The sequence below is a fragment of the Zalophus californianus genome, chromosome 9, assembly GCF_009762305.2.
Source record: "Zalophus californianus isolate mZalCal1 chromosome 9, mZalCal1.pri.v2, whole genome shotgun sequence".
In the NCBI taxonomy this organism is placed as follows: domain Eukaryota; kingdom Metazoa; phylum Chordata; class Mammalia; order Carnivora; family Otariidae; genus Zalophus; species Zalophus californianus.
The window spans coordinates 48,394,950-48,467,038 of record NC_045603.1 but is presented as its reverse complement, the minus strand read 5'-3'; the positions used below and the strand labels follow the sequence as shown (position 1 = coordinate 48,467,038).

Genomic DNA, 72,089 nt, shown 5'->3' with positions numbered 1-72,089 from the left:
GAACAGCCAGCCAAGACCAAGTTTACCAATCAATGGGAATGTCAGAACTCCAGCGCTAGGGGAATACTGCACATAGAATTCTGGCTTTTTTTTTTTTTACCATGATTCTTTAGTCTTTCAAGGTTAATTTTTTTTTTAATTTTTTTCCCCCTTTTCCACCAACATTTTATCAATCCCTTTTTTAAAAAACATTTTTATTTTTCATTTTTAGAGTCATATGCTATCCCTTCATAGTAGTTACCCTTATTTTTGGCAGATTATATATAAGTTGTTCTCTCTTTAAAATTTTGAGATAAGTTTCTTCTAATAGATCAAAATATACCCTAAATCTCTAGTGTATGGCTTTGCTCTAGTCTCCTGCCTGATTACATTCTCTCCTTTTTTCCTTTTTTTAAAAATCCTCTTCTTTCTTTTTTCAAACAACTTCTTATCAATTCCTTTTATAAAATTTTTTATAACTTTCATCTTTACAGTCATATTCCATCCCTTCATCGTATCAACCCTTATTTTTGTACATATATAACATTCTCTTTCTTTAAAATTTTGGGAGGCACTTTCTTCTAACAGACCAAAATACACCCAAAATCTAGTGTGTGGCACTGATCTATGCACTAGCCTGATCATATTTGATCATATTCTGTTTTTTTTGTTTTGTTTTGTTCTGTTTTTGTTTGTTTTTATCTTTTTTTTTTCCTTTTTCCTTTTTCTTTATTTCCCTTTCTTTTCCCCCAGTTTGAGGTCTTTTCTGATTTGTTTAGAGTATATTTTCTGGGCACGTTGTTACCCTGTTAGCATTTTGTTCTCTCATTCATTTATTCTCCTCTGGACAAAATGACAAGATGGAAAAAATCACCTCAACAAAAGAACAAGAGGTAGTACTGACTGCCAGGGACCTACTCAATACGGACATTAGCACGATGTCGGACCTAGAGTTCAGAATCATGACTTTAAAGATACGAGCTTGGCTTGAAAAAAGCGTGGAAGTTATTAGAGAAACACTTTCTGGAGAAATAAAAGAACTAAAATCTAACCAAGTCGAAACCAAAAAGGCTATTAATGAGGTGCAATAAAAAATGGGGGTGTTAACTGCGAGGATAAATGAGGCAGAAGAGATAATCACTGATATAGAAGACCAAATGATGGAAAATAAAGAAGCTGAGAAAAAGAGAGATAAACAACTACTGGATCACGAGGGCAGAATTCGAGAGAGAAGCCATACCATAAGACGAAACAACATTAGAATAATTGGGATCCCAGAAGAAGAAGAGAGAGAGGGGCAGAAGGTATATTGGAGCAAATTATAGCAGAGAACTTCCCTAATGTGGGGAAGGAAACAGGCATCAAAATCCAGGAGGCACAGAGAACCCCTCTCAAAATCAATAAAAATAGGTCAACACCCCGACATCTAATAGTAAAACTTAGGAGTCTCAGAGACAAAGAGAAAATCCTGAAAGCAGCTCGGGAGAAGAGATCTGTAAAGTATAATGGTAGAAACATTAGACTGGCAACTGATCTATCTACAGAGACCCGGCAGGCCAGAAAGGACTGGCATGATATATTCAGAGCAGTACACAGAAAAATATGCAGCCAAGAATACTATATCCAGCTAGGCTGTCATTGAAAATAGAAGGAGAGATAAAAAGTCTCCAGGACAAACAAAACTAAAGGAATTTGCAAACATGAAACCAGCCCTCCAAGAAATATTGAAAGGGGTCCTCTAAGCAAAGAGAGAGCCTAAAAGCAACATAGACCAGAAAGGAACAGAGACAATATACAGTAACAGTCACCTTACAGGCAATACAATGGCACTAAGTTCATACCTTTCAATAGTTACCCTGAATGTAAATGGGCTCAATGCCCCAATCAAAAGACACAGGCTATCAGATTGGGTTAAAAAACAAGACCCGTCCATATCCTGTCTGCAAGAGACTCATTTTAGACCCAAAGACACCCCCACATTGAAAGTGAAGGGGTGGAAAACCATTTACCATGCTAACGGGCACCAAAAGAAAGCTGGGGTGGCAATCCTTATATCAGACAAATTAGATTTTAAACCAAAGACTGTAATAAGAGATGAGGAAGGACACTATATCCTACTTAAAGGGTCTATCCAACAAGAAGATCTAACCATTGTAAATATCTATGTCTCTAACATGGGAGCAGCCAAATATATAAGGCAATTAACAAAAGCAAAGAAACACATTGACCACAATACAATAATAGTGGGGGACGTTAACACCCCCCTGACTGAAATGGACAGATCATCTAAGCAAAAGATCAACAAGGAAATAGACTTTAAATGAAACACTGGACCAAATGGACTTCACAGACATATTCAGAACATTCCATCCCAAAGCAATGGAATACACATTCTTCTCTAGTGCCCATGGAACATTCTCCAGAATTGATCACATCCTAGGTCACAAATCAGGTCTCAACCGGTACCAAAAGACTGGGATTATTCCCTGCATATTTTCAGACCACAATGCTTTGAAACTAGAACTCAATCACAAGAGGAAAGTCGGAAAGAACTCAAATACATGGAAGCTAAAGAGCATCCTACTAAAGAATGAATGGGTCAACCAGGAAATTAAAGAAGAATTAAAAATATTCATGGAAACCAATGAAAATGAAAACACAACTGTTCAAAATCTTTGGGATGCAGCAAAGGCAGTCCTAAGAAGAAAGTATATAGCAATGCAAGCCTTTCTCAAGAAACAAGAAAGGTCTCAAATATACAACCTAACCCTACCTGAAGGAGCTAGAGAAAAAAACACCTTGCTTCCCTTGCCTTTGGAGCAGAGCCCAGAAAAGTTCTTGCACAATACACATTTAAGAGGGTTTCTTTGGGCAAAGATAGTTACATGGTGAATTCTATTCTCTACCCCAAAGATACAAATGTAGGGATCCGAAAGGGTACATGCACCCCAATGTTTATAGCCGCAATGTCCACAAAAGCCAAACTGTGGAAAGAGCCAAGATGTCCATCGACAGATGAATGGATAAAGAAGGTGTGGTATATATATACAATGGAATATTATGCAGCCATCAAAAGGAATGAGATCTTGCCATTTGCAACAACATGGATGGAACTGGAGGGTGTTATGCTGAGCGAAATAAGTCAATCAGAGAAAGACATGTATCATATGACCTCACTGATATGAGGAATTCTTAATCTCAGGAAACAAACTGAGGGTTGCTAGAGTGGGGGCGGGGTGAGAGGAATGGGGTGGCTGGCTGATAGACATTGGGGAGGGTATGTGCTATGGTGAGCGCTGTGAACTGTGCAAGATTGTTGAATCACAGATCTGTACCTCTGAAACAAATAATGCAATATATGTTAAGAAAAAAAAAGAAGAAGATAGCAGGAGGGGAAGAATGAAGGGGGTGGAAATCAGAGGGGGAGACGAACCATGAGAGACTATGGACTCTGAAAAACAAACTGAGGGTTCTAGAGGGGAGGGGGGTGGGAGGATGGGTTAGCCTGGTGATGGGTATTAAAGAAGGCACATTCTGCATGGAGCACTGGGTGTTATGCACAAACAATGAATCATGGAACACTACATCAAAAACTAATGATGTAATGTATGGTGATTAACATAATAAAAAATTTTAAAAAATACATAAAGAGAGTAGGAGAGGTTTTGTTTTGTTTGCTTGTTCAGTTTTTATAATTGTTATGGTTGTGTAACTGTGATGAGAAGGAAGATAGGACTCCTGGGAAATTTCTGGGCAGTGAATGCATGATACAAAATTCTAATATCTTACCAATAGTGAAGATATAATTTTTTTGTGAGTTATGCAGACTGACTTGTGTTTCCTTTGAATGTGACTTTGTGAATGTGGCTGTCCTATCCCTTGGAATTTACTAGGACTACACATGAAAGGTCATTATCAATGCAATTAAATAATGATATGTAAGACACTATTTTAAGTAATGTGTGGGGAAAGAGTATAAAGTCGACAAGTTCTTAAGCTATTGATAATTTAGTGGGGAACCTAAGAAATATATTTAAGTATGTTAACAGAATATCATAGCAGAACGTCATAGCTAAAACAAGAGGCTTGAGAGCTCATATTCATGAACCTGGTGGCTTTATGACTTCTCTGACAGCATGAGTGAATGCACATTGACTTGCAATTTCTAGGGGAAGAGTAAGAAAAATGTTTGTTTGTTTTTCCTTATTACTCAGAAGAGCTCCTGATAGAGAAGAAAGGGATAAGACCAGTTGAGTAGAATGCTTTTCTCCTCTGCCTTTGCTACTGGACTGGTTTTGAATCTCTGCTCAATGAGAGGTAAGTTAAAATTAAAGAAAGTTGTTTTGTAAAGACCTTTCCAAAATTCTTGGCCCATGCAGTGCCACTTAGGGGCCTGAATGGCAGTGTATGGCCAAGATATGTGGAGGGTGCCATAGTGCCTGGAACTAGTGCCACAGGGTCTGGAAAACAGCGGGCTCTCAGGAAATACCTGATGAGCAAACCAACTCTGGAATATTTGGATTGTTCACTTCAGGACCTGCGGGAACTCGTGCCCTTGACCTGGATGTTGCTGGTCACAATAGGCACCATTAACATTGGTAAAAAAATGAAAAGTTCTTAAATGGCTTTAGGGGAAGAGGATAAGAGGGATGGGGGGGGGGGGAAGGAAGGAAAACCATCCCACATAGGGATCAGAGGTGCCAACTTGTTCAGGGAGCATATGAGAAACCTGGGAACTCAAAGAATGTGTGGTGATGGGTGGGAGGGAAAATGGCAGAGAGGAAGTTGATTAGCATATACCAGCAGCTGTGGGCAAGAGCAGGACACTTATTTCATAAATACTAAAATGATCTCATTTGTATCCACTTTCTGGCAGAGCCTGAAAATGTTTGGGGTACACAAGGTACAATGTCTTAGTGAACCTAAAGGTTTTCTGTGCGATGGAAGCAAAGAACAAAGGTAGACTAATTCAAACAGGAAGAAACATTACATCTGGTTGTGGTACGGTTGTGTTTTATAATGTTGTACAGGTTGGGATGTGGAAAAGTTAATGCCAAAGGCAATGGGTCAGTTTTCATATTATCTACTTCCAGTTTCAATAAGTGACCTCTTTTAACAGTGAGCACCATGTGTTTGGAAAAACGCTCACTCTGGGGTGGGGAAGGAGGGGCTGTTTTCATTGTGCTGGATAGCTCCTCCAGTGATCCAAGGTTCTGATTTATTGTCTAGCCTTAAACACTTGTCAGTGCACCCCATGAAAATCTAAGCCAATTTACTTTGAAGCAGAGCCCAGAAAAGTTCTTGCACAATACACATTTAAGAGGATTTCTTTGGGCAAAGATAGTTACATGGTGAATTCTATTCTCAAAGACATCCTTTCCTTCCAAGGTTATGTGGTGGTGATTCCACTTGGCAGTTCCTCTACACTCCGGATCAAACTCTAAAGTGATACAAAAGCCCAGGCAAAGAAGTCATATCACTTTCTTAGGAAAAAAAGAAGATAGCAGGAGGGGAAGAATGAAGGGGTGTGGAAATCGGAGGGGGAGACGAACCACGAGAGACGATGGACTCTGAGAAACAAACTGAGGGTTCTAGAGGGGAGGGGGGTGGGAGGATGGGTCAGTCTGGTGATGGGTATTAAAGAGGGCACGTACTGCATGGAGCACTGGGTGTTATACGCAAACAGTGAATCATGGAACACTACATCCAAAACTAATGATGTAATGTATGGTGATTAACATAACATAATAATAATAAAAAAAAAAGAAAAATGAGATACACAAATATCCTTAGGGCATCAATTAGAGAGAAGCTACACTCTCAAAACAAGAAACACCCAAACCAAAGTTCCTGCAACAAAACTTATTTGTTTGTACTGTTATATTAATTATATAATAAAGTGTATTAAAATGGCCACACAATAAAAGCATGTGATATGCTAATAACACTTCAAGTGCTTTACTATGTGGATATGTGGGTGAGAACCTTATTTGGCTTGTTTCTCCTTTTTCAGATCTGTCGGTCTCCTCTGCCTTTCTTCACTTTATTTCCCTCTTGTGTTCCCCCGGATCCATCTGAGTTACCTGACATGTGGTTCTCTGTCTTGCAGAGCCACAGAGCTGAAAAGCCACTGTCAATGCCTTCTGTGTTGGGACACCCAGGTTACATCTTCAGCTGTTGGCCAACTCAGCATGTCCTATTCCCTCAGAAATCTCGCTTCTTCCTGCTACTTTTGCTTCTGCACCCTCATCCTTTTTGATATGGCTTTAAAAACCGCCTTCAGGGGCACCTGGGTGGCTTAGTCAGTTAAGCATCTGCCTTCGGCTCAGGTCATGATCTCAGGGACCTGGGATTGAGCCCTGTGTCCATCCGGGCTCCCTGCTGAGCAGGGAACCTGCTTCTCCCTCTTCCTCTGCCACTCTCCCTGCTTGTACTCTCTCTCTCTCTCTCTTAAATCAATAAATAAAATCTTTTAAAAAATAAGCAAAAACTGCCTTCATTTTCCCATTTTTCATTGTTGTGAAAGTTCCCAGCCTGATGAAGGTGACTTTACTTTTAGAGTCCTTAGGATTTGGCATGCTTTATTCATTGCTGCAACCTAGATGGTAGATGGTTCTTTCTTGATTCTTATGCTCAGCAAGTGTTTAAATGGCTGTCTTGAAATAGGATTAAGTGGGAAAAAGAACTGGGATATACCTTATTGTATCACATCTGTGCCTTTATACACATGTATTTCACCCTCAGCTCTATTTTCTTTCCCTGTTACATCCTCCTGGCTGAGAGCAAAAGAATATCATGGATTAAAATGTTATATCTGGAAATTTATTTCTGACTGGCATTAAGCAAGCCAAGAACATGGCATCTTAAAAGATTGTTAATGAGTAAGAGACACAGTCTTTACGTTGCCAGTAATACAGCAATTGGTCTCCATTAAACAACAATCAGCAAATTAGTGGATCATGTTGCTGAATTGTTTGGAGGGAGGCTTCCTGAATCTCAACAATCATTTTATTTTGTTTTATTTATTTATACTTTTATTTAAGTATAACTGATATACATTATCCTATTAGTCCACTTGATGCCCAAAATTGTTTCTACGAATAATTTTTCAAATACATGGGAAGGTATAGTGGTAGAAAAAATAGCACAAGCAAGAGCCAGTCAAAAAAACAGAAAACAGAAACAGACTCAGGAAGCCCAGATATTGGAATTATCAGACATAGATTATAAAACAATGCTTGGTATATTCAAGGAGATAAAGGATGGACATACAACTCGGGGGAACAGAAACCATAAATTTTGGTACAACAGGAAAGGCAATTCTAAAATTAAAAAATAAAACAATAAAAATTTTAAACTTAGTGGACAGGTTCAGAAGCAAATTAAACAGCTGAAGAGAAATAGGTAAGAAGAAATTATCCATGAAGTGCCAAAAAAAAAAAAAAAGGAAAATGTAGAATAGAAAGTGAGAGACAAAGGACATATGAGAAAGTGTTTTTAACATATTTTTAATTAGAAGAGAGAAGACAGAAACATGGCAGAGGCAATTTAGGGATAATGACTTAGACTTGTCCAGAACTGAAGAAAGACATCAATTCACAAGAAGAAGTCTAATGAATGCCAAGTAGGATAAGTAAAAAGAAACCCAAATCTAGATAGTGAAATTGCACAAAGCCAAAGCTAAACAACAGCCAGCGAAACAAAAACAGATTCTCTTCAGAGGAGCAACAACTGGACTAACAGCTGGTGTCTGAACAGCAACCACTGAAGCTGGTAAAAGTAAAATAACTTTAGTATTGTGCAAGAACATAGTTACCTACTCAGAATGTCTGTCCCTTGAAAATATCCTACAGAAAGAAGGTGAAGTTATTTTCAGACAAGCAGAAACTCAGAGAATGTGCACAAACCAATCTAAACTAAAGCACATTTTGAAGTTATTTGGGGGGTGGGGGCAGAAGAAAAATGATAAAGTTGATAAAATTAACAATTGCATAATTTAAAGTCCAATAACTGCATTAAACATAAATAGATTAAATGTTCCAGTCAAAAGAAAAGGATTCTCAAAATGAATTACAAATAACATCGTACACAAATATAGGCAGCATATAAGAAACATAGAAACATACCTAAAACACGAGGATATCGAAAATCTGAAAGTAACAGAAGAAAAAAGATCTATCACGCAAGCATTAACTAAAAGAAAGCTGGTACAGCCGTATTAAAAAAGAACAGATTACTAAATAAAAGGTAGTCACTTTCAAATGATTAGAAGTTCAATTCGCTGGCAAGATATGAGGATTTCGAGGGGGGCGGAGCAAGATGGCGGAGGAGTAGGAGACCTAGATTTCGTCTGGTCTCAGGAATTCAGCTGAATAGGGATCAAACCATTCTGAACACCTACGAACTCAACAGGAGATCAAAGAGGAGAGTAGCAACAAATCTCTGAACAGAGAAGCGACCACTTTCTGGAAGGTAGGACGTGCGGAGAAGTGAATCCGAGGCGATATTCGGGAGGATAGACGGCGGGGGAGGGGCCTCCGTCGGCCGCTTCTGGCAAGTGCTAGAGCCGCGGAGCACAAAATCGGAACTTTTAGAAGTCGGCTCCGCTGAGGGATGTCGCCCCAGTGGCTAAGCGGGGGTAGAACCCTCGCGGGACAGTGGGGTCTCAGGACCCTTGGGGTCACAGAAAGACCGGGGGAGCCTGAGTGCGCCAGAGCTCCCAGGTATCGGAGCGGGGAAGCCAGCTGCAGAGACAGAGCTGAGGCGCGGGCTCTCAGCTTGCAGTTGCCATAAACTGTGATCCGCGGCCCAGTCGGGCCACTGCTCCTGCAGCAGGGACCCAACAAGTGGCAGATCCGGGGAGACTCCCCTTCCTTCCCGGGGAGGAGCGGCGCGGGAGCGCACCGCAGGGATCTGCTGGGTTTGGGGACTCCACACGGGGTCGGGTGCCACAGATACAGACGCTCGGTCACAGGCCGGGTGAGCACGGAGTGCTGCCGGAGACCAGGGACAAGGGAGTGACTGCTTTTCTCTGGGGGCGCACTGAGGAGCGGGGCCCCAAGTTCTCAGCTCCTCCGGGCGGAGATTGGGAGGCCACCATTTCTGCCCTGGTCCTCCAAGGCTGTACGGAGAGCTTGCAGGGAACAAAAGCTCCTGAGATCAAACCCGAGCAGCTTGCTTAGCCCGGACAGACAAGGGCGGGGCAATTCCGCCTCCGGCAAAGACATTTGGAAACCACAGCAACAGGCCCCTCACCCCAGAAGATCAGCACGAACAGCCAGCAAGCCAAGACCAAGTTTACCAATCAAGGAGAACGGGAGAACTCCAGCGCTAGGGGAATACTGCACATAGACTTCATGGCTTTTTTTTACCATGATTCATTAGTTCATCAAAGTTAATTTTTGTTAACTGTTTTTTTTTCTTTTTCTTTTTCCCTTTTTCAACCAACATCTTATCAATCTCTTTTAAAAAAAAAAAAACATTTTTTATTTTTCATTTTTAGAGTAATATTTTATCCCTTCATAGTAGTTAGCCTTATTTTTGACATATATATATAAGTTGTTCTCTCTTTAAAATTTTGAGATACAGTTTCTTCTAACAGATAAAAATATACCCTAAATCACTAGTGTATGGCTCTGTTCTAGTCTCCTGCCTGATCACATTCTCTCCCTTTTTTCTTTCTTTTTTTTTTTTAAATCTTCTTTCTTTTTTCAAACAACTTCTTATCTTATCAAGTCCTTTTATAAAATCTATTATAATTTTCATCTTTACAGTCATCTTCTATCCCTTCATTGTATCAACCCTTATTTTGTACATATATGTCTTTCTTCCTTTAAAATTTTAGGAGGCACTTTTTTCTAACAGACCAAAATACGCCCAAAATCTAGTGTGTGGCACTGATCTATGCACTAGCCTGATCATATTTGATCACATTCTCCTTTTTTTGTATTGTTCTGTTTTTGTTATTACCTTTTTTTTTCTTTTTTTTTTCTTTCTCTATTTCTTTTTTCTTTCTTTCCCTTTCTTTTCCCCTGGTTTCAGGTCTTTTCGGAATTGTATACAGTATATTTGCTGGGGACGTTGTAAACCTGTTAGCATTTTGTTCTCTCATTCATCTATTCTCCTCTGGACAAAATGACAAGACGAAAAAAATCACCTCAGCAAAAAGAACAAGAGGTAGTACCGTCAGCCAGGGACCTACTCAATACGGACATTAGTACGATGTCGGACCTAGAGTTCAGAATCATGACTTTAAAGATACTAACTGGGCTTGAAAAAAGCGTGGAAATTATTAGAGAAACCCTTTCTGGACAAATAAAAGAACTAAAATCTAACCAAGTTGAAATCAAAAAGGCTATTGATGAGGTGCAATAAAAAATGGGGGCACTAACTGCTAGGATAAATGAGGCAGAAGAGAGAATCAGTGATATAGAAGACCAAATGATGGAAAGTAAAGAGGCTGAGAAAAAGAGGGAGAAACAACTACAGGACCACGAAGGCAGAATTCGAGAGATAAGTGATTCGATAAGACGAAACAACATTAGAATAATTGGGATCCCAGAAGAAGAAGAAAGAGAGAGAGGGGCAGAAGGTATATTGGAGCAAATAATAGCAGAGAACTTCCCTAATGTGAGGAAGGAAACAGGCATCAAAATCCAGGAGGCACAGAGAACCCCTCTCAAAATCAATAAAAATAGGTCAACACCCCGACATCAAATAGTAAAATTTACGAGTCTCAGAAACAAAGAGAAAATCCTGAAAGCAGCTCGGGAGAAGAGATATGTAACCTACAATGGTAAAAATATTAGATTGGCAACAGACCTATCCACAGAGACCTGGCAGGCCAGAAAGGACTGGCAAGATATCTTCAGAGCACTAAACGAGAAAAATATGCAGCCAAGAATACTATATCCAGCTAGGCTGTCATTGAAAATATAAGGAGAGATAAAAAGCTTCCAGAACAAACAAAAACTAAAGGAATTTGCAAACATGAAACCAGCCCTCCAAGAAATATTGAAAGGGGTCCTCTAAGCAAAGAGAGAGCCTAAAAGCAGCATAGATCAGAAAGGAACACAGACAACATACAGTAACAGTCACCTTACAGGCAATACAATGGCACTAAATTCATACCTTTCAAAAGTTACCCTGAATGTAAATGGGCTCAATGCCCCAATCAAAAGACACAGGCTATCAGATTGGATTAAAAAACAAGACTCATCAATATGCTGTCTGCAAGAGACTCATTTTAGACCCAAAGACACCCCCACATTGAAAGTGAGGGGGTGGAAAACCATTTACCATGCTAATGGACACCAAAAGAAAGCTGGGGTGGCAATCCTTATATCAGACAAACTAGATTTTAAAACAAAGACTGTAGTAAGAGATGAGGAAGGACACTATATCCTACTTAAAGGGTCTATCCAACAAGATCTAACCATTGTAAATATCTATGCCCCTAACATGGGAGCAGCCAATTATATAAGGCAAATAATAACAAAAGCAAAGAAACACATTGACAGCAATACAATAATAGTGGGGGACTTTAACACCCCCCTGACTGAAATGGACAGATCATCTAAGCAAAAGATCAACAAGGAGATAAAGACTTTAAATGACACACTGGACCAAATGGACTTCACAGACATATTCAGAACATTCCATCCCAAAGCAACGGAATACACATTCTTCTCTAGTGTCCATGGAACATTCTCCAGAATTGATCACATCCTAGGTCACAAATCAGGTCTCAAGCGGTACCAAAAGATTGGGATCATTCCCTGCATATTTTCAGACCACAATGCTTTGAAACTAGAACTCAATCACAAGAGGAAAGTCGGAAAGAACTCAAATACATGGAGGCTAAAGAGCATCCTACTAAAGAATGAATGGGTCAACCAGGAAATTAAAGAAGAATTAAAAAAATTCCTGGAAACCAATGAAAATGAAAACACAACTGTCCAAAATCTTTGGGATACAGCAAAGGCAGTCCTGAGAGGAAAGTATATAGCAATACTAGCCTTTCTCAAGAAACAAGAAAGGTCTCAAATACACAATCTAACCCTACACCTAAAGGAGCTGGAGAAAGAACAGCAAATAAAGCCTAAACCCAGCAGGAGAAGAGAAATAATAAAGATCAGAGCAGAAATCAATGAACTAGAAACCAAAAGAACAGTAGAACAGATCAACGAAACTAGGAGCTGGTTCTTTGAAAGAATTAACAAGATTGATAAACCCCTGGCCAGACTGATCAAAAAGAAAAGAGAAATGACCCAAATCAACAAAATCATGAAAGAAAGAGGAGAGATCACAACCAACACCAAAGAAATACAAACAATTATAAGAACATATTATGGGCAACTCTATGCCAGCAAATTAGATAACCTGGAAGAAATGGGTGCATTCCTAGAGATGTATCAACTACCAAAACTGAACCAGGAAGAAATAGAAAACCTGAACAGACCTATAACCACTAATGAAATTGAAGCAGTCATCAAAAATCTCCCAACAAACAAAAGCCCAGGGCCAGATGGCTTCCCAGGGGAATTCTATCAGACATTTAAAGAAGAATTAATACCTATTCTCCTGAAACTGTTCCAAAAAATAGAAATGGAAGGAAAACTTCCAAATTCATTTTATGAGGCCACCATTACCTTGATCCCAAAACCAGACAAAGATCCCATCAAAGAGAATTACAGACCAATATCCTTGATGAACATGGATGCAAAAATTCTCACCAAAATACTAGCCAATAGGATCCAACAGTACATTAAAAGGATTATTCACCACGACCAAGTGGGATTTATCCCTGGGCTGCAAGGCTGGTTCAACTTCTGCAAATCAATCAACGTGATACAATACATTAACAAAAGAAAGAACAAGAATCATATGATCCTCTCAATAGATGCAGAAAAAGCATTTGACAAAGTACAACATCCTTTCTTGATCAAAACTCTTCAGAGTATAGGGATAGAGGGTACATACCTCAATATCATAAAAGCCATCTATGAAAAACCTACAGCAAATATCATTCTCAATGGGGAAAAGCTGAGAGCTTTTCCCCTAAGGTCAGGAACGCGGCAGGGATGTCCACTCTCACCACTGCTATTCAACATAGTATTAGAAGTCCTAGCCACAGCAATCAGACAACAAAAAGAAATCAAAGGCATCCAAATCAGCAAAGAGGAAGTCAAACTCGCACTCTTTGCAGATGATATGATACTTTATGTGGAAAACCCAAAAGACTCCACCCCAAAACTGCTAGAACTCATACAGGAATTCAGTCAAGTAGCAGGCTATAAAATCAATGCACAGAAATCAGTGGCATTCCTATACACCAACAACAAGACAGAAGAGAGACAAATCAAGGAGTTGATCCCATTCACAATTGCACCCAAAACCATAAGATACCTAGGAATAAATTTAACCAAAGAGGCAAAGGATCTGTACTCAGAAAACTATAAAATACTCAGGAAAGAAATTGAAGAAGACACAAAGAAATGGAAAAACGTTCCATGCTCATGGATTGGAAGAACAAACATTGTGAAGATGTCAATGCTACCTAGAGCAATCTATACATTCAATGCAATCCCCATCAAAATACCATCCACTTTTTTCAAAGAAATGGAACAAATAATCCTAAAATTTGTATGGAACCAGAAGAGACCCCGAATAGCCAGAGGAATGTTGAAAAAGAAAAGCAAAGCTGGCGGCATCACAATTCCGGACTTCTAGCTCTATTACAAAGCTGTCATCATCAAGACAGTATGGTACTGGCACAAAAACAGACACATAGATCAATGGAACAGAATCGAGAGCCCAGAAATGGACCCTCAAGTCTATGGTCAACTTATCTTTGACAAAGCAGGAAAGAATGTCCAGTGGAAAAAAGACAGTCTCTTCAACAAATGGTGTTGGGAAAATTGGACAGCCACATGCAGAAGAATGAAACTGGACCATTTCCTTACACCACACACAAAAATAGACTCCAAATGGTTGAAAGACCTAAACGTGAGACAGGAGTCCATCCAAATCCTAAAGGAGAACACAGGTAGCAACCTCTTTGACCTCAGCCGCAGCAACTTCTTCCTAGAAACATCGCCAAAGGCACAGGAAGCCAGGGCAAAAATGAACTATTGGGATTTCATCAAGATAAAAAGCTTTTGCACAGCAAAAGAAACAGTCCACAAAACCAAAAGACAACCGACAGAATGGGAGAAGATATTTGCAAATGACATATCAGATAAAGGGCTAGTATCCAAAATCTATAAAGAACTTATCAAACTCCATACCCAAAGAACAAATAATCCAATCAAGAAATGGGCAGAAGACATGAACAGACATTTTTCCAAAGAAGACATCCAAATGGCCAACAGGCACATGAAAAAGTGCTCAACATCGCTCGGCATCAGGGAAATCCAAATCAAAACCTCAATGAGATACCACCTCACACCCGTCAGAATGGCTAAAATTAACAAGTCAGGGAACGACAGATGTTGGCGGGGATGTGGAGAAAGGGGAACCCTCCTACACTGTTGGTGGGAATGCAAGCTGGTACAACCCCTCTGGAAAACAGTATGGAGGTTCCTCAAACAGTTGAAATTAGAGCTACCATTCAATCCAGCAATTGCACTTCTGGGTATTTACCCCAAAGATACAAATGTAGGGACCCAAAGGGGTACGTGCACCCCAATGTTTATAGCAGCAATGTCCACAATAGCCAAACTGTGGAAAGAGCCAAGATGTCCATCGACAGATGAATGGATAAAGAAGAAGTGGTATATATACACTGGAATATTATGCAGCCATCAAAAGGAATGAGATCTTGCCATCTGCAACGACGTGGATGGAACTGGAGGGTGTTATGCTGAGTGAAATAAGTCAATCAGAGAAAGACATGTATCATATGACCTCACTGATATGAGGAATTCTTAATCTCAGGAACAAACTGAGGGTTGCTGGAGTGGTCGGGGGTGGGAGGGATGGGGTGGCTGGGTGATGGACATTGGGGAAGATATGTGCTACAGTGAGCACTGTGAATTGTGTAAGACTGTTAAATCACAGATCTGTACTTCTGAAACAAATAACGCAACATATTTTAAGAAAAAAGAAAAAGAAGAAGATAGCAGGAGAGGAAAAATGAAGGGGAGTAAGTCAGAGGGGGAGACGAACCAGGAGAGATGATGGACTCTGAAAAACAAACTGAGGGTTCTAGAGGGGAGGAGGGTGGGGGATGGGTTAGCCTGGTGATGGGTATTGAGGAGGGCACATTCTGCGTGGAGCACTGGGTGTTATGAACAAACAATGAATCATGAAACAGTACACCAAAACAAATTATGTAATATATGGTGATTAACATAACAATAAAAAAAGAAAAAAAAAGATATGAGGATTTCTATTTGTACACATATATAACATGTCTAAAATGAACACAACTATAGAAAAAAATAGACCAATTCACAACCACAGTGAGAATTTTTTTAAACACAGTCTCTCTAAAATATCTAGAACAAGCAGACAAAGTCGGTGAAATACTGAAATTTCTAAAATGTGATTGGCAAAAACTTAACTTATTGGACATATTTAGAACACTGGTCTCAAAACTGTGTAGGACACTTTTATTTATTTATTTATTTATTTATTTATTTATTTATTTATTTATTTATTTGACAGAGAGAGAGCACAAGCAGAGGGAGTGGGAGAGGGAGAAGCAGGCTCCCTGCTGAGCAGGGAGCCCTATGTGGGGCTCGATCCCAGCACCCTGGGATCATGACCTGAGCCGAAGGCAGCCGCTTAATGACTGAGCCACCCAGGTGTCCCAGACACTTTCTTTTTAAGAACACATAGAACATCACACAAAATTGGCTATATACTTGGCACTGGAAGACTGAAATTATAGTTAGTGCTATGACCTCAATACAGTTATGCTGAAAAATCAGTAACCAAGAGATAAACATAAAATCCTCATATATTTGGAGATTTAAAAATGTATTTATAAATAGCCTCTGAGTCAAAGAAGAAATTATAATAAAATAAAAAAACATTTTGAACAAGTGATAACAAAATAGTACCCACTAAACCTTGTGCAATGCAGTTAAAGCAGTAACACACAAAACTAAATGGCCTAAAATGCATTTATTGGGAGTAAAAAACAAAGTCCAACAAGAAAGGGGCTAGCCATCCTTCTCAAGTAGTCAGAAGAAAGAACAGCAAAATAAATCCAAAGCAAGTAAGACAAGGGTATATTAAATAAATAGAAAACAGATATATCATAGAAACAACAAGAAGGCAAGAAGCTGGTTCTTTGGCAAGATTGATCCAAGGAAAAGGGTAAAAGTACAAGTAATTGATATCAAGAATGACATATCAAATATTGCTATAGAACCTGCAGTTGTTGGAAAGGTAATAAGGATATTGTTGAAAAGGTAATAAGGATATTGCTGAAAATTTAGATCAAATGGACATTTCTTTAAAAGTACAACTTACCAAAACTAACACAAGAATAACTAGAAATCCCAAATACTCCCATTACTATTAAAATAATCAGTAATTCTAAAACTTCCCACAAAGATAACTCCAGTTCTTAGTTGACTTTATCAATTAAAAATAAGCAAACCAATGAACAGAAGTACTATTGTCAAGACCATCTCCTAGACAGCTTCAAGGAACGTAAGCGGTGTTCTAAAAGATGACAAAACTGTCAAAGGGACAAGACAGTAAAGATAAGTGACTCTAGCCACCAGGCAGCCCCTCTAAGTTTATTCCTTTAAAAGATGTCATCAGCTACATTTCCTCATCTGCCTGTTGACAACTGAGTCTCTCAGAATATGTGATGGTGGGGAGTGAGGGGGCAGAGAGGACAATTGCTGCTTTGCACTTAACTCTATCAGAGGAACACCTTTGTGAAATGGAAATGAAAGAACCCTGTCTTTGAGGGCAGAGCCTGGCCTGGAGGTGGCAGGATCACCAGGGGGTAGGCAGAGAGCCATTGGCTGGGGTCTCCCAGTCGTGAATGACCTCAGGTTTAGACTTTGGATGTTCTGTCCAAATGAGGTTATCCAAAGGCGTGGTAAAGTGTGTGCTGAAAGTGCTAATTTGTGAAATGTTAACATATAAAAAGTACTAAAATTTTCATGGCCCTATTTTGGCAATAACTCATTTTTTTTAATAGACTTCAAAAAAATAATAATAAAGGAGAAAACCAAGGCCTAACGGGTGGGGGAGGTGGGTCTCCAGGTATTATACTCACCTAAATGAGCCATAATCAAAAGGACTTGGAAACCCCTGATTGTCCTAGGGAATTTTTCCTGTGTTGCTGTCTTCGTGATGGCTGTCATCCACCAGCTGCCCAAGAGAGAAGTCTGGGAATCGAGCAGACTCCTTTCTGATTCCTGGGCTTCAGCTCATTCCCTAATATACACACTGCTTCCTTGTCCTGGAAGAGACCACTTCTTCACCTTTACTCGCAACACTTCTCACCCAGCCCCTGGATGGTGCTATCACCTCCTGCGCAGCTCAGAAATCACCCCCCTACAAAGCCACACCGCCGCCCACATCACCCCCTCAGGCTGATACCACAAGCCACACTTTTAGCCTCTAGTTTTCCTTGTACTGACTCAAAAAAGCTATGCATTCATTTAGGATTTGGATACATCATGCCACAAAGCCCTCCAGGAAAATAAAACCAATATTCACTTCCTCCAAGAGTCTGTGAGAGGGCCCAGTTTCCCAAATTGTTGACAACTCTGATTATTATCATTAAAAATAGTAACAACAACAGCAATTTGAAAAAAGTCATTAACAAACCGTGTTTTGTTTTAATCTCTGGATCTTAGACAACTAGCAACACGGAACCTGTTTTTTCTCTCCACTTTTTATTGAAAACAGTTTTTCTGAAAGTTTCAGCTTTTCCTTACTGACTTGTATGCAGCTCCTCATAGAGTAAGGTCATTAAAATGATGTTTGTAGTACAGATTGCAAACACTTTTTTCCAGTGTGATGCATTATAATCTCTGTGTGATGGTATCTTACTCATTTCTCGATTTGTTTGTTTATTGTCTGCCTTCTCCCACTGGTATGCTGTTCCATGATATTGAAAACGTTCATTAGATTGTGGTCACTGCTGTATTCCTAGCACCTGCTACAGGGAATGGCACATAGTAGATGACCAATAAATAACTGTCAAGTGAATGTCCATTATAGCCCAGGCCCTGTGGTGGTAAAAGAAACAGTCCCTGATTTCACAACACTCAGTCCAGGGGCTGACTCAAAGTGTATTCTTAAAATCATGAAATTACAGGCTTCCAGAGCTTGTAGGATGCTACACAAAAGGGATTGAGACAGAGGGAAGCAACTTCTAAGATGGTCCCCCATGATCCCTGCCCCTGCTATTCATGCTCTTGTGAAATTCCCTGCTGTTGAGTATAAGCTAGACCTAGTGACTGGCTTCTAACAATAGAATACAATAGAAACAATGGGATGCCACTTCCAAGATGAGGTTACAGAAAGACTGTGACTTCTCTCTTGCTCACTCTCTTTCACTCGCTGTCTTTCCCAGAGCCTTTGCTCTGAGGAGAAGCAAGCTGCCATGTTGTGACCTGCCCTATGGAGAGGGCCACCAGGTAAGGGCCTGAGGGAGTGGAGCTGGGAAGCGGGGTGGGGGCACTGGGATCCTCAGCCCACCGGCCCAAGGAACTGAATCCAGCCATCAACCACGCGAGTGAGTTTGGAAGCAGATCACTCCCCAGTCAAGCCTTCAGTGAGAGTAATAACCGGAATGTACCCTCACTACAGATCTTGAGCCAGAGCTACCCAGTTAGGGCTTCACCCTCATTCTTGAGCCACTGAGACTGTAAGACAATAAGTATTGGTTGTGTTAAGCCTCTAAGTTTGGGGTTAATTTTGTTAATCAACAATAGCTAACCAATACAGAGACCTAGAGAGTTCACGTGGAACTTTCCCGACCTCATACCCATAGTAAGGTAGTGTCAAGCTGTATCTAGAATTCACGTTCCTTAATTCCACAATTTCCCACGCAGTTATCTCCCTTGTGAAAGGAATGGAAAAAGAAGCAAAGAAGTAAATGTAGGAAAGTCCCTTAGGACTGGATGCTCTCTTACCCTCTCTCCCTTTTTCAAGCACATTAAAGAGAAAGCATCAGTTCCATTAAACGGTGGTGGCCATCTTGCTACAACTTCAGGATAGAGAAAAGTCTCCAATATTTTTAGGGATTTTCAGTGATGATTGAAGAAGAGAGCACACACTTTACCCACTGCTCCCCCCCTATCTTTCCGTGTGTCACACCTCTGACATTCTCCTGGAGGCTGTCATCCATGCAGAAAAAGCTGCAGAAGCAGAAGTGGAGGGAGGGCATAGGGGCACCGGGAGTGGTGAGGCGAGGGCAGAAGAGGGCGGCAGAAGTGCCATCTTTTATTTCTTTTTACACATCAGTATAGTTCTTAGTGCAGCACCAACAAGCTAGACACCTTGTAAATGATGAAGAGTTAATTACTCGGGCTCATAGAGGCACTCACTCAGAGTGAGAAGGACTCACTCAGAATCTACTTTTAGAATTATCAGGGAGACAAAAGGAAAATTGCCTCTCTGTGAGTTCTGGCTCTCAACCATATGGGAACACACATTGCTAAAAGGGGCCTGACTTCTACATATACGCCAACAAGAATGTCTCATCAGGACAGAGTGAGAGGATGCTGGTGGAGGCACTCAGCAAAGTTCAGACATCTCACCAGTACAATGAGCACCCGAGAGTTACTGTGATTATTGAAGAAAGGTCTGAATCATCACAACCTTCTGTCATACCAGAATGGGACCTTCTACTGAGTACCAATATTTTTTGGTGGCAGCCACATTTCCAGCTGGAAAAACAAAACAAAACAAAACCTTGATTTTATTTCTTTTTTTAGGTCACTCTCCAGACATTGGTGGCTATATAACAAAGTGTTGACCAATAAGATGAAAGATGAAATCTATGGTAGGGCTTTTAAGAAAAACATAATTAAAAAAGGAATGGGGTGCCTGGGTGGCTCGGTTATTGGGCATCTGCCTTCGGCTTAGGTCATGATCGTGCGGTCCTGGGATCGAGCCCTGTATCGGGCTCCCTGCTCCGCGGGAAGCCTGCTTCTCCCTCTCCCACTCCCCCTGCTTGTGTTTCTTCTCTTGCTTTGTCTCTCTCTGTCAAATAAATGAATAAAATCTTTAAAAAAAAAGGAATAAACTTAAATGGCATTTGCTTTGTTCTTCATCATCTCCCCTTTTCCTTTTTGCTCACCTGGAATGCAGTTACAATGACTGCAAATGCAGCAGCCATTGTGTGACCATAGGGAAAATCTACTTGCAAAGGGTAGTGGAGACAGTCAAGAGAAGAAACCAGATTCCCTGATAAAATCCTTATGTTACTGCATTGGCACTGGGCTCCTGCCTCTAGACTTCTTGTTACATAAGCAAAAGTAATTATTTTATTTAATCCATGATTATAAAGGTTTTTGCTGCTCACAACTGAATGCAATCATAGCTGATTTATCTACCCCTATAAAATACATAATCAAATATATGTAATGTTAATAACAGTAAAAAGTATGTGTTGAGTTGCAGGTGTCTAGTGGTTATGGGGCTCACCCTCTAGTTAAGTCATCTGCTCATACCTACAGCCTCACAGCACATGAGGTTCAAATTTGTGTTATAGCAAAATGGTAAATTTCTTCACGCAGCTGATGCCCCTTTCTTATATGATGCTCACTTTTATGAATCATTTTGAAATGCTGGCTCAAATACCATTGGAATCACAGTTTTCACAATTCAAATTTTCTTCTTTGATTTTTTAAAGATTTTTTTAGCCTTAAGTTATTTTGCTCACCATCAGGAGAGCTTACAGACAACATCAGAGCAGCACTGACCGCTTTGCAAATTGTTACATCAAATCACTTCATTTCCTCTTCCTTAATTGAGACTGTTAATTGAGAATTTCAAGACTCCTTTCACTGTAGAAAATCCTGTGACTCTCTTCTGAGTAGCGGTGTTTTGTCTATTTAATGATATCTTTTTGAGTGCTATCTTCCCATTCGTTGGACAAACACTACTCTTGCCTATCTCTATCCCAAAGGGGAATGCACTGGAGTAACAAATCTCTTCTGCATCTCTGCAGAAGTATCTGACTCTCCTTTTGTCCAGAGTTGATGAGGGTTACAATTAACACATTTGAACTCTATTACCATGGTCTATAGGACTATGAAAAATGTCTGGGGACATGGGGTGAAAGGTGGAGATCAGCTTATTCTCAACTTCTACTATAAACAAATCAGGCAGGAAAGGACGTGGACTCCTCCACAAATAATGTAAATAATACTACCCAGAGTCAGCCTACAGAGACAGTTGTTAACGTGGCAGATCAGAGTTAGAAAGGTCCTAAAGTTTTTGAAATTGCAAGAGAACCTGTTTCATAGAGTGGGCGGGGTATGTAGGAGAGCCTTTTTAACTAAATTTGTTGGGTTGGTCTTTCACTTACACACATTTTTAGGCAGACTGCTTTTATTTTATTAATTTTGTAAACATTTACTGAGCACCCACCTTTTGCAAAGCACCATGTCAAAAATTCTGATAGTGTGGGAGATGTGTTTTCCAGCTTGACCACAAAATTAACTTCCATCCCACATGCCCTTCTTAAGATGACTTTAACACGCCTGTTGGGAAATGTGGTCTCTATTCCCTCCTCCACAAAATTGCGTGGGCTTTTGTGACCAACAGAGAAAGGTGGAAGTAACACAATCAAGCTTCCAAAACTAGGTCATAGTAGGTGAGACAGCCTCTACCTTTCTCACTGGAATTCTCTCTCGTAAAACTTCTAACAGCCATGGAATCGGTTTCTGGCCTGAGGTTGTCATTCTGCGAGGAAGCCCAAAATAGCTCGTGTGGAGAAGACCACAGTGAGAAGCCTTGAGATGACATGAAGTTTGATAGCTGCCCAGCCGGCCCCCCAGCTGCTCCAGTCCCTACTTTTCACAATCTCGGCTCTGGCCACCATCTGACTACAGCTACATGCCACACCCTAAGCCAGAGCGGCTCCACCAAGCCCTCCCCAAATTCTTGACTCACAGAGAGCATGAAGCATAATGAAATGATTGTCTTAAGCCACTAAGTGTGGGGATGAAACTGTTACACAGGAACAGAGAGGTACAAAGAGAGTAGTAGTTCATGGTCTTTGGGCTTCCAGGAACTTGAAATCCAGGTGGGAAGACCAAATACACATATAAGGAGAACAAAAGAGTAGAAGGTCAGAGGCAGACCAAAAAGGCTAGCAAGGGGCTAAATATGGGAATAGACTGACTGAGGTTTTCAAACTGGTATGGAGAAGTCACTTTCAAATATCAGACCCATTGCTTGTTGTTGCTGAGAGTGCCAACAGGGCCTGAAGACCAAAGAGCTGCCAAGGAACGGGGCAATTTTTAAATCCAACTTCTGATTTATAGTTGGTGGTAGAAATTCTTACAACTTTGAAGTAACGTGAATTCACATTCCCATTTTTATGGGAATAATAATAATAAGCATTTGCATGCATTATCTTATTTGATCATCAGAAAACCCCAATAGATTATCAATTGATCCAACTTTATAATTCTACTGGATCATTTATTTTATTTTATTTATTTATTTTTAAAGATTTTATTTATTTATTTGACAGAGAGAAACACAAAGAGAGAGGGAACACAAGCAGAGGGAGTAGGAGAGGGAGAAGCAGGCTCCCCGCTGAGCAGGGAGCCCGATGCGGGGCTCAACCCAGGACCCTGGGACCATGACCTGAGCCGAAGGCAGATGCTTAATGACTGAGCCACCCAGGCACCCCTGGATCATTTATTTTAAAAATTTAAGAAATGTCTGGCTCAAATTAAGCAATTAAACATAACACATGCTTATTCTGGGCAGAGAAGCAATATATATGTCCTGTTTTCCAAAGGAAAACAGGACATAATTCATGCCATGAAATAGTTTAAAACCTCATTGGGCATTTGTAACATAGAGTCACACACACATATACACACAAATAGTTAACAACAGTAAAGAAGAAATGTTAGGTGTGCAACGTTAGGTACAAATGAAATACAGAGTTTAATATATTTGTCTGCCTTAAAGTAGTCTTTCGGCTCAGGCGACCCTTGCACTAAATGCTTTTTATGATTCTGACCCAGTCCTAATAATAAAAATCCAAGCTCAAGTAGATTGAATCTTGCATTCTGTATGCCCTGGCCTTTGCCCTAAAGATGATAATGAAACAGAAGCATTTCCTGGATCACATATTTTGCCTAGAAGGTCTTCAAATCACTAGGGTAGCATTTCTCAAAATGTACTTCATAGAACTTTGTTCCCATAAGATGTCTTACCACACACACACACACACACACACACACACACACACACACACACACACACACACAGAATTTTAGAGTGACCTAAGTTCTTCATAGTATATCCTTTCAATGCACACTAATGTATTAAAGGTTCTGAGAAGTCCGGCAGGTAAAAAGCCTACATAACTTTGATTAATCAAAGGTTTCCCAAACTTTTTTGAACATAGAAACTTCCCTCTCTTCCTCCTTCCTTCCTTTTTTTTTTTTTGTTATTGTTTCATGCAATACTTATTAAAACATTTTAGGCACTGCTACTTTAGGGACAAAGAGTGATAAAGTGAAGTGAGCTTTACCCCCTCTTTTGTGTCTTCCTAACTACATGGTCCTTAGGTAACTTATTAGTTTTTCTGAGTTATTCATCTGTAAAAGATAATTCTATAATAAATTCTACCTCACATAGTTACTGTGAGGTGATAGATAGATAATGGCTTTTGTTTTCCTTTCCTTGGAGAATTAATTTTCTTCCTAAAGGTGAGAACAGAACAGACCTCTCAGGCTTGCTGCAGTGCAGATCCTTGCCCTAATGTTGGACCAATCACACTCTGCTCCTACACACATACACTGGACCCAAAAGGAAGTAAAACTTGGCCAAAATATTCTCCTTGCTAGAGTCTCTGGCTTTGACCCTGGCAGTCATGGACTGGGTTAGATTTGCAGAAGCACAGAGTGATAAAACCCTTAGCATCTTCATCAGAGTGCCTGGGTTCCAATTCCGTTCCCACCATATATTAGCTGCATAGCCTGGGGCAGTTACTTAACTCTGTACCCCAGTTTTTCCATCTGTAACATGGGGACAATAGTAGTAGCTACCTCCTAGGATTGTTATGAATATTAAATAATTAATATTTTATTTTTTAAATAATTAATATTTTAAACAGTGTCTGGAATATGACATGATGTTAGCTATTATTATAGCTTTATAAATATAGAGGTAGATATAAAATTTAATACCTGGTCCCACTTTAGATCTAAAATAGCCAAATAGTTGGAGCAAAATTTTTTTGGTACCGTACTGTACTTTCTTTTTGGAATTATGACAGTTTTCCACTTTGCTAGCTTGAACCTGGCCTCAGAAATGATACTACCACTATGATCTTCATGAATCACTGTAACTTCTTTGTCATGCTCTTTAGGCTCTCAAGCCTTGGGAGGTTCAAAGAAATCAGATAAATGTTTCTATATTACTCAGACAGACTCTATTAACCCTAATGGAACAAGGTGATGTCTTTTTAATGCATAATGATTGGGTTTAATAAGAGGAAATTTGGCTCAGTGTGGTTATCAGCATGGATATGCGGCATAAAATGTTGGTGGGCACCATGAAAATTTCACAAGGTTGAAATGAGGGCAAAGCTCAGCATGTGGGGTGAGCTGGAAGAATGCTCTTAGCACAGTGGTTATTAATATCTGCTAAAGAACCTGACCTTTGTTGCTGTAAATAAGACCAGATAATTACATGTTCATTCTAAGAGCAACTTTGAGATGAAAATTGAAGCATTTGTCAAAGGAAAAGGAAAGTAATTTGTACTAAAATGAAACATGGAGCTATAGTGTTAATGTCTGACAGCTTTGGCCCTTGTCATTAAAAATTTGTGACTTTAGGTAATGATTATAATTAGCATTCTTGTCCATGAGGGCTCCTATTCTCTCATTTTCTGGAAGAGAAGGCTGGAAGGAACGTGATATGTACAAATAATCTTTGGGAAGGACGTATTTTCCCTCCTCTTTTTCCGGATGAGTTTGCTGTTGTTCTCCTTACCTCAATAATTTATTCAAGATGAAAAGAACTTTGGGGTCATAGATTCACAGGCAAATAAGGTGGCCACCCTTGAGCGCTGGAGTCACTTTTTCCACCGCTGACTCACAAGCAGGTGAACAAACAAACAAACCTTCAAGGAAATGTCAAGCCCAATTTGTTTATAGTTACAGTGTCCCCATGGCGCCTGGATGCCCCTGTCTGCTCCTGAAGGTAAGATGTGTTTTCAGGGAGGCAGTTCATCAGAATGACCAAAGTTTAAAGGAATTCTTTTAATCCAAAGTTTGATCTTTCCCCCGCATCCTTTGAGTTGCACCCCCAAACACACAGAGACTGATGGGAAAATGTGCTGTAAATAATCAAAATGTGCGAAAACGAGGACTTGTTTCCAAGTCAAATTTCATTTTCATTCTTCAGGGTTAGATCCTGTCTCGTTTCATCTTTCGCCCCGTTCTCACCCTTTCAGGTTAAATGAAAGTTGGCACCATATCAAGGACTGAACTGTGACTTTCATCCAGGTCACGCGGTCAGCAGGCAGTTATCTTTGCTCATAGCACTGACATTATTATAGAAACATGCCTGAGCGGCTGGAGCTCTGATGTATTGCTGTTACAGAGCCTGTGCCTGAGACCCTCCGTGACTGCTGTCTGCCAGGCCACATATTTTGTGCTGCACAGGTAAGATGAAGGGGCGTAGGACGGAATTCCTTTCTAGTTGGGATGAAATAAAAAAGTTAAAAAGCATGCTAAGTTTTAAGTAGTGTATCAAGGCCCTGAAGTAGATAGGCCTCTAAGTCATGCACCTTAATTGGCAAATGAACTATCCTGAAAATAATTACTATTAGAGTATACGGTTGAGAGTCAGTACTTCAGTACGAATTTTCCAGATGATTTGGGAAGTGAAATTTGAGCTGGGTTCAATAGGAAGGTAAGTGGCAACTTTTAGACTAGGCAGAACTGGGCCGAACTCAGGCAGTGGGCAAGCACCTGGTGTTTCGTAAAGAAAGTAAAAGAGAGGTTTAGTGAGAAGGTGGTTAGGGATAAAAAGGAAATGGGGGCTGTCAGATTGTGGAGGCCTTCACATTTGCAACAGAAGCATTTGGATGTCTAATTTCTGGGTAATGCGGAGCCACTGAAAGCTTATTAACATGCAACAGTGAGGGCCACAGAGTTTGCAATCAAACCTAGTATAAGAATGAAACAGAGGATTTTCAATTATTCAATTTAATCACGGATGGGAATTTGATTGGTCCCAAGCGTGGACGCTCAAGGCCAATTTGCCAGGCTTCCTTCCAACCTGGCAGGCACAGGAGAGGAGCAGCTGCGACACAGTGGCTGGTCTGTGGTTTGTGTGCCCGCAGACCTGACTTCTAGTTAGTTTTCAGCTACATGCTTGCTGCTTGGCTTTGGGCGGTTAACTCCTCAGAGTCTCAGTTTTCTCATCTGCAAAATGGAGATACAGTATCTCCAATGGTGGTCACAGTAATGAGAAATGATACGAGTTCCTGGATCATAGCTTATACTCAATGAAAGGTAGCTGGTTTTAGTTTTATTGTCATTATTACCATCCTCAAGCCATCTCACATACAAGCTTGAAAACTGCAGCTGGATTAATTCTGATTTATTAACCCTATTATTTGCCCAAAAATGCTTATTAAAACTGTCTGATTGGGGTGCCTGGGTGGCGCAGTCAGTTAAGCATTGGACTCTTGGTTTCGGCTCAGGTCGTGATCTCAGGGTCGTGAGATCCAGCCCCACGTCGTCGGGGATGGGTGCTTAAAGGAGAGTCTGCTAAAGTTTCTCTCTGTCCCTCTCCCTCTGCCCCACCCCCTCCCACCAAAATAAATAAATAAATCTTTTTTAAAAAATGTCTGATTGGCAGGGGGCAGCAAAGTCATCTTCACATCTGAATGTCAACACCTTCCAGCTAGCAGAGTGTGCCCTGTTTGCAAGTGCTCTGCCTCCCCAGAGGAAAGTAGCAGGTGGGAGTCCAGGGTTTCACTGAATCTGGCTCCTAGTTTGTCGATTACCCCTTAATGGCTGAGACTCTGAGAGAGGAGAGCACAGGTGAGGGAGCTTCAGGAGCCAGATTCACTCTCACTCTCACCATAGGGGACCCAGCATGGAATGGTGGAAAGCAACTGAGTGTTGAGTCACACAGACCTGGTTTCAAATTCAGACCCTGCAACTTACGAGCTGGGTGTCTCCGTTCAAGTTGCTTACACTCTCGAGCCTCACAAGTTCCATCCGTAAAATAAAAATGATTGTCCTTGGCCGGGTTGTTGTGGAAACCCGCCGGTCTTTCTTTTGGAAAAGACCATGATCCAGTGTAGCCCATGAGAGTTGCAAATGAAGGGAGAAATTCTTGCTTCCTTCTTGCCCCCTACTAGGGCCTCAGTTGTAATCTGCTGACTAAAACAGTTTCTCTCCTTCCATCCAAAGGGGGACAGTCAAACCAGGCACTGTGCTTGTCACCCTGGATAAAGCCTTTCAGTGACAACCCAACTGATACAGGACAAGCAGAGTAAAATATTTGATAATGAGGTAAGTCTCCTTTAGTACCACAAGAGAGGTAAGAAGAAGTGAGTGGGTATTAGTGAGAGGTTAAGAGAAGAAAAAGTCTCAAAAATGGGAGGAGAAAGTAAAAGAGAACAAATGTAGGGCAATGTTTTAATTAAGTGTTTATTGATTTATTAACTAGAGAACAGATTTTTTTCAGCCAATTACTCTTAGACAGTCACCATATTATGAGTAATAAACCAGCCATATTCCTTATTCAGGTATCACCATGAAAGGGAAAATTTGAAAGCTAGCTATTTATTCTGGGGGCCTTAAAAGAAAAATTCATTTTCTTACCCAGAATCAGTTGCTGGGAAAAATTATATAAAATTACATTATAATTATAACTATATATAAAAATTTTATATATACACATACATATATATAGTATATATATATAGATACATGCTACTATATACTAATATATATATATATATATATAGTAGCAGGACCTTTCCCTTCTGTTGTTATTCAAATACAGCCCTGTTCTCTGGGCTGACTGAGGAAGAAGTTATAAGGAGGCAGTGAGCAGAGGATGGAGCAAGATGGCGGAGGAGTAGGAGACCTGGATTTCGTCAGGTCTCAGGAATTCAGCTGAATAGGGATCAAACCATTCTGAACACCTACGAACTCAACAGGAGATCGAACAGGAGAGTAGCAACAACTCTCTGAACAGAGAAGCGACCACTTACTGGAAGGTAGGACGTGCGGAGAAGTGAATCCGAGGCGATATTCGGGAGGATGGACGGCGGGGGAGGGGGCCTCCGTCGGCCGCTTCTGGCAAGTGCTAGAGCCGGGGAGCACAAAATCGGACCTTTTAGAAGTCGGCTCCGCTGAGGGACGTCGCTCCAGTGGCTGAGCGGGAGGTGGAAACCTCGTGGGACAGTGTGGTCTCAGGACACTTGGGGTCACAGAAAGACCGGGGGTGCCTGAGTGCGGCAGAGCTCCCAGGTATCGGAGCGGGGAAGCCGGCTGCAGAGACGGAGCCGAGGCGCGGGCTCTCAGCTCGGGGTGGCCATAAACTGTGATCCGCAGCCCAGTCGGGCCACTGCTCCTCCAGCAGGGACCCAACAAGCGGCAGATCCGGGGAGACTCCCCTTCCTCCCCCGGGAGGAGCGGCGCGGGAGCACACCGCAGGGATCTGCTGGGTTTGGAGACCACACGGGGTCAGGTGCCAGAGATAGAAACGCTCGGTCACAGGCCGGGTGAGCACAGAGTGCGGCCAGAGACCAGGGAGACAGGAGCGACTGGCTGCTTTTCTCTGGGGGCGCACTGAGGAGCGGAGCCCTGAGTTCTTCCCTCCTCCGAGCAGAGAGTGGGAGGCCGCCATTTTCACTGTCGTCCTCCAAAGCTGTACGGAAAGCATGCAGGGAACAAAAGCTCCCAGGAGCAAACCCGAGCAGCTTGCTTAGCCCGGACCGACAAGGGCGGGGCAATTCCGCCTCCGGCAAAGACATCTGGGAACGACGGCAACAGGCCCCTCCCCCAGAAGATCAGCGCGAACAGCCAGGAAGCCAAGACCAAGTTTACCGATCCAGGAGAACGGGAGAACTCCAGCGCTAGGGGAATACTGCACATAGAATGCATGGCTTTTTTTTTACCATGATTCATTAGTTTTTCAAAGTTAATTTTTTAACTGTTTTTTTAATTTCTCTTTTTCCCTTTTTCAACCAACATCAATCCCTTGTTTTAAAAAAACATTTTTTATTTTTCATTTTTAGAGTCATATTTTATCCCTTCATAGTAGTTACCCTTATTTTTGGCATATATATGTAAGTTGTTCTCTCTTTAAAATTTTGAGATACAGTTTCTCTAACAGATCAAAATATACCCTAAATCACTAGTGTATGGCTTTGTTCTAGTCTCCTGCCTGATCACATTCTCTCCCTTTTTTTTTTTTAAATCTTCTTCCATCTTTTTTCAAACAACTTCTTATCGTATCAATTCCTTTTATAAAATCTTTTATAATTTTCATCGTTACAGTCATCTTCCATCCCTTCATTGTATCAACCCTTATTTTGTCCATATATAAGTCTTTCTTCCTTTAAAATTTTAGGAGGCACTTTTTCCTAACAGACCAAAATACGCCCAAAATCTAGTGTGTGGCACTGATCTATGCACTAGCCTGAACATATTTGATCATATTCGGTTTTATTTTTTATATTCTTCTGTTTTTGTTTTTAATCTTTTTCTTTTTGGTTTTTTTTTTTTCTTTCTTTCTTTTCTCTTTCTTTCCCTTTCTTTTCCCCTGGTTTCAGGTCTTTTCTGATTTGTATAGAGTATATTTTCTGGGGACGTTGTTAACCTGTTAGCATTTTGTTCTCTCATTCATCTATTCTCCTCTGGACAAAATAACAAGATGAAAAAAATCACCTCAGCAAAAAGAACAAGAGATAGTACCGTCAGCCAGGGACCTACTCAATATGGACATTAGTACGATGTCGGACCTAGAGTTCAGAATCATGACTTTAAAGATACTAGCTGGGCTTGAAAAAAGCGTGGAAGTTATTAGAGAAACGCTTTCTGGACAAATAAAAGAACTAAAATCTAACCAAGTCGAAATCAAAAAGGCTATTAATGAGGTGTAATCAAAAATGGGGGCACTAACTGCTAGGATAAATGAGGCAGAAGAGAGAATCAGCGATATAGAAGACCAAATGATGGAAAGTAAAGAGGCTGAGAAAAAGAGAGAGAAACAACTACAGGATAACGAGGGCAGAATTCGAGAGATAAGTGATACGAGAAGACGAAACAACATTAGAATAATTGGGATCCCAGAAGAAGAAGAAAGAGAGAGAGGGGCAGAAGGTATATTGGAGCAAATTATAGCAGAGAACTTCCCTAATGTGAGGAAGGAAACAGGCATCAAAATCCAGGAGGCACAGAGAACGCCTCTCAAAATCAATAAAAATAGGTCAACACCTCGACATCTAATAGTAAAACTTATGAGTCTCAGAGACAAAGAGAAAATCCTGAAAGCAGCTCAGGAGAAGAGACATGTAACCTACAATGGTAGAAATATTAGACTGGCAACAGACCTATCCACAGAGACCTGGCAGGCCAGAAAGGACTGGCATGGTATCTTCAGAGCACTAAACGAGAAAAATATGCAGCCAAGAATACTATATCCAGCTAGGCTCTCATTGAAAATTGAAGGAGAGATAAAAAGCTTCCAGGACAAACAAAAACTAAAGGAATTTGCAAACACGAAACCAGCCCTCCAAGAAATATTGAAAGGGGTCCTCTAAGCAAAGAGAGGGACTAAAAGCAGCACAGATCAGAAAGGAAGAGAGACAATATACAGTAACAGTCACCTTACAAGCAATACAATGGCACTAAATTCATATCTTTCAATAGTTACCCTGAATGGAAATGGGCTCAATGCCCCAATCAAAAGACACAGGCTATCAGATTGGGTTAAAAAACAAGACCCATCAATATGCTGCCTGCAAGAGACTCATTTTAGACCCAAAGACACCCCCACATTGAAAGTGAAGGGGTGGAAAACCATTTACCATGCTAATGGACACCAAAAGAAAGCTGGGGTGGCAATCCTTATATCAGACAAATTAGATTTTAAAACAAAGACTGTAATAAGAGATGAGGAAGGACCACTATATCCTACTTAAAGGGTCTATCCAACAAGAAGATCTAACAATTGTAAATATCTATGCGTCTAACGTGGGAGCAGCCAATTATATAAGGCAATTAATAACAAAAGCAAAGACACACATTGACAACAATACAGTAATAGTGGGGGACTTTAACACCCCCCTGACTGAAATGGACAGATCATCTAAGCAAAAGATCAACAAGGAAATAAAGACTTTAAATGACACACTGGACCAAATGGACTTCACAGACATATTCAGAACATTCCATCCCAAAGCAACGGAATACACATTCTTCTCTAGTGCCCATGGAACATTCCCCAGAATTGATCACATCCTAGGTCTCAAATCAGATCTCAACCGATACCAAAAGATTGGGATCATTCCCTGCATATTTTCAGACCACAATGCTTTGAAACTAGAACTCAATCACAAGAGGAAAGTCGGAAAGAACTCAAATACATGGAGGCTAAAGAGCATCCCACTAAAGAATGAATGGGTCAACCAGGAAATTAAAGAAGAATTAAAAAAATTCATGGAAACCAATGAAAATGAAAACACAACTGTTCAAAATCTTTGGGATACAGCAAAGGCAGTCCTGAGAGGAAAGTATATAGCAATACAAGCCTTTCTCAAGAAACAAGAGAGGTCTCAAATACACAACCTAACCCTACACCCAAAGGAGCTGGAGAAAGAACAGCAAATAAAGCCTAAACCCAGCAGGAGAAGAGAAATAATAAAGATCAGAGCAGAAATGAATGAACTAGAAACCAAAAGAACAGTAGAACAGATCCACGAAACTAGGAGCTGGTTCTTTGCAAGAATGAACAAGATTGATTAAACCCCTGGCCAGTCTTATCAAAAAGAAAAGAGCAATGACCCAAATCAACAAAATCATGAATGAAAGAGGAGAGATCACAACCAACACCAAAGAAATACAAACAATTATAAGAACATATTATGAGCAACTCTATGCCAGCAAATTAGATAACCTGGAAGAAATGGGTGCATTCCTAGAGATGTATCAACTACCAAAATTGAACCAGGAAGAACTAGAAAACCTGAACAGACCTATAACCACTAAGGAAATTGAAGCAGTCATCAAAAATCTCCCAACAAACAAAGGCCCTGGGCCAGATGGCTTCCCAGGGGAATTTTTTCAGACATTTAAAGAAGAATTAATACCTATGCTCCTGAAACTGTTCCAAAAAATAGAAATGGAAGGAAAACTTCCAAACTCATTTTATGAGGCCAGCATTACCTTCATCCCCAAACCAGACAAAGACCCCATCAAAAAGGAGAACTACAGACCAATATCCTTGATGAACATGAATGCAAAAATTCTCACCAAAATACTAGCCAATAGGATCCAACAGTACATTAAAAGGACTATTCACCATGACCAAGTGGGATTTATCCCTGGGCTGCAAGGCTGGTTCAACATCCGCAAATCAATCAACGTGATACAATACATTAACAAAAGAAAGAACAAGAATCATAGGATCCTCTCAATAGATGCAGACAAAGCATTTGACAAAGTACAGCATCCTTTCTTGATCAAAACTCTTCAGAGTATAGGGATAGAGGGTACCTACCTCAATATCATAAAAGCCATCTATGAAAAACCTACAGCCAATATCATTCTCAATGGGGAAAAGCTGAGAGCTTTTCCCTTAAGGTCAGGAACATGGCAGGGATGTTCACTATCACCACTGCTCTTCAACATAGTATTAGAAGTCCTAGCCACAGCAATCAGACAACAAAAAGAAATCAAAGGCATCCAAATCGGCAAAGAGGAAGTCAAACTCTCACTCTTTGCAGATGTTATGATACTGTATGTGGAAAACCCAAAAGACTCCACCCCAAAACTGCTAGAACTCATACAGGAATTCAGTAAAGTGGCAGGATATAAAATCAATGCACAGAAATCGGTGGCATTCCTATACACCAACAACAAGACAGAAGAGAGACAAATCAAGGAGTCGATCCCATTTACAATTGCACCCAAAACCATAAGATACCTAGGAATAAATTTAACCAAAGAGGCAAAGGATCTGTACTCAGAGAACTATAAAATACTCATGAAAGAAATTGAAGAAGACACAAAGAAATGGAAAAACATTCCATGCTCATGGATTGGAGGAACAAACATTGTGAAGATGTCAATGCTACCTAGAGCAATCTACACATTCAATGCAATCCCCATCAAAATATCATCCACTTTTTTCAAAGAAATGGAACAAATAATCCTAAAATTTGTATGGAACCAGAAGAGACCCCGAATAGCCAGAGGAATACTGAAAAAGAAAAGCAAAGCTGGCAGCATCACAATTCCAGACTTCCAGCTCTATTACAAAGCTGTCATCATCAAGACAGTATGGTACTGGCACAAAAACAGACACTTAGATCAATGGAACAGAATCGAGAGCCCAGAAATGGACCCTCAACTCTATGGTCAACTCATCTTTGACAAAGCAGGAAAGAATGTCCAATGGAAAAAAGACAGTCTCTTCAACAAACGGTGCTGGGAAAATTGGACAGCCACCTGCAGAAGAATGAAACTGGACCATTTCCTTACACCACACACAAAAATAGACTCCAAATGGTTGAAAGACCTAAACGTGAGACAGGAGTCCATCAAAATCCTAAAGGAGAACACAGGCGGCAACCTCGACCTCAGCCGCAGCAACTTCTTCCTAGAAACATCGCCAAAGGCAAGGGAAGCAAGGGCAAAAATGAACTATTGGGATTTCATCAAGATGAAAAGCTTTTGCACAGCAAAAGAAACAGTCCACAAAACCAAAAGACAACCGACAGAATGGGAGAAGATATTTGCAAATGACATATCAGATAAAGGGCTAGTATCCAAAATCTATAAAGAACTTATCAAACTCAACACCCAAAGAACAAATAATCCAATCAAGAAATGGGCAGAAGACAGGAACAGACATTTTTCCAAAGAAGACATCCAAATGGCCAAAAGACACATGAAAAAGTGCTCAACATCGCTCGGCATCAGGGAAATCCAAATCAAAACCTCAATGAGATACCACCTCACACCCGTCAGAATGGCTAAAATTAACAAGTCAGGAAATGACAGATGTTGGCGGGGATGCGGAGAAAGGGGAACCCTCCTACACTGTTGGTGGGAATGCAAGCTGGTGCAGCCACTCTGGAAAACAGTATGGAGGTTCCTCAAACAGTTGAAAATAGAGCTACCCTACGACCCAGCAATTGCACTACTGGGTATTTACCCCAAAGATACAAATGTAGGGATCCAAAGAGGTACGTGCACCCCAGTGTTTATAGCAGCAATGTCCACAATAGGCAAACTGTGGAAAGAGCCAAGATGTCCATCGACAGATGAATGGATAAAGAAGAGGTGGTATATATACACAATGGAATATTATGCAGCCATCAAAAGGAATGAGATCTTGCCCTTTGCAACGACGTGGATGGAACTGGAGGGTGTTATGCTGAGTCAAATAAGTCAATCAGAGAAAGACATGTATCATATGACCTCACTGATATGAGGAATTCTTAATCTCAGGAAACAAACTGAGTGTTGCTGAGTGGTGGGGGGTGGGAGGGATGGGGTGGCTGGGTGATAGACATTGGGGAGGGTATGTGCTATGGTGAGCGCTGTGAATTGTGCAAGACTGTTGAATCACAGATCTGTACTTCTGAAACAAATAAGGCAAGATATGTTAAGAAAAAAGAAAAAGAAGAAGATAGCAGGAGGGGAAGAATGAGGAGAGTAAGTCGGAGTGGGAGACGAACCATGAGAGACGATGCACTCTGAAAAACAAAATGAGGGTTCTAGAGGGGAGGAGGGTGGGCATATGGGTTAGCCTGGTGATGGGTATTAAGGAGGGCACGTTTTGCGTGGAGCACTGGGTGTTATGCACAAACAATGAATCGTGGAACACTACATCAAGAACTAATGATGTATGGTGATTAACCTAACAATAAAAAAATTTAAAAAAATCAAAATAAAAGGAGGCAGTCAGCACAGACTAATGCTTTAATTGGTTATTAATACATGGTCACTGCTATTCTTAGAGATTGCTGATGTTTCGATAGCTACCTCAAAAATAGAGTCCCGATTTCATGCCTGTGTTCTATCACACATAAAACCAGGGACAGTTGATGGGTAAAAAGTTGGACCACAGTGCCATTTCTGGAAAGCCCTAGTTAAATTTGTAATTGCTTTTAAAAGTCATGCTGGGAAGTCTCCTGATAACCCAATCCATCTTGAATATTCATAATTCATCCATTAAGAAACTGCCTTGACTGTAACTCAGTGTCAGGATTGACCACCCTTCATGCGGTTCACAAAGTAATGGTGGTAGGGTTGGAAATAAATTAGTTAAATGTGTTAGACAAAGAACAAATAATCGAGTCAAGAAATGGGCAGAAGACAGGAACAGACATTTCTGCAAAGAAGACATCCAAATGGCCAAAAGACACATGAAAAAGTGCTCAACATCAACTGGCATCAGGGAAATACAAATCAAAACCTCAATGAGATACCACCTCACACCAGTCAGAATGGCTAAAATTAACAAGTCAGGAAACGACAGATGTTGGCGGGGATGTGGAAAAAGGGGAACCCTCCTACACTGTTGGTGGGAATGCAAGCTGGTGCAGCCACTCTGGAAAACAGTATGGAGGTTCCTCAAACAGTTGAAAATAGAGCTACCCTACGACCCAGCAATTGCACTACTGGATATTTACCCCAAAGATACAAACGTAGTGATCCGAAGGGGTACGTGCACCCCAATGTTTATAGCAGCAATGTCCACAATAGCCAAACTATGGAAAGAGCCTAGATGTCCATCGACAGATGAATGGATAAAGAAGATGTGGTATGTGTGTATACACACACACACACACACACACACACACGTACACACAATGGAATATTATGCAGCCATCAAAAAAGGAAATCTTGCCATTTGCAACGACGTGGATGGAACTAGAGGGTATTATGCTAAGTCAATCAGAGAAAGACAAGTATCATATGATCTCACTGATATGAGGAATTTGAGAAAAAAGAGAGGACCATAGGGGAAGGGAGAGAAAAATGAAACAAGATGAAACCAGAGAGGGAGACAAACCATAAGAGACTCTTAATCTCAGGAAACAAACTGAGGGTTGCTGGAGTGGAGGGGTGTGGGAGGGATGGGGTGGCTGGGTGATGGACACTGGGGAGGGTATGTGCTGTGGTGAGTGCTGTGAACTGTGTAAGACTGATGAATCACAGACCTGTACCCCTGAAACAAATAATACATTATATGTTAATAAAAAATTGTGGTTAGAAAATAAATCTAAACATGTGTTTATCATATTTGGGAGGACTTTAGGTATTGTTAAAGGATAGAAAGTATGTAGTTTTAAAGAACTGAAATGGGCAATCCTTTCCTAATTCCACATAATATTTGTTAACTGGTAACTCTGATGAACTCTCAGACTGAAAATTCATAGACCACATAATTAATAGGAGTATTTATTATTCATTATGGATGAACTAAGACCCTGGGGAGCTATTCAGTCCCATTTACGGAAGAATAAAATAGTCACCATGCATGAGATCAATACATGATGAGTTGTGAGTGTGGTATTTACAACCTGAGAACCAAGTCTCTGCCATTGCAGAGTCTCCCACTCTGAACTAGGAGCCCCCTAGTTGCTTGTCGAATGCCCACCTGCTGAGTGCTCATGTGGGAAAAATTCTAAACAATGGAAACCATTTGCTTCTGTGGAGTTTCCCTAGTGATACCTGGTTGAGCTTCCTCCTCTATGTGGATGGCGTGGGATGTAACAGAGGGAATCAGGACCAAAGACCATGGAAGATTTGGGAGTTAAAAACAAACACCTGGGTTTGAATCTAGCCACCCTTTCCCAAACACAGCTGGGTCCAAAATAACAGCTGAAAAGTGCTCCTTCCTCAATTTGGCCCCAATCCTGCCCAGACGGAGGACTCCTCTGTTTCCACTAGGAAGAGCCAAGAGCAAAAACTCCATCCATCTGAAAATGCTTGGAAGAATTTCAGGGTCAGGGGAGACAAAAAAAAAAAAAAAAAAAAAAAGAAAGAAAAGAAAAGAAACCACACGGTTGGTCTCACTGATAAGGATTTAAGTGTAAGGATGGAAAATGGCATCCATCAGAGATCACCACCTCTATGCGTCCCACGGGGTACCAGATACTTGCTAAGAAACAATCCACACTCCACCCTGAACCCCCAAATGCCATGAATGTCAGAACATCTGCCCCTGGGGGAGAAGTTCTCTATGAAGCTAAAGAAAAGCCACTGTGCCTCAAATCCAGTGATGAAGGCAATGGGGCTTTAAATGATATAATTGATCACATTTGCATTATATTTAGAAGATAAACTGCTTCCTTGCTTGCTTGCTTGCTTGCTTATTTATTTATTTATTTATTTATTTGCCACAACTGGTGTAGCATTTAGTAATTTGGTTGAGGATATGAAGTAACCAGTGGTAATTTATTATCTATTTTATTAAGACACGGTGTTCAAGATGTGTGATATATTTGTTCCTTTATCCAGAAGTGATCTCAATGGTGAAGAGTAGAGCAAAGGAAACCAGCAAAGAAGCCATCTAAGAGATATGTGAGCAACGGAAATACTTGTCACAAATCCCACGCCCTTCCATGCTCTGAGCTCCTGGGAGAGGGCCTGAGGGCACCCCTCAGTAGCTTTACTTCTACATTCAATGTAGCAATAGCAGTTTCCATAGCAAACTGGAAGCCAGTGATTGCAGAGAGAAAACAGATCCTGTTAGAGTCCTGCAGCTGGACGTGGCCAGAAGTGACAGAGAGCCAACGGTGATAAAGGAAACTGATAAATCAAAATGGCAGGGAAAATAACTCATCAACCCTTTATCAGTATGGGGAAAAGAAAATAGTGGCGCAAAATGCAAGATTTGGTGTTTACATTAATAATGGTCTGATACTAAGGAAATGATACCTGTGCAAGGAAGACAAGCGATGTATTCTGGACAGTGTTCCTGCGGCAAAGGATAAACTATTTTCAATTCGGTCATTTTGAACATTCACTCATGGGCAATGCTCATTTCTCAGACTGGTCTGCATAGATAACAAAGGAGAGGTAGAAAACCATAGTTAAAGGAGTGGATATGGTAGCCAGCCTGCCTGGGTTCAAATCCCAACCATAACACCTACTCTCTGTGAAACGCTGGGCAACTCCACCTCTCTGAATCTCAGTTCCTAAACTGTAAAATGGGTGGCAGGGAGGATTTAATGAGCTCGTGTGTGTAAAGCACTAGAAGAGCGCTTGTCACACAGTAAGCACTAGGTAAGTGTTCTCTGGAAAGAAATTCACATTTACTGAGCACTTACTGTGTGCCAGGTACTGAGTATGAGCTATCCTCTTTATCATTTTCTTCTATAAGCTGTTACTATATGAAGTATAGTATAATATCAGAATTTAGTCTTAAATGTTCCTCAAGCCAAAGTAACTGATGACAAAGAATGATCAACTCTTAAGACAAGTCAGCAAGGTCTATTACATCTAACATTCATTTAATTGTTTTCTGCTATAGTAAACTTTTTTCTTAAATTTTCTTAAAATTTTACATCCATTTAGTTTAGCTACTATTCTCTCTGTGAAGTGGCCTCTTAATTTTGCATGTATATTCATCATCTTTTCTGCAATGATTTCAGCTTAGTTACCGTTTTAGACCTCAAGGATCCAATTATCTGGGAATATGAGGCTAGGCATTAAATTCACCTGTGGGTAGGCACTGCAACAATTTGCAAGATAAAAACAGTGCTGAAACAAGTTCTGGGTTCCTAATAATGTCAAGAAGAAATATGCAATCATTGCCAAGCAAAAGCACTGGAAATCTGCCTTTTGAAATAGGCCTACAAAAATCAAACAGGTATAGAATAAAGTGCTGTAAGTAGAAATGTGACATTTTTGAGTATCAAAAAATTTATTTTCAACATCTACAAAATGCCTGACCAGTACTCTTTAAAACTATCAAGGAATGACTGAGAAACTGTCACTAATTAGAGGAGAAACAGGAAGCATGATGACTGAATGTAATGTAGTGTCCTGGACTGGACTGGATCCTGGAACAGAAAAAGTCATTAATAAAAAGCAGATGCAATTTGAATAAGGACTGGAGCTTCATTGATAGTAATGTACGAGTGATAACTTCTTAGTTTTGATAATTGTATGATCACAATATAAAGATGTCAGTAATGGGGAAAATGGGTGAAGGGTACACAGGAACTCTCTGTACCATCTTTACAATTTTTCTGCAAGTTGAAAATTATTCCAAAATAAAATCTTTACTTAATTACTTTCGTGGGGCACTGGGTGGCTCAGTTGGTTAAGCCTCTGCCTTCAGCTTAAGTCATGATCCCAGGTTCCTGGGATCGAGCCCCGAATCTGGCTCCCTGCTAAGTGGGGAGTATGTTCTCCCTCTACCCCTCCCCCTGCTCATATCTCTCTCTCTCTCATGTTCTCTCTCTCTCTCTCAAATAAATAAAAGCTTAGAAAAAATACTTTCACAATAGTAAAATATGGAAAGAGCCCAGATGTCCATCTACAGATGAATGGATAAAGATGTGGTGTGTGTATACACACACACACACACACACACACACACACACACACACACACACACATACACATACACATGGAATACTACTCAGCCATCAAAAAGAATGAAATCTTGCCATTTGTAACAACGTGGATGGAACTAGAGGATATTATGCTAAGCAAAATGAGTCAGTCAGAGAAAGACAAATACCATATGATTTAACTCATGTGGAATTTAAGAAACAAACAAAACAGGTAAACATAGTGGAGGGAAAGGAAAAAGAAGATAAAAATGGAGAGGGAGGCAAATCATAAGAGATTCTTAACTCTAGGAAACAAACTGAGGGTCGCTGGAGGGGGTGGGGTGGGGGGATGGGGTCACTGAGTGATGGGCATTAAGGAGGGCACTTGATGTAATGAGCACTGTGTGTTGTATGCAACTCATGAATCACTAAATTCCTCCACTGAAACTAATAATACAGAATATGTTAACTAAATTGAATTTAAATAAAAAATTTTTAAAAATATTTTCAGATCCTTGAGAACCTGGGCAGTGGAAATAGCTTGGATCTTAATATCAGAAGGTTGGATTTGAATCTTGCTTCCACCACCATCCCACAGGGTGACTTGAGGCAAGTTGGTTGAATATTTTGAGCCTCAGTATACACACTCATAAAATAGGAAAGAAAATTCCTACTTCACACAGTATTATTGAAAGAGCAAATGAGAACTCATAAACCCATATAAAAGGTGACCACAAATGCAAATATTTCACAAAACCTCTTTGAATTGCAGCTTCAGTCCAACCCTTAAACTATTCAGTGAATCGACACATGACTTTTCTTATTTTACTTTTAAAAAATGACCCATAAATGATCCATGACACCTTCAATACAAAAAAAATAAGAGCCAGATATTAATCTCATTAGAAAGTTTGTATTTTCAGATTTTTCTTTTCAAAAATGGCATTTAGTCTGTTGGATTTGGGGAAAATCTGTTGCATTGATTCTGGTGTGAGTTTCCCTGACTGTATACAGACTTGGACAAGAAATAGCTCAATAAAAATCAGTGGATTTGATGCGTTATTTTGTGGTTATCTGATTCTGATGATGAGCCAGAATCAGGTACAAGGAAATCATCACTGCAGAAGCTTTGAGGAAGTCCTGGGCAGAGAAAACAGGCAGTCAGGAGAACTCCGGTGAAATTTCCCTTCCATTCTCAGGGAGACATGGCTGCAAGTGGTCAAGAGTTAAGGGGAGGGTATGTGCTATGGTGAGCGCTGTGAATTGTGTAAGACTGATGAATCACAGACCTGTACCTCTGAAACAAATAATACATTATATGTTAAAAAAAAAAAAGAAGATAGTAGGAAGGGTAAAATGAAGGGGGGGAATCGGAGAGGGGGACGAATGATGAGAGACTATGGACTCTGAGACACAAACTGAGGGTTCTAGAGGGGAGGGGGTGGGGGGATGGGTTAGCCTGGTGATGGGTATTAAAGACGGCACGTATTGAATGGAGCACTGGGTGTTATACGCAAACAATGAATCATGGAACACTACATCAAAAACTAATGATGTAATGTATGGTGATTAACATAACATAATAAAATTTTTAAAAAAAAAGAGTGAAGGTTTTTCATCCAGACTCCCTGGACTTGGAGTCAAGCTCTGACTCTTACCTTTTTGAATGTGGCCAGGTGATTTAACCTCTCCGTGTCTTGTTTGGAGAGAATTGATAAGGATGTGATCTTATTTGTGTTTTGAAAACTCCTCTGGAAGCAGCATAAAGGAACAATGAGAGCAGAGCCAGACCCAAGGCAGCAGTGGTGGTCAGGAAACCAGACCAATGTTGAGAAGAGATGACGAAGAGTCTGGCATGGGAAACATGAGGGAGGTGGACTGGAGGGGAGCCGGATACTGGGAGAAGGAGAGGGGATCAGGGAAAGAAAGAAATGTAGATGGACTCTTAGGTTTCTGGAAAGGGGGTTTAGTCCACTCACCAAGACTGGGAGTCACAGAAGAGGGAGGGATGTAATACATATCATTTGGGACATGGTACAGGTTTGCATTTTGGGACATTCACAACGACATACCTAACTGGCATAGGGGCTTGTATTTTAGCTCGTGTACTACTCTGAGTGAACAGGGGCTATGAGAGAGAAAGTACAAGATGGTGCCTAAGAATGCTATTTCTACTTCTTACTAGCTGTGTGACTAAAGCAGTGAATTGCTTCACTGCCTCCATTTCTTCATTTTTTACACCATCATCCTCATCCTCATCATCACTGTCTTACAGAGTTGTTATAAGAATTAATACATAGACATCTGAATTGGCAAAGAAGTGAAACTCTCACTTTTTGCAGATGATATGACACTTTATGTGGAAAACCCAAAAGACTCCACCCCAAAACTGCTAGAACTCATACAGGAATTCAGTAAAGTGGCAGGATATAAAATCAATGCACAGAAATCAGTGGCATTCCTATACACCAACAACAAGACAGAAGAGAGACAAATCAAGGAGTCGATCCCATTTACAATTGCACCCAAAACCATAAGATACCTAGGAATAAATTTAACCAAAGAGGCAAAGAATCTGTGCTCAGAAAACTATAAAATACTCATGAAATAAATGGAGGAAGACACAAAGAAATGGAAAAACGCTCCATGCTCATGGATTGGGAGAACAAATATTGTGAAGATGTCAATGCTACCTAGAGCAATCTACACATTTAATGCAATCCCCATCAAAATACCATCCACTTTTTTTCAAAGAAATGGAACAAATAATCCTAGAATTTGTATGGAACCAGAAGAGACCCTGAATAGCCAGAGGAATGTTGAAAAAGAAAAGCAAAGCTGGCAGCATCACCATTCCAGACTTCAAGCTCTATTACAAAGCTGTCATCATCAAGACAGTATGGTCCTGGCACAAAAACAGACATATAGATCAATGGAACAGAATAGAGAACCCAGAAATGGACCCTCAACTCTATGGTCAACTCATCTTTGACAAAGCAGGAAAGAATGTCCAATGGAAAAAAGACAGTCTCTTCAAAAAATGGTGTTGGGAAAATTGGACAGCCACATGCAGAAGAATGAAACTGGACAATTTCCTTACACCACACACAAAAAATAGACTCCAAATCGATGAAAGACCTCAATGTGAGACAGGAATCCATCAAAATCCTTGAGGAGAACACAGGCAGCAACCTCTTCGACCTCAGCCGCAGCAATTTCTTCCTAGAAACATCGCCAAAGGCAAGGGAAGCAAGGGCAAAAATGAACTATTGGGATTTCATCAAGATGAAAAGCTTTTGCACAGCAAAAGAAACAGTCCACAAAACCAAAAGACAACCAACAGAATGGGAGAAGATATTTGCAAATGACATATCAGATAAAGGGCTAGTATCCAAAATCTATAAAGAACTTATCAAACTCAACACCCAAAGAACAAATAATCCAATCAAGAAATGGGCAGAAGACAGGAACAGACATTTTTCCAAAGAAGACATCCAAATGGCCAAAAGGCATATGAAAAAGTGCTCAACATCGCTCGGCATCAGGGAAATCCAAATCAAAACCTCAATGAGATACCACCTCACACCCGTCAGAATGGCTAAAATTAACAAGTCAGGAAATGACAGATGTTGGCGGGGATGCGGAGAAAGGGGAACCCTCCTACACTGTTGGTGGGAATGCAAGCTGGTGCAGCCACTCTGGAAAACAGTATGGAGGTTCCTCAAACAGTTGAAAATAGAGCTACCCTACGACCCAGCAATTGCACTACTGGGTATTTACCCCAAAGATACAAATGTAGTGATCCAAAGGGGCACATGTTTATAGCAGCAATGTCCACAATAGCCAAACTATGGAAAGAGCCTAGATGTCCATCACCAGATGCATGGATAAAGAAGATGTGGTGTATATATATATATATATATATATATATATATATATATATATATATATAATGGAATATTATGCAGCCATCAAAAAAATGAAATCTTGCCATTTTCAGTGACGTGGATAGAACTAGAGGGTATTATGCTAAGCAAAATAAGTCAATCAGAGAAAGACAAGTATCATATGATCTCACTGATATGAGGAATTTGAGAAAAAAGACAGAGGATCATAGGGGAAGGGAGGGAGAAATAAAACAAGATGAAACCAGAGGGGGAGACAAACCGTAAGAGACTTAATCTCAGGAAACAAACGGAGGGTTGCTGGAGTGGTGGGGGGTGGGAGGGATGGGGTGGCTGGGTGATGGACATTGGGGAGGGTATGTGCTGTGGTGAGCGCTGTGAATTGTGTAAGACTGATGAATCACAGACCTGTACCTCTGAAACAAGCAATACATTATATGTTAATAAAAAAAAAAGTCAAAGAAAAAGAATTAATACATGAAAGAATTAGCCCTGCCCCTGATCACTCATTGTGAATCACTCCTCAGTCCAGCTAATTACTATTAGCTGTAATAATTTGTAGCTAAAATAATGATAAGTAACTTCCCTAAAGGGGTGTAGCCAAAGTAGTCTGAGGTGGTATTGGAACCTAGAACTGCCTCTTTGCATTTAGCACAGGGATTTGAAGAACAAGTTGATCTCAGGGGGCTGCCGTTTCCAAAGCTGCACAAGATCAAAGCAAGTGACAACCTTCTACCACTCCCCCTCCCTAATACTTTCCGTTTGAAAACTCCAATGTCAATGATGACCTTTAGTCAGAGGGTCTCAGGAAAGTCAAAAACACAGTGAAGAGTTTCAAAAGTACTTGGGAGTTAAGGAAGTTTAAACATCAAGTGTAAGCCTTCGTTTTCTTCAACGAAGGAAGAAGGCACTAAAGTGGGCACAGGTGAGGGGTGGAAGTGTGAGTCAGGTAAGGGTAGAAACCAGCAGGAAGTAGCACTAATGAGAGAGACAAGAGACAGTAACAAATGGAGGCCCTAGGCCTGAAGGAAGCAGGCTGGGACGTGACCAGAGTCGAGAAAGGTCCCCTCTTCCACTGAGGGCTGGAAAGGAAGAGGGGACAAGGCCAAGCATGGGGACGCCAGAATAGGGCTTTGAAGGGACTTTCAGCAAAGTCAAAGGTGAGGTTAAATGGTTCAGTGGAGAGGAGAAAGGGCAGAGTGGAGATTTTGAGTGCATTGCTGAAGGTCTGAAATAACCACTGGGAGGGAACCGAGAGGAAGCTGACCGGAAGCTGCACAGGATGTGAAGATTCAAAAGACCACATGTGTGGAGGCCTCAATCTGCCTTGTGATAGGGTTTTCTCCTGTATTGCTGAGCACATATTTAAGAAATCAGTAGACAAGGCTATGTTCTCATTGTATTTTGATATTTCTAAAATATATCCATGACTTAAAAAGCTTCAAGAACCTTAAACTAAAATCTGTGCACTTTACGAGATAATCCCCCATGTGCACAGTGGAGCACTTTTCTGATGAAAGGGCAGCACTGGCACAAATTCTTTACAGGAGTGAAATCTAGAAGATTCTCTATCATGTGTCTTTGGGCTCTAACAATCCTCCTTCTCCATCCCAATTAAAATGCAGCTGATTCCATAATTATATTCCTGTCCAAAACGTGTGTTCCTTTATTAAGAGAATTAATTGAGTTATCTCAGAAGAGAATATTGATCACATTGAGATTTGACTAATAAAAAATTCTTGCCAGAACTTGTCTAAAGTGAGGTCCAGAACTAGGTCACTGTCACTCATGAGAAAGCCCTCAGAAACCAAGATGAGAAAGAGGAAAAAAAAGTGCATTCAACATGAGGGTCAAGAAGCCAGGTTCAGGGGTATCCTTCAGGGGAGGAGTCAGTGATTGACAGCCGCCTCTAGAGAAAGTGGAAAATGTGCAGGGCTCACATCATTGGGTAGATTAAGGGGAAACAACCTGTGCAGGCGGAAAAAAACTGTGAAAGAAAGTCTGTACAACTGACTGAGGTGTTGAAACAGATGACTGATTGAAAGAATTTAGAGGGTGGGGGGCACAGAGTGTTGCTTGTAGCTTCCACTTACGCTCTATGCCTCTAAGTGGTTCCCCACGTGGACCTTGCGACCACTCACAAGCACGTTGAGTCTCTTTCTTTGATTCTCCATTCACACCAGCTTTTCTCATTTCCACCACATTTTAGCCAGAATAAATGACATCTCCATGCCTGCTCATTAATCCACACAGCCCCATAAAGGCTGAAAGCATCTTTGAGGTGTTTGCATTTAAATGGGCTAGACGCAGGCAGGGTTTCCCTGCTTCTGATCCCAGAGGACTGAAGAAGAAGAGGCTGGATCATATTTCCCCCCTTCTTTTTTAATTTAGCAAACCTGCTTGGCGACCAGCAAGGAGCTGACAGATTGCATACTGTCATCATTTAATCTTAAGACTAAAATTCAATTTTCCTTTTTCAGGATCAGAATTGGGAACAGGGGGGAATAAACCACCCCGAAGACACAAGGTGACCCGTCTCAGTGGGATGACCTAGTGCACAAGCCAGCTAATGATGCCCGTCTGTCAGCTGGGCCCCGGGAGCCAGAGCCCGAGGGAGAGGACACCAGCCCTGACAGATGGCGGCGGCTTTGCTGATTATAAAGCTCAGCTGGACCAAGGCTCTATTTCATTCCCAGCACCAAGGTCCCGTCTGAACATGGGCTGTTTACTTAAAACATATTCATTCCTGTTTCTGTTCATCAGATTCTGAGGATAAAAATGAACATGAGCAGCTGTTGGATTTTTGCTGCTAACTATTCAATTCTGCTTTGTGTTAAGGAAACTCACAATCCATTTTACCCCGTAATCATTCTTTATGAGCGAAAAATCAAATCGGAAGTGGCAAAAGAGAATGGACGCTAGGGAAAAAAAATTCAAATAGGCACTGCCTTTGGTTGATGCTCTTTCCCTGCATGGGAAATTCAGACTTTTGTATTATCCCACTAAAAAAAGAAGCAGCACCAAATTCAGCAAGCTGATGTTTTCAAGCACAAAACAATGTCGAACCAGGAGCTCTGCTCTTACTCTGCCTTCTGCCTAAGAGATCTCGGCTTTCCTTCTAGGAGTAATGAAGAAGTGGCTTCAGGACATTATGCCTCCCAAGTCACTGAACTTCAGACCCAGTCACATATAGACATTTAAGACGAGAGGGAGTAAATGCCCAGCGCTGCTATGACAGAAGGGTCCTGAGGAAGAAAAGCAGCGCTTGGAAAAGATCACCACCCTCTGCCACCCGAAACCTCAGGGAGGAAAAATGTTATTCCAGGCGGCAGCTGTGAATTACAACATGCCCAAGAACTTGCACAGGCCCCTTCAGGCCAGGTCTTATGCTATTTGGAAAAGTGACAAGGGGTTATATTTTCACACCCAGCTGTTGCTTTATGACTTCGTAGGCAAGGAGTTGTAGAGGTCTCTCTAGCTCCCCAACGCTGACTTATTTAGAACTCCTGTGGGAAGGAGATCAGGGCTGCACACAGTGGCTGATGGAGGAAGGGCGATGTGGCAGGTGTTCTTAAGCAGACACATATTCTGGAACAAGTTGCGTGAGGTAGGGTATGAGACATAGTCTCATTAGCCAAGGCGAGGCTCTGTAATCCTGTTGGCCAGCTGTCTTGGGAGCCTCACAAGGCTGCTCCTTTTTGGCATAGCCTTAGGAAAACAGCCCCTCCATTTTTAATGAATGCAGCAGGAAAGGCATGGGTACAGAGAGGAGGAAACTGCTCTCTGACTTCTTTTCCTGATTATCATCTAGGACAGGCTTTGGTAAATGACAAATGCTCAACAAAATACTGTGCCTGAGAGAAGAGCCTGCATAGGGAATCTGGAAATTCGTATTTTATTCTCGAGTCTGCCACCAACTGGGTGACTTTGAAAGAGTGACTTGATTGCTCTGGACTTCAATTTTTGCAAGGAATGAATTGCAATAGGTAATGTCCACTGTGCCCTGAGGTCAGTTTGCCTTTTCTGATTCTTTGATTTATCAATAACAAGGTTTGCAACTAGCAGATCAGGAGTTAATAATCCATCTCTGAGCACTATGGATTCATTCAAGAATTAATGGGTCAGGAACCTGTAATTCTGATGACCTATCCAGTTTGGGGAACAACGAACTAGCTCTCCACTACGATGAGATGGTTTCAGATCTCCAGCACCCTTCGCCAGTGCAAGGGCATCTAGAGAGCCAGGATAGTAGAAATTCTACTTTTCTCTCAGCATCAATAGCATGACAGGGACCTAGTCAGCACCATCCAATAGAACATTCCACCATGATGGAAATGTTCAACATCTGTACTGTCCTGTACAGTAGCCACTTCTCATATGTGTTCACTGGTCACTTAAATTGCAGGTGATGTAACTAGGAACTGAATTTTAAATTTTGTTTCATTTTAATTATTTTAAATTTAAGTAGTCACATGTGGCTGGTAGCTACCAAAATGGACAGCATAAATCCTACTACATTCTGCTGTAATAAACTCACAAGTGGTATGCTGTGGGGAAATGAAAAAACAGACCTTATTCTACTCCCATTTCCACATTTCTGGGTAGTATGGGGCAAGGGACAAGACTCTGTGACTCCATTTCCTTTTCTCTCCAATTAAGATGGTAATACCTACTTCACAGTATTGCTCCGAAGGTTTACTTACGCTGGATACACGAACTGCCTTTGAGAATCATAAAATGCTATCTATAAAAGCAAGGTATAATGGGGATCATTCACTGCTGAAAGAGGATCTTGTTTCACTGCAAAACACAATGATGTCTGAGAACATGTGACTAAATTTGAGAAGAGGTTGGTAATACCAGATGGGAGAGATTGAAAATAAAGTGGAAAAACCAAAAAGTAAGGGTTAAAGAAGGTGGAGGAGAAGGGAGGGGATGGAGATGATGGATTTGGGAAAGTCAAGACGTGTGATATAAGGGCGATAGTGAGAAGGCAAAGGCAGACCTGGCTTTTGGGAAGATACTTTGGGGTTGAGAACTCCTGATGACAGGAGCAAAGACCAATGCCCATCCTGAGCTGCACGGAACTAGAAAATCACTGACTGGAATTAGGGTACATTTTCTCCCCTTACATGACGGCCTCAGAGAAAAAAGTCTGGGGGGATTTGAGCAACAGCTACATAGGCCAAGAGAGTTGATGCAGAAGAACATGTTCAACAGTAATGTTCGGGGCAGAAGGGGGTTGACAACACTGGATTGTTTGGGATGAACCTATAAGCCTCTTTATATTTAAAGCAAATCTGGAATAAAAGCATATACTCTAGTAAAGACCAAGAAAGAATTGTTTGATAAAGAGTTGCTGCAACCCTACCGGAATCATAAAATGTGTAGCGTGTTGCAGTGAAGGGTAATGATGCTGGGCTTGGCTTGGCACCATGGCCCCCCTGCTCAGGACAGAAAGAATAATGGGTGAGAGACAACAGGAGTTAAACATCCTAGAGTCCCCTAGCACTTACAAAAGTGCTCAAAGTGGCCATTTGGCATCCATCTCATTGAATTTTTCTGTCTTTTTATCTCAGTCCCTAATAAGCATTACTTCCAGAGAATGCCTGGGTTCAAATCCAAGCACTCCCATGTAATCACTGTGACCCTGGGCTGGAAACAAACTCTCTAAACCACACAACCCTCATCGCGAGAGTGTAATAGTACTTGCCTCAGAGGAGTATATATAGTCCTTATGTGCAAACTAGCACAGTCTCTGAGCACTCAGAAACCACTCAAATATGTAAGTAATTTTTATTAAATACTAGATTATGTGTCTCAAACTTCCAAACATATCACTGGGGAAAAAATAGCCTTTAACTGGATCAAATTAAACATTACAACCAGAAACATGGCTTTCTATGAATCAATGCTTTTAGTTTTATTTTTGTAAACATAGTCAATTAAGTGTTGCTTTCATTCATTCATTCAATCAAAAAATTTTCCCCTCATTTTGAAAATGAGCAGTCTTTTTTTTTAAAGACTTATTTATTTATCTTAGGGGGTGAGGGGCTGAGGGAGAGGGAGAGACTCTCAAGCAGACTCCATGCTGGGTGCAGGGCCGGACATGGGGCTGGATCTCACAGCAACCCCCACACTAAATCATAACTTGAGCCAAAACCAAGAGTCAGAAGCTTGACCAACTGAGCCACCCAGGCACCTGAGGAGGTCATATTTGAATGGAGTGAGGAAGTGAACCATATGAATGCTCTGGGGCAGATAAATGCTGGCCCTCCCTCTGGGAAGGCAGTGTCCCTGAAGCTGAGAGGGCAAGGGAAACAAGAGAGGAAGGAATCTGTCTGTAGAAAAGCCAGGAGCCAGGTCATACAAAACATAGTTTCCAGAGTAAGTAAGGCCTGTGAGTTTTGTTCTAGGTGCTATGAGGAGCTACTGGAGGGATTTGAGCAGGGAAATGTCTCAATCAGATTTACATTTTAAAAGAGGCTCTCAAGCAGTTGTTTAGAGAATAGACTCCAAAAGGTTAAGGGTAGGAACAGGGAGACCAGTGAGGAGGTCAGTGCACAGGCCCAGCTGAGATAAGAGTAGAGGCTCAGACCTGCAGTGGAGTTGGTGAGAAAGGATGAGATCACAGGAATATTTTGATGACAAGATTTCCTAATAACTGGATATGGGGCTTGAAAGAAAGAGAAGGATCAAGGATGACTCCAAGGATATTGGCCTGAGTCACCTTAGGCTGGGGGGCAGAGAGGGAGGAGGGTGGTTGTTGCGGGGGTGGGGGGGGGTTGGAGCAGGCTTGACAGGGGTGGGGAGAACATGAAGCAAGAGCTCTGCGTTTGACATTTTTATTTTAGATGCTTATTAAAAGTTCAAGTGGAAATTGCAAGAGCCGTCCATTGTATGTACTCTCTTGAAAAATAAAGGCTTTGTAGTGGAGGATTTAAAGGGCAGGCAAAAAATGTTCCTAGAAGCTGGGATCAGCAGAGCTGGGGGCTCTGCCTGAAGTGTGTTGCATAGGACTCTGTATTACAAAAGGACAGCAAAGCCTCCAAGACTATTTGCTAAAAAACCAGCTAGACAATGAATAAGGCAGAGAATATATGTGGCAAAAATTATATTTTGTCTTATCCCTTTAATGTGAGAATTTGGGAGGAGCATGTTAGAGAGAGAGTTCTGATGACCTGATAAACTGATGGGGAAATAAACTAAGCATCAGATATCCTGAAGGTAAGAATGGAGAAAGAGCTGTTTGAAAACAAATACCCTCTTGCTGTTTATTGCAAGAAAACAAACTAGACATTCACAGCATGCAGGCTACAGGATTATTTTTCATTTAACACCAAGAAGCACTTCTTGAATTTTTTAAAGTTTTCTCGCTACAAGATCCAAAAATGGCTGTTAAAACTGGGTGTCTTTTGAGAAGGATTAAGTGTATTTCAGTATTTGTTCATTTCTCAATCCAGCAGTTAAGTCTTCAAGACAGATCTGTACTTCAGAGTATAACTTCAGTGGTTTTCAACTGCTAGGAGCTTATTTATGTGGAATGTCAGAGCTACAATTTTTCTTACTCCTTTCCTTTCAGGGATCAGCTTCCCCAAAGGTTAACCGGGAGAGCTGACAAATGCCTCCACTGAGTGGATGAGTTTAACAGTAAGATCTATACAACATATAAATATTCAACGGGACATCAGAAGTTCTTAACTATGTTTATCACCATATATAGCAGTCCACATTATTCAAGTAAGAGAATGCTATAGGATCAGAATTTCTGTGATGTATCACCTGGAAGGGTGGGGTGGGTTCAGGCTTCTCTTTAGTCCTTATGTAGTTGGGGAGATAACTCCTGAATCTTAACTCTTTATGTTAACCTAAAGATGTGGTTCCAGCCAATCAGAAAATATGTTCTGACCATATGCATTGGGTGAAGCATTAGTTGACACTTATTCGGAGAACAAAAGAGGATTTGTATAACCCCTCTGTATACTTCTGTGACCCATCTAAACAGTATACTGTGTGTATTTGTGTGATTCCATCTTTAGATGGAAATTGGCCTTCTCTCTAAATATTAGACTAATGCATGTCCTAATACCGTAGGAAAATAGATTGTGAATGATTATGCCAAAGCGATCTATGGTCTTTTCAGGAATATGATTAGATGCTTAGACTTTCTTCTTTTCTTCTTGGCCCTCATATTTATATTTCCAAAATATTTAATCTGAAAGTAATGGAAAATTAGTGGATTTTTAGCCTCCATAACTCATTTCATTCATTAGCCTTCAATGTCTTGACCTTTTAATTTCCAAACATTCTTCTGAGATTGATAAGTTCCGCTCCTCTCATTACTCTGCCTAGGAAACTTAAGAACAAACAATATAGTCTCCTTATGTAATACTTGATGCACAAAGTAATTTTCTGCCAGTCAGCCTTGAAAACCCTGAGCAGTCCACTCCCCAAAGGAAAGAAAACACTGTAGTCAAGTATCAATTATTTATATACATAAAATATATATTAATAAATATTAAAACATTCATATAATATGTATTAAAACATTTACTTGCTTCACATGGATGTATATGGATATATATTAAATTGATTTATATAAATGATAGAACATTCAACATTTCCTATAACTTGTGTTCTACTCTCATTATGCTGTGCCTTTTATTCCCACATGACTTACTCATTCCATAAATGGAAGCCTGTATCTCCCACTCCTCTTCACCCATTTTGCCCAACCCCCACCCCCTTTCCCTCTGCCAACTATCAGTCTATTCTCTGTATTTATAGGTCTGATTCTGCTTTTGTTTTATTATGCATTTGTTTTCTTTTTTAAGATTCCACTTATGAGTGAAATCATATGATATTAGTCTTTCTCAGTCTGACTAATTTCACTTAGCATAATACCCTCTAAGTCCATCCATGTTTGTCTCAAATGGCATGAATCTCATCCTTTGCATGGCTATGTAATATTCCATTATATATACACACACACACACATACATACATATATATACACACATATATACATGATATGTATATCACATCTTCCTTATCTATTTGTTTATTGATGGACACTTAAGTTGCTTCCATACTTTGGATATTGTAAATAATGCTGCAATAAGCATAGGGATGCATATATCTTTTTAAATTAGCGTTTTCATCTTCTTTGGGTAAATACCCAATAGTGGAATTATTGGATCATATGGTAATTCTATTTTTAATTTTTTGAGGAATCTCCATACTGTTTTCCACAGTGCTTGCTGTACCAATTTACACTCTCAATAACCACAGAAGACCCCAAATAGCCAAAGCAAACTTGAGAAAGGAGAACAAAGCTGGAGGTATCACAATTCCAGATTTTAAGATATACTATAAAGCTGTAGTAATCAAAATGCTATGGTACTGGCACAAAAACAGACACATAGATCAATGCAAGAGAACAGGGAGCCCCCAAATAAGGTCATGATTATATGGTCAATTAATCTATGATAAAGGAGACAAGAATATACAATGGGGAAAAGACAGTCTCTTCAATAAACGGTGCTGGGAAAACTGGACAGCTACCTGCAAAAAAATGAAATTGGACCACCTTTTAACACCATCCACAAAAATAAAATCAAAATGGATTATAGACCTAAATGTAGGACCTGAAAGCATAAAAATCCTAGAAGAGAGAACAGGCTGTAATTTTCTCTGATTCTGCGATCTTTCAATGTGATTACATATGAGTGCACGTCATTCTTTTGTATATTGCATGGCATTCTGTATTTGGGTGCATCATAGTTTGTTTCACAATTCTAGAAATAATGGATATTGTTCCTGCCAGTTTATTATTAAAATGATCATGTCATGAATCGCCCTGTATAAGCCTCCCCGTGCACACGTTTAAATACTTTTCAGGGTAAATATGTGTAGCTCACATGTGCACAGACATACACATATAAAGACACGGTTCTTCAATCCATCAAAAATTTATTTTTGTGAATGGATTATCAGTTATCTCAATACCATTACTGAGCTGTTCATCCCTTCCACAGGGAGTTGAAACTCTATTGTTTTTCTAACAAAATCATATATGTAACTAAATATATGTGCACCCATCTGGACCCTCTAGTCTGTTCCATGCTTCTATTTATCTAATTTTAAGCCACAATTACATTATCTTCATTATAATACTTCATAATATCCTATTTTGAAAATCATCTTTGCAATTTTTGCACGTACACTCTTCTATGACAAATGTTCTGGGAACTTTGACTGGGAATGCATTGTATCTGAAGATACCTTTGAGAACTTTTATCTTTGTAATATTGAGTCCTTACATTTGTACTCTTGTTTCCATTTATCCAAACATTCTCTCGCTTCCTTCAGGATACTTTTATAGTCTTCTCTATAAAGTTCCAGTATATTTTAGTTGATTCTTGAGTACTTTATAGTTGTGTGGCCCCTGTGAGTGGGAGTTCTTTTTTTAAAAAATTGCATTTTCTAATGGTTATTGCTGGTGGGTAGAAAAACCAACACTGCTATGTGTACTGCGGCACTCAAATAGCCAAGATGTAGAAGGAGAATCTCATACCTCCACGACACAATCTCTATAGTGATTAGAAGGACAACAGATTTTAACACAAATGTCAACAGCTGGGATATAGGAAATAATCCTTAAGGTTAGTTTCTTTAACTCAGCCCTTTGTCTTAAGATTGTAATAATAAGACAGAAGGGAGCAGAGAATTGTGCCTAGGAACATGCTGTGTGCAATTAAACACATATTCTGACACAGAATCGCCATATGTGATTAGGCACAGCACTCTGCTCACATCTCCAGACATTCGTTTGAAACAGCTTTACTTTGGAGGTGGGGATGGAGGGAGGAGAGTTTTACATTGAAACTCTCATGTACAGTGGCATCATCCAATATCCAAATTCTTGATTCTTTTACCCAAAGATTATGCTTTTGCAGAGGCCCCTTCTTTTAAGGTACTTGTTAAGGTAAAGGCTATTTCATAAACATTTATTCTAACTCTCACTTTAAAGACTGAATTGCAAAGGAGTAGATGGAATTTTAAAATAATTTATTGGATGATTGCAACATTTTGAACTTTAACATACATATCAAAACAATGATATGTATGACTGACAACTCAGTTGCTCTTATAAGTGCATCTATTTAGAAGCCAATTATATCTCTCTAGCTTTTGAAGAACCAACTTCAAAGTCATCTCAGGGGTCTGAGCATACCCTGGCTGCCAAGATGCAGTAGAAGTTTTGATCTTGGTTTCCCTGTTTTCCTCTTTCTCATCCACCTGCTGAGCTCAAGGCTATATATATACATACATGGCACTAACCTGCACCTGGCAGGCAACTTACCCTGCAATTATAGCAAATTATCTAAAAGTAAATAAGAGCCTGGGGTATTTGAATTTTAAAAATGTAGCTCCATAAAGTGATGCTGCCATCACACCTTCTTGGATTTGGCACTGGATGTCACTGACCCCCATTACTTGAAATTCTCAAAAGTATGTCTTTCAGTTGACCAAAAAGACAAAACATTTTTAGGTGTTTTCATACTTTCCAGTGGTATGGCTATGCCTTATCTGATTATAGTGATATTCAACCTGTTGGCTTTCACCAAAATGTACAAAAAATAATATTATGTGATCCCATCAGACTTTCTGCAGGTTTAATAATTTTGATTGTGCTAAGCTACTTATATAAATCATATTTCAAAAGCATAAATTGCAATCTCTCAATTTAAAAGAGATGAACCTGGTATTAAAACCCCAAATGGCCCTGAAATGAGGCTCTTTAAATAGAAAATCCACCAGCTAATATAGGTCAAGAAACCAGTTTGCTCAAGCAATGAAACACTTATAGCATTTCTCCCCTGTACAAATTCTTGCATGTTGGAAAAGGTGATGATTCTGGCTGAAGGCTTTCCCACATTCATTACTTTTATAAGGTTTCTCTCCAGTATGAATCTGAATTACATCATGGGAAAGCTAGTTTCATGACTCCTTTGGAATAGTTGTGGTTTTGAATACGATAAGTCAATTAATCTGTAGCTTAAAGCATAATGGTCAAGAAATCATATGTGCAAGTTCTTTGTGAACATGAAAGTGTTATGCAAACATCAGATATGATCATCCAGAATGTGACCTCAGACTGAGCTTGTTCAAGGGAAGAACCATGTCTTATTATTTTTTTGGTACCAGCTTTAGTTCCTGGCACAAAATAGAAATCATACATGTTTTTGGCTGAACAAATAAACATTGAAAGTAGTAAGGTGATAGCTAAAGCTAAAAGAATGTTTAGAAATAACATTTACAACAAAGGAAGTATTTGTGTCCTACAATCTCGGTCATTAAAACTGAGGTTTGGTGGATGGAGGGAATCAGTCAGATAAAGCCTGACCCAGAAGGCCCTACAGGGTTGGAAGAGAGTCAGATGAGACCAAAGTATTAGACCACAGACGGAGATCCTAGAGAGACCCAACAGAAGACTGTGGGCTTCCATGAGGCAATCTGGGTTTTGGGGAAGTTCTCCTATCTCTAAAATGAGTAGGAGGGAAAAACTAAATCTCAGCAACAAAAGAAGTCATTAGTGACCAGCAAACCAACACAGGGACCCAAGCACAGAGGCACAAGATAAGAAATCAGTTGTTGGAATCCCCACACAACAGGGCTGATTTAATATGAACCTGTTACATGAATGAGAGGATGGGAGTTTATTATGACTGTGTTCTTGACTTAGAAGAGTGTCCTTGACCTAGAAGAGTCAGCAATAACAGCAACCAAGAAGTATTCGTTCACAATGAGAAAGCCATGAGAACGTTGGCTGGAACCCTGGGCTATATCAAGGGTCCACGCAGGGACAGCTGGGACAATATGTTTGGTCCTAAGTTTTCTAATCTATGGATCTTATCTGAATGATCAGAGTCATCCAGAAAATGGAAAACAGAGAGTGTGAATCTCCCACTCTTGTATTACTAAGTATTAAGGCCATTAAGGACCAGTATACTGGACCTTGACCTCTTCTTCATGTATTACTCAAAATGCCTTATTTTTCTAGAATTCCAACTCTCTCAGCACTCACATTCAAATGCCACACCTTCTCCTAACACCACACACAAGGCAGTGATAATTTTGTCTTGATTTTTTTTTTAATTGAAATGAACACTTGGCCTCTTGAGATGAATGAACTTATTCACTACCATGCAGGGACTATTTTAAAAATGACTTTCCCATGTCATCTGGTTTATGACACATAAAAAAGAAAGCAGTTCTCTAAGCCCATTGGATAGGGATTACGTATGGTAAATGTAGCAACTGCCCCTCTTTGGCTGTTCTGTCTATGCATCCAGTAGAAGAGCAGCTGCACCATTTGTCATCTGGTATTATACAAGAAGGGGCTTTGTCTGGGAACAACAACACAGAATAGACATTTCCCATTTAGGAAACGAATTTCTCACATTGGCTTTGAGGCACGTGTGGATAAATGATTTTGGATTGCCTCAGGATTTCCCTGCTGATGGGAGACCACTGCGTGTTGACAACATTTGGTATCCCTGATAGCATCCCTCAGTGCCCATGCATTCATGCTCCGTGGCAGTCATGGAGCCCGAGGGTGCCTGCCAAATGAACGTGCGACAGGTCACACGTTTGTGGCTGAGTTGGAACAAAAGTTCAAGCTACTTGATTCTTAACCCAGTGCACTTTTCACTTGCACTGGTCACATTGCAAGGTCACACTTGCAATGCCCATGCGCAGTTCACCTCTGCAGAGATTTGCTTTCCTGGAATGCTTCCATTCCTGGCTATTATCAGAATTTAATTACTAGCAGGCACTGCATCCTAAAAGTTGCAACTAGAAGTTAATTTTAAGAATTTGAGAAGCCCCAGCATTATTCAGGAAGGCCCATTTACCCGAAGTCCCTAAAATAGCTGCAAGGATCTCACGTGAGTATTCACAGTAAGAGAAAAGAGTGCATGGTAGCCACGTTAGGAGTGGGGTGGGGAAGCCCGCCTCTGGTTCTTGGAAAATAAAACAACACAGCAGGCTCCTTTGTGCACAGCAGCATGGAGTAAACCGAGGACTCCTTCTCTGCCTTTAGAAAATGTTTAGTGCTGCCATTATAGAACTCTTTTCAGGCTTCCTGTTATGAATTCTGGTGAGAGAAATGAAAGCATCATTTCCTGACATGTTAGGAGGTGCCCAAGGCACACAGACAGAACAGGCTGCTTTTAGTCTTATTTCTTATCTTCCCCCAGGTTGTCAATGCATCTCCTGCTGAACACACCTTATACTCTCTCCTTTCCCAACACTTGCTTCTTTTGATTTCTGCCAAATTAAATAACTGTCCTACCTCACCCCACAACCTCCACCTTTCCAGATCTTCCCAGCCCTTTGCTTTGAGGCTTCACTGTCCCTAGCTTCTTCCTAATGCCATGGCCCAAAGTGTTCTCTACCTTTTTATGAAAACCTCAAGTTCTTGTCATCTGGCAACTCTCATGTAATGGTGTGGGTGGTAATTTGTTCACATGGACAGCTGGTGACTGAAACAGCTAGCCTGCGGAAGTGAAAAGTGCACTGGGTTAAGAATCAAGTAGCCTGAACTTTTGTTCCAACTCAGCCACAAATATGACCTTAGACAATTCAGTTAATGTCATCATGCTTCCATTAGCTCATCTTGAAAATGAGGTGATGGGACCAGATAATCTCTTTTCTCCCCCTTCCAACTTCAGTACACCATGAATTGGGTTTATTAATGGCAAAGTATGCATGTATCTTTTTCTTGTTGTTGTTACAATGCATAATATTTAGTATTAGTCGTTTACATAGAAGGGGCTTAAAAGCAGCACCTGCTATGTGCCAGGCACTATTCCCATTCAGTTATATCTCCCAGTATTCCCAAACCCTCTTGCCCAGGATTAACTAAGTGTTGATGCATTAAAGAGATAAAATAGAATTATGCTGAGACAGAAAAAAGATTCTGCACGAGGTGAATTTTGAAGTGAACCTTAAGGGAAGTAAGACATAATCTGCCAGAGAGAGGTGGGAGATATGATATATGCAAAGAAAGAAATGAGTCAACCATGTGCTGGGACAAACAACACACACAGATTAGATTGACAGACATGAGTTATAATAGTGAAGACTGCAGAGTTTGATTGGAAGTTTGGAATGTCAGGCTATGGTATTTATATGTGATAGGTCAGGCAACATGGAGCCTCATGAACAAGGAAAGTAACTGAATAAACTGTATCTTTTCCCCCCAGCTTTACTGAGATATTATTGACATATGACATATGTAACTTTAAGGTGTGCAACATGATGATCTGATACATATATATATTGTGAAATGTTCCCCACCATAGGGTTAGTTAATACCTCCATCTCCTCATATAATTGCCATTTTTATAGTAATAATGTTAAAAATTGCTCTCTCGACAATTTTCAAGTATATAATACAGTATTGTTCATGATAGCATGCTGTAGGTTAGCTCTCCAGAACGTATTCATCTTATAGCCAAAAGTTTGAACTTTTGGCCAACATCTTCCCATTCTCCTACCCCTCAGCCCCTGGTAAGCACTATTCTATTCCCTATTTCCATGAGCTGTGAGGAAACTCTATCTTAAGAATAAGGTTCCATCCTGTAGCATGATGACATATCAATTGGAGCGGCAGAGGCTAAGAAGAGAGATTGCATGATACGATGGGCCAAAAGAAGACAATGGAAGAGAAGCCAGAGGGATAGATATGGGGAGAGCACCTCTCAATGACGCTCTTCTGTTCCAGAGATACTGACAGATGTGCTATAAAATGAACACAACCACCACTAAAACCAACAAAAAGTTATGGGTGTAAGCACTGTGGTAAAATAAGAAGTAAACAAAATTCTTTTGCTTTTAGTGCCTGAACTTCTAACCTATTTCACATTCCATAGTCAATATATATGACATTGCTGCCTGGCCTTATTATTTCTTTCTGTCAAGCAATTATTACATTACCAAAAAAAGAAATGAGGGTTTTCAGTAGAACCTATAGCAGAAGAATGAGAAAGGTGTTCAGTACAACAATAAAATCACATTAAAACTGTGTGGTAAATCCTCCTCCCTTTAAAGATGTTTGTGCTATAAATAATGCTATCCAACAGAAATATTATGAGCCATATATGTAATTTAAAATTTTCTGGCAGCCATATTTTAAAAAAATAAAAAGAAGCCAATGAAACTAATTTTAATATTATATTCAACTTAACCTGATATATCCAAAGTACTATCATTTCAATATGTAACCAAAATTAAAAAAAATTCTTAATAAGATCACTCAAAACCCAGTGCATACTTTACTTTTACATTTTAATGCATTCTACCCATATTTTAATGTGACTACTGGCTACCATATTGGAGAGCATAAATCTGTAACATAGGATATGTCTTTCAGGAAGCTTTTTTGGTGAGCCCCCATCTATAGTACTGAAAAATTTTAAGAATGAATAGTTATTGCTAAGAAATCAATATTCAAATTCTGGAGAAAGTTCCATGTGCCCTCGAAAAGAATGAGTATTCTGTTGTTTTAGGGTGGAATGTTCTGTATATATCTATGAGGTCCATCTGGTCCAGTGTGTCATTCAGAGCTCAAGACTGAAACAGGAAGAAACTGACAACCTAAACAGATCAATAACCAGTAACGAAATTGAAGCAGTGATCAAAAACCTCCCAAAAAACAAGAGTCCAGGACCTGATGGATTCCCTGGGGAAAAGACCCCATCAAAAAGGAGAATTTCAGACCAATATCCCTGATGAATATGGATTCCAAAATTCACAACAAGATCCTAGCTAATGGGATCCAACAATACATTAAAAGGATCATCCACCACGACCAAGTGGGATTTATCCCTGGGATGCAAGGGTGGTTCAACATTTGCAAATCAGTCAGTGTGACAGAACACATTAGTAAGAGGAGAGAGAAGAACCGTATGGTCCTCTCAACTGATGCAGAAAAAGCATTTGACAAAATACAGCATCCTTTCCTGATTAAAACTCTTCAGAGTATAGGGATAGAGGGAACATTCCTCAAGTTCATAAAATCCATCTATGAAAAACCCACAGCGAATATCATCCTCAATGACGAAAAACTGAGAGCCTTTCCCTTAAGATCAGGAACACGACAAGGATGCCCACCCTCGCCACTATTGTTCAACATAGTACTAGAAGTCCTAGTAACAGCAATCAGACAACAAAAAGAAATAAAAAGTATTCAAACTGGCAAAGACGTCAAACTCTCTCTCTGCACAGATGACATGATACATTATGTGGAAAATCCAAAAGACTCCACCCCCAAATTACTAGAACTCATACAGCAATTCAGTAATGTGGAAGGATACAAAATCAATGCACAGAAATCAGTTGCTTTCTTATACACTAGCAATGCAACTGTAGAAAGAGAAATTAGAGAAACTATTCCATTTACAATAGCACCAAAAACCATAAGATACCTCGGAATAAACCTAACCAAAGAGGTAAAGGATCTATACTCTAGGAACTACAGAACACTCATGAAAGAAATTGAAGAAGACACAAGAAGATGGAAAAACATTCCATGCTCATGGATCGGAAGAACAAACATTATTAAAATGTCTATGCTACCCAGAGCAATCTATTCCTTCAATGCCATCCTGATCAAAATTCCAATGACATTTTTCAAAGTGCTGGAACAAACAATCCTAAAATTTGTATGGATTCAGAAAAGACCTCAAATTGCCAAGGAAACGTTGACAAAGAAAAACAAAGCTGGGGGCATCACGTTGCCCAATTTCAAGCTATATTACAAAGCAGTGATCACCAAGACAGCATGGTACTGGCACAAAAACAGACATATAGACCAATGGAACAGAATAGAGAGCCCAGATATGGACCCTCAACTCTATGGTCAAATAATCTTCAACAAAGCAGGAAAAAATATGCAATGGAATAAAGACAGTCTCTTCAATAAACGGTGCTGGGAAAATTGGATAGCTATATACAGAAGAATGAAACTCGACCATTCCCTAACACCATACACAAAGATAAACTCAAAATGGATGAAAGGCCTCAATGTGAGACAGGAATCCATCAAAATCCTAGAGGAGAACATAGACAGTAACCTTTTTGACATCGGCCACAGCAACTTCTTTCAAGATTCACCTCCAAAGGCTAGTGAAACAAAAGCAAAAATGAACTTTTGGGGCTTCATCAAGATAAAAAGCTTCTGCACAGCAAAGGAAGCAGTCAACAAAACAAAGAGGAAACCCACAGAATGGGAGAAGATATTTGCAAATTACACTACAGATAAAGGGCCGGTATCCAAGATCTATGAAGAACTTCTCAAACTCAACACCCAAAAAACAAATAATCAAGTCAAAAAATGGGCAGAAGACATGAACAGACACTTCTCCAAAGAAGACATACAAATGGCTAACACACACATGAAAAAATGTTCATCATCATTAATGATCAGGGAAATTCAAATCAAAACCACACTGAGATACCACCTTACACCAGTTAGAATGGCAAAAATTGACAAGGCAAGAAACAACAAATGTTGGAGAGGTTGTGGAGAAAGGGGAACCCTCTTACACTGTTGGTGGGAATGCAAGTTGGTACAGCCAAGCACTTTGGAAAACAGTGTGGAGGTTCCTCAAAAAATTAAAAATAGAGCTACCCTATGACCCAGCAATTGCACTACTGGGTATTTACCCCAAAGACACAGATGTAGTGAAAAGAAGGGCCATATGCACCCCAATGTTCATAGCATCAATGTCCACAATAGCCAAACTGTGGAAAGCATCAAGATGCCCCTGAACAGATGAATGGATAAAGATGTGGTCCATATATACAATGGAATATTACTCAGCCATCAGAAAGAATGAATACCCAACTTTTACATCAACATGGATGGGACTGGAGGAGATTATGCTAAGTGAAATAAGTCAAGCAGAGAAAGTCAATTATCATATGGTTTCACTTATTTGTAGAACATAAGGAATGGCATGGAGGACATGAGGAGAAGGAAGGCAAAAATGAAGGGGGGGGAATTGGAGGGAGAGATGAACCATGAGAGACTATGAACTCCAAGAAACAACTGAGGGTGTTAAAGGGGAGGGGATGGAGGGATGGGTTAGCCTAGTGATGGGTATTAAGGAGGGCACGTACTGCATGGAGCACTGGGTGTTACACAAAAACAATGAAGCGTGGAACACTACATCAAAAACTAATGATGTATTGTATGGTGACTAACATAACATAATAAAATTAAATTAAAAAAAAGAAATCAATATTCAAATTCTAAGTAAATATCTACCATGTAGGGAGAATTAGAGAATTGATGTATTGATTGATTACCCTGTTCATTCAACAAATATTTACTGAATCCTGAAAATGTGTAAGTTAAGATGCTTCTAGATTCTTTGAAGGCACAGTCAACAGTTACTTCCTGATTGTTCTACAAAGTAACAATCAGCTTTGCCTCTTCTGAGTATATAGATAGGATACTTTAGTCTTCCTTGTTCTTCTGTGTAGAAGGGGGAAAGGGGGGCTCCGAAGGCCCTGGAGCTTGCTGGGTATCAGGTTAGAAGCAGGCATCTGAGAGCAGACAAAGGAATGATTCACAGAATGGAATAACAGGAATGATTCCATGTACCGCAAGACTAGGAGAGGCTGCAGTGTCACCAAGATTGAACAGTGCCTAGGGGGCTAAGGCCAAACGTAACAGATAACTTTTATAAGATGCTGCTATTTTAATTGTGGAAGAAATTGCACATGACTTGGAAATTACAGGGAAAAAGAAAAGAAAAAAGAAATCGCTCAGCATTCAACAACTTATATGTATTTCTATTCCACATTTTGATGCATTTCCTTTCATCCAGTCTTTTTATCCGTCTACTCCCCACCACTTAATGTCCCAGGTGGCACAAGTCTGAAGCATGACAAAATGTTACACTTTTTATATCTAACTTGTCAGAATGTGAGCCCCCAACCCTCACCCCCATAAGCTTAAGTCCCAGGAACTAGCTGCCTCCGGGGGTCTCCTGGCAGGTTTTCCGGGCAAGTGTCCTGCAGTCCCAGGAACAGGCCAGCTCCCTCCCTGTCCAGTGTCTCCATGCTGGCTTCTATCTTGCCACTTCACTGTGTCTCAAAGCCCACCCTCCTTGTGACATCACTGCTCTTCGGGGACACCAGTCCGTAGCAAATACATGTTCCATCTAGCCCAGCTGAGGGGCTTCTGCACATTCCAGCCTTCAGTTGCTACTAGATGTGGTGACTCTGTGGAGACCAGTTCACAGCCAGTGTCCTTCCTTCTGTGGTAGGGACTACCTCAACCATTAGCCATCAGAACTCTCTAGACATTTCCACATCTTACAGTTTAGGTTCAACTTAACCCCATGTTCAGATCCAGAATTAGCTTCTTCCCAAGATGGCTGACAGTGGGAACATGTGCTCCTTTATGGAACATGACTTTCATATAAGGGTGTGGTCTGGCCCTGTGACCTTAACGAGATAATCATAGCCACCCAACAATGTACTTCTCAAGGTCGGGGCAAGTCTTTTTCTTGTTTTCTCTTCTCTTCTCTTGTCTTCTCTTCTCTTTTCTTCTTTTTCTCTCTCTCTTCCTTCCTTTCTTCCTCCCTCCCTCCCTCTTTTCTTTTTTCTTTCCTACCTTTCCTTTTTTGTCTCTTTCTTTTCCCCCCTTTCTTTTTTCCTCCCTTACTTTTTCCTTTTTGTAACTTCATTTATCTAAAATGGTATTAAAAATATCTTCCTGTCATAAAAGTACAATATGTTCCCATTGTAAAAAAAATGAGAAAATTAAAAAAAAGAGAAAATCCAAATGAACAACAAAAAAGAAAACAAACAGACTCATAAACTTACCATTTCGGAGTTTTGCCAATCTAACACATTGGTATATCTTAAGAAGAAACTTAAAACTAAAGTGACCTCAAGTATAAGAGACTTAGGCTACCTTAGAAAGGAGAATGCTCCATTTGAACCACTAATAGACTAAGAGGGTGTACCTGGGTGGCTCAGTCGGTTAGGTGCCTGACACTTAGTTTCAATTCAGATGATGATATCATGGCCCTAAGATTGAGCCCCGCGTCCAGCTCCTCACTCAGCACAGAGTCTGCTTGAGAATCTCTCTCCTCCTTCTGGCCCTCCCACCACTCACTCTCTTGCTCTCTCTCTTGAGCAAATAAACAATTCTTTAAAAAAGTAGGCTAAGAGGGGAAATTCTAATAAAAATCTGGAGAAAATTTGAGGGCTAAATTAAGCTATGATTGATAATAACTTATTATTATCAATTAGTATTATCCAGTAAGTCCCAAAGTGTAGCTGAAATTAATTTATGTAAAAGTTTATTTGTTAAAATAATTTCTTTTGCTTCTTTATTAAAGGAATTTTACATTTTAAAAAGTTATTTATCACTATGTTAGACTACCAAAACTATCACCAGAAAACAATCTAAAAGAAGAGAAGGAATTTGAACTTGAACCCCTAAGCTATCAGTAGCATCTTACCCACACTTGGGAAATGTGGACCTCGGCCAGGACTTTTCAGCTATTACCATTTCTTTTTCCTTTCTTTTAAGAGCTAGCAAAAATAACACCAAATGGGGAATCAAAACATCTAGAATCTAGCCCTATCTTTCTTACTACCCGGCATCTGTTTCCTTGATGTCAAATGGGGATGGGAAAATCTGTCTTAGACAATTTTGTAAGGACAAAATGAGATATTTGATATGCAATAATTCCAAAATGCTAGAGCAATTGTATAAAATATGATACTTTTAAGAAAAGCATACCTTTTAAGGGCTTATTTAAAAAAAAAACACAGTTGTTGCATTCATTACAAATCTTTTTTGGGGAAAATGACACCTAAAGGAAAGAATCACTTTGCACCACTTTTTTTCTTATACTTTAAAATGTTGGCATCTAGATGCTTGAGACTGAAGATATGTGAGTGATAAGCTCTGTCTTTCCCATATGCATCTTTAATTCCAGCCTTCTAATTTTAAGCTAACACCATTAGCTTAGTTTTAGCTATCGTGTTTTTAAAAATGTACAAAACTCTCTTTTGTAAATATCTTAGACAGAACGCCACACTCACACCTCCATCACTGCCACCAATTAATCTTAGAGATGATTCTCAAGACTTCAGTTACAAAACTTCACGCAAAACAAGCAAACAAAAAAAAATTGCTTCATGCCGTTTGAAATGAAATAGATTTAGTGTTTTCTAAACTTTGCAGGGCACTTGACTAAAGAGCTGATGGCTTCCTCATATCAGGCAGTGGTATATTCAACATTTAGGTGAGCACATGTGACAAAATCCTTTGCAGCTCCACTAAATTTTGGACGATGATAATTCTCTCGTGCAATGTGCAGGACACACATACTACCAACTGGCAAAGGAACGAGTGTTTAGCAGCTTCACAAATGCCCTTTCTGCCGCTGCCCCAGCTCTGGGGCCAGTGCGTCAGGAGGCGTAGAGCTGGAGGCACCTGGCGTGGGAGTGGGTTGGGCACCTCAGACCGCCAACCCACTGCAAGCATCTCCAACCGTTTTCTTCCTCCTTCACTGTGTTCACGCCTCAGAACTCACCACCAGGTTAAAATAACCTTCACCTAGTGCCTTCCCATGACGGATTCTAAAGTTAGGTGGCACGATGGTGGATATGGTCCAATTTAAAAGATGCCCAAAAGCCTTTGTTTTCTCCTTTCCTGTCTCTCAGTTTCTCTTTCTTTTACACACACACGTACACATACATATATGCACACGTGCACACAGGTGTACCCATACACAGAGACACATGTGTGTAACACAGAACCCAGGGTGCCTGCTTCAATCTGCTGCTCTCATTAGCCAACTCTCTCCTTAGAAACCTAGTTGTTCACAGAAGGGAATACAAACTAAATGAGGCCCCTCTGCCTTCCATGGAAAAAATCATGAAGTCCCAAGTAAGAGTCGATTTCTGGAAACGAGAACACCAAGAGCTATGAGCTGCTGTCAAATGCATTTCAGCAGAGCTTCCAGAAAACAAGACAGTTGATAACAATTTGTTTATCAAAACCAAGGTAAAATGCAAGCCATGAACTTGAAGCAACAGCAGGACAAGTCCGACAGAAAAACACTGCTCACCTCCCTCCTTCCTCCACACACTGGTCTTGCTTTCTGAGTAAAGTTTTATTACCATGGGGACTGTGCTAAGAATATATGAGAGAAAGCGAAAGACGGCTGTCACAGGGGGGTAAATTATTTGGCAGATCTGCATGGAAATGTTGCTTATGAAAGTGTGGTTGAAGTTGTACCTGGCTAGACAATACGCAATGAAGATTTTTGAGGTTTTCACTTCATTTATTAGCTGCAAGTCTGAATTCATATGAAAGTAATTTGCTCTCTAAACTCCTGTTTCCATATTAATTTCAGCTGAGAAAACTCAGCAGCTACTATATGTAAAAAACTGCTGAGATGCTGGAAGAATCTCTTGTGAGTCTTCCTTGCCCCCATGTCCATCCCACTGCTTGCCTCCCAGACATTCATAAGCTGCTTGCTGTGTGTGTCAGAAGCTATGTCAGATACTTTGGGGGCATCAATCAGACACATCTCTATTTTCAGGGAGTTCCTGATCTAGAGAGGAGCTGAGCAGATACACAAACATGATATCAAGTAGAAAGCGATATGAGCCCTCAGGAAGGCAGAGAGATGGGGCTACAGGAATTCACAGGGGGCACCCCTGAGTAAAGCTCTCATGAAAGCCTTTATGGAAGAGGTAGGCTGAGTCCTGAGAGCGATAGGGTCCTGCATTCCACTCAGAGGGGAGAGAATGAATAAAGCACCCACCATGGTACATGCATCTATGCAAAAGCAATTCTGTCTAGCTAAAGCAAATGCTATATGGAAGATGGTCAAGGAATAAGAGTGTGAGATTATAGTTTGGGGACAGATGTGAAGGACCTTGAGAGAGATGTAAGGATGTGTGGACTTTATTCTGAGGGCAACGGAGACCAATGAGGGCCCAGAAGCCCAGGGAAGTGCTGGGCCTTAAGAGTTTATGTTAACAATGATGTTGACATGGAGGAGAGAGATCCTTCCAAGGCCATTACAAGAACCCATACAAGAGGGATGACGGCCTCACTGAGGAGGAGTGGGGGGAGAGGAACAGAGCAAGAGATAGAAGAAACAGATCAATGCTGACTGATGCATTTCTGCATCATGGCCTGATGTTCCATGACTCAGAAGCCCACAGCTGAAGGGGCCAACATGAAAGATTTTCTCCATGCATCTTGGTCTTCTCCAGCATATTACAAATAGCAGCAGTGATGTGGGTAACCAAGGATGATTGGCAGCACCTGGGAATTTTCCTTTTGTTCCAAGCAATCTGCTTGTAAATATGCCTGGAGGAGGTGAGGATGAGCAAAGCAAAAGAGTGGTTCTACTCTCCCAACAAAAAGGGTAAGGACTGACAAAAAATACGGTGAAGTTGTTTTGAACGAAAAAAATTATATGGAGTGCCATATCTTACAAATGTTTAGACAATGGACATGTTCAGAATATTTGTGTCTTTCAGAAATAATGCTCAAATTAATTGCACCAGAGAGAATAAGGCTCCTTTTCATGGCTTCTTAACCATACCAGCAAAGTATCAGTTGTGCAAGGGGGGCCTGGAGCCTGGGAGACTTTGAGAGCCAGACACAGGTCTGGGAAACTAAGTTGCTTTAACACACTAAGTCATGATATAGATGCTCCTTTGAAGCATCATCCGAATGTGCCATGAATATAGAATATACACTCTCAAGAGAGCTTTTGTGGCATCTAAACTCGTTCTCACTGTACTGGAGAAAAAAAAAAAAAAAGCAGACACTATGCTAGATGAAGGATCTTGGTATCTCTTCAGTGGTAGGAATGACCAAGGAAAGGGAACTCACCTTTTGGAGATGCCGTCCACCTGATGCACAGAGCAAGGCAGTTTTTTGTTTGGCAACCCTGGGCAGATCAGTCACCATGTGAAATCCAAACCAAACAACCTGGAGAAAGATTCATGAGGTGTCAAAGCAGATGTTTAATTGCCACAGAAAGTACAAGAGGGGAATATTTTGAAATCCTGTTTCACAGCCATAATTCACACTCTTTGTACTTGTATGTTCCCACAGGTTTTCAGTCACATGAAGCAAATATGGAATTTAATGAGCTCTATACATAGAGGGAGACAAGAGCAGCCCCCCAAGGTGTCAGCTTTTAAATGATGTAGTGCATCTAGGGAGTAAATTGATAACAGTCTAGAACCCCTTTGGCATTATGTGGCCTGTGCACATTAAAGAGGTCACGATGATGGGACTTTTTATATTACTATTTACATATGCATGCATGTATGCCCACTGTGTGCTTGGAATTTATGTACATAATCACATTTAATCCTCACAGCCACCCTGTGGGGAAGAAGTATTACCCCTATCTTGCTATGAGAAACATGAGAAGCACATGAGTGAAGTGCAAAAGTCAGAGCTGGGATTTGTGCCTCCAATTACTTGCCCTCAAGGAGAAATCAGCTTTGCAGATGCCCCCATCTCCTGCTCTTCCCAGACACTGTATTCTCTTCCTACTTTCCTGGTTGATCCCCCTGTAGTTCTTTTTCTGTAGTTGTCTTTTAAACGCAGGTTCTTACGGGTTGAATTGTATCTTCCTCCAAAATTCTCTGTTGAATGTCTAACCCTCAGTACCTCAGAAAGTGATGGGGCCTTTACAGAGATAAGCAAGTTAAAGTGAGGGCATAATGTAGGCCCTAATTCAATAGGACTGAATTTGGTGGCATAGAAGAAATGTGGACACAGACACACACAGGGAGAGCATCAATGTGACATGAAGAGGAAGGCAGAGATCCAGACAACGCTTCTACAAGCCAAGGAAATCGCCGCAGACGCAAGGAGAGAGGCCTGGAACAGACTGTCGCTCGTGGCCCTCAGAAGTAACCAACCCTGTTGATACCTCGCTTCTGGACCTCTGGCCTCCAGAGGTGTGAGACAGTAAATTTCTGGTGAGCCACCTAGTTTGTGGTACTTTGTCCCAGCAGGCCTAGTGAACTAATACACTGGTATTCTTCATTAAAAGGCCTCTCATGGCAAAAACAACTGCCTACCCCCTCAGGACTGCTTCGGTCCTTCCTCTCATATGCCCCCCACACACTCACTCCACCAAGTAACTAACTCCTTTAGTTTCCGGACAGCTCATACCATGCTATGCCTTTTTCCTTAGTTATGGTATTCCCCCTTTCTGGAACACCTCTATTCCTGTTCCAGCTCAATTATCACCTCCTACAGGAAGCCTTCCTTCATTTCCTCTTATGCCCATGGACCAAGAAGAGTTAATCATGCTTTCCTGCATGCTCTAGCTGTTTCTTGTACCTGCTCCTATGGTTGTACTTACACCACAGTGTAGCCTCGGTGTTATGTGCTTACCTGTCTGTGTCCCTTACTGGGATGCCAGCCCCTAGAAGGCAAGTGCCCAGCTTATTCCTCTCTATATCACAGTACTAAGATGGTGCCAGTTGCTGGTCCTCCTCCGAAGCCTTAAAAAGGTTTCTCCAACTGCCCTCCCCAACTGCAATCTAAGGGACTTTAAATGAACAGAGGGTGAGGAGAGACAGAATGGCACCCTGATTACACATGTGGACACAGCTAGTGAGACAATATGTCTTTCCAGTGGGGATAGAGGTGGAAAAGAAGCATCTATATGAAAGCATGAAAAGGAGAAACAAGAAGTGGTGGGACTGATCTAATAGAACTCCCAAATAGAGAATCTTTATCAGACTTGAAATCTTCATAGTTACATTAGGAAAGTGATCTTAAGAGATGGATGCTTCCGAATACCCTAGCTCTTTGCCATTAAACCTTGTTTCATCTCATTGCTCTTGATCTGCTTTCATGCTTACCAAACGATGTTCCCATTCCTCTCTGACCCCCATACAGATGAAGAATGTGTACTGTATGAACTCCATGTGTTTCTAGTCGCTTGTGGCGAGCAGGTAAAGTGACTTTGGATTAAGTTTGGCTCTCGGGGAGTCTGACAGGGAGAGAAGACCTGCATCACACCAATGGGAGCCTTCCTGGTCTGCCTGACAGATACACTTGTCAATTTGAATGAATAAACTGGCATTCTGCAAGCTACCCCAGTCCCTCTTGGGTTTTGGGTAGTGTGAGCTAGGGAGTCTAATCAATCTTCGTTTGTATTGATTAGGTAAATAATAACATTCTCTGCCAAAACAGAAACACCTTACACATGGATGATTTAACAAGAAAAGTGTCACTTCTCACTCATGGCCTCCTGTTGGCTGCAAGTTGGGGTGGGTGAGAACTCTCCCCCACACAGTCACTTAGACCTAGCTCTGAGGACACACTGAGGTGTGTCTTCCTTATTAAGCTTGCAATTGTGGAAAGAAAGCAATTTTGCTTTTATGAGGAAGATAAAAGGAACCTGAAAGACATATATGGGGCTAGATTGAAATGATTTGAATATCATGACATATAAGAGAGAAAATGAAAAACACATTTTAAAATATTCTTAAATGTAATAAACATTTATTAAATATCAAACACTATTCTAAGAGCTTTTCAAATATGAATTCATTTCATCCTATGACAAGTTCAGTATCCTGAAGTGGGTACTATTATCATTCCCATTTTAAGCCGAGGCATAGAGCAGATAAACAACTTGCCCCAAGGGCACAGAGCTTAAGCTCAAACTCAGACAGGTTGGCTCTGGAATACATATCTCTTTCTCTCTCTCTCTCTCTCTTTATTTATTTATTTATTTATTTATTGACAGAGAGAGACACAGCAAGAGAGGGAATACAAGCATAGGGAGTGGGAGAGGGAGAAGCAGGCTTCCCGCGGAGCAGGGAGCCCGATGCGGGGCTCGATCCCAGGACCCTGGGATCAATCATGACCTGAGCCAAAGGCAGATGCTTAACGACTGAGCCACCCAGGTGCCCCCCCCTCTTTTTTTAAAGATCTTATTTTTAGGTAATCTCTACACCCAATGTGGGGTTCGAACTTATAGCCCCAAGGTCAAGAGTCCTGTGCTCTACCAACTGAGCCAGCTAGGGACCCCTAGAATAATCTTAATATTCTTATTCTTAGCATATTCTTAATCACTATGCTAAGCTGTCTATCACATTCATTTTATATTTTCAAAACATTAGTTCTGGTTGACCTTGTACCCAAA

The 72,089-nt window shown here is 40.6% G+C and overlaps 1 long non-coding RNA gene across 1 annotated transcript; it reads left to right on the top strand.

Moving 5' to 3' along the window:
* Positions 1 to 25,730: 25,730 nt before the first annotated feature.
* Positions 25,731 to 49,777, top strand: LOC113923122. The gene is made up of 3 exons (XR_003520179.2): positions 25,731 to 25,826; positions 27,591 to 27,692; positions 46,320 to 49,777. It is a non-coding gene; the product is annotated as an uncharacterized LOC113923122 (long non-coding RNA).
* Positions 49,778 to 72,089: the final 22,312 nt, after the last annotated feature.